This window comes from Ammospiza caudacuta, chromosome 2 (genome assembly GCF_027887145.1).
Source record: "Ammospiza caudacuta isolate bAmmCau1 chromosome 2, bAmmCau1.pri, whole genome shotgun sequence".
Lineage (NCBI taxonomy): Eukaryota > Metazoa > Chordata > Aves > Passeriformes > Passerellidae > Ammospiza > Ammospiza caudacuta.
The window spans coordinates 68,717,350-68,789,438 of NC_080594.1; the positions used below are offsets into that span (position 1 = coordinate 68,717,350).

The window sequence follows — 72,089 nt, forward strand, 5'->3', positions numbered from 1 at the left end:
CCACAGTTGCGTGACAATGTCTATCCCTTCATTGAACTGCCAGTCTTAGGGTCAAAAAAAGAAGGAAGACAATAATTTTTTTCTGATTCCATATGCTAAGCCAATGAAGTGTTCAAACCGCTGGAGTCCTCAAGAGGCTAAACTGTTACCTGCCTTGGGAAAAGGGGAAACCAAACGGCCACAAGCACTTGCAGAATCTGAATGGTAAGGAGTTACTTTAGACAAGACATGGCCAGACAATCTTCACAGTTCCCACAGGCCCAAGTGAAGAAGTTATTGAACTATTGAAATATTGAACACAACACTGACTACTTGAAAATACCAGGGGTTTGCTTTTATTCTTTTTATGACTACTTTCTTTTTTTTGTATGTGTGCAAACATTTGTGGGGCACTTTTATTGAACCAAAATCAAAAGGGTTTTTTTAACTGAACCTTCCTGGAAAATGTTGGAAGACCTTTTACTCTTCTGTCTGTATAATTAGTGTTCAAACCAATTTATAAAGTTCCAGTACGTGGGCAGAAATGCTATTGACTAATATTTTAACTTCATCCTGGAGAAGATTCCCTTGTTTCTTGGTCTAACTACTCAGAGAATTCAGAGTTATTGAATACACTGACTTTGGACTGAATAAAAGATTTTAGGCAAGAAAACTTTTAAATAAATAACTATAACCTCAAAAAAAGACACTGTAAGTTTACTTATACAATGTATTGCTTTGAAAAAAAATCAAACCAAATTTTAATTGTGAATGTGTTGAATGAAAGATTTCTTGCTTAATATAAATATACATTTACATTTATAAATTAAATAGAATGAAGAACAAAAAAAGCCAAACCAAAACCAACAACACGAAACCTAAATCATTTCCCTTCATTAGCAGCTGTGAACCCTTCTAATAATCAATTAGCAGAATGGTTTGATAAGAGGAACAAAAGATTATTTTGAAATAGCATCATTGTCATGTTAAAGTAAATAGCAGTTTAAGTGTATGGCACTTGGCAGAATTCCTTACTTTTCCAGCAGTTGTTTGAAAAGAGCATGGCCTGTATTCATATTCCTATTCCATTTGAGGGAAGCTGTGCTGTTATGCAAAGTAGCTCATTTAATGAGGGTGAAGGCATCCAAGAGTGAAATACTGACACTATCATTGCTACTTCTTTTCTCATTTCTCAGTCTTCTCATTTTATTGACTCCCACTTTCTAGCATGCATAGAACTAATATTTCTTGCCATTAGATTTGGACACATGTTTTTCCCTTTTTTTTTTTAATTTTTTAATTTTAAATCAAGATTGTAAATCTTCCCTTTTTTTTTTCTGTGTTTTTCAGAATTATTTTGTCTATTTTCTCTTTATCTAACCCAAGCTTACCTAAAGCTTACTTAAGTCACCTAAAGACATTCATTTGTCTGGTCTCTTGTTCCAGGCAGTGAAGGGAAAGAAGTCTTTCCAAGGGGCTGCTCTTTCCCTAATACATTTCTGTAAAGAGCCTCTGCAAGTACTAATTTCTTTGTATTAAAAGGGACGTAACCAACGGGTTCAAACTTTAACCGTGTGATAAAACTGGGTGAGACAAACCCAAATTCAAGAAGTATTTGTGATGTTATTTCAGACTGGAACAAAACTGGTTGATCTCCTTTGCCTCTAGTTCAAATCTGTCCTTTTTTCATCTTTTCCTTTGAGCAGATACCATTTTTTTCACTATAATGTTTACCACATCGCCAGGACAAAATCAAGCAGGCTACCCAAAAGGAAATACCTCAGTCTGTATTCTTGGTTAATTTGGGATAAATTTCAGTGTATAAGGGACATTCTCAAACATGAAAAATGACATAGAAATTTATACCTCAATTTTAAATTATTTCAAATATTTCTCTTATGTGATTAAATAAATTTAATAATGAACACTATCATCAGTTGTACGATGGTAGCATACTTGAATTCTAATTTGAATGATATTCAAGCTATGTATGAATTCAAAATAAGTTGAGCTAGTACATTCTGTAACATAGGTTAAGAAAGAAAGAAGGGAAAGTTCTTCACAAAATTCAATGATTGACTTATTTTTACAGACAAAAGGAGAGGAGGGGTTTTTGTAATGCAAAAAAATAACAAAGAATGATTATCAATCATCTAAATTATCTGTGACACAGATAATCTGTACACAAAGTGAGATATAGAATAATTCAAGGAGACATAGAAGTCATTAGATGTCAGATAGTTCTATCTCATTAGCACAATAAAAACTTAGTTTGATGTTCCACATCACTTGATCATCAGAGAGCAAGATCCATACATAATTGATAAAAACAGAGAAAAGCTAGCCTTTGGGGCAAGCACTTATGTCCAAAGCTTTAACATGCCAATGGAATTAGAATTTGATAAAACAGAGAACTTACCTTGTTTATATGATAAAGCTTAAAAAAATAAAGAATGAATGGATGCTAAAGTTGTTCAAAGTGTTTGCACCCTAAGATGTGCTTTTAATATTCAGACATATGTTCCTATGCATTTCTGAAAAATCCTTAGGGCACTTTTTGCAATTTTAGTTGTGTGTATGCTCTTAATTCTGACCTACTCAGTAATAAATGCACTCTTTATGAAAGAGAGTGTTATTAGATATGATGAAGAACTTGGCCAGAGGAAAAGGCACACTCAATCTTCTTGCTATCAAAGTTTTTACTGAGAGCAGGAGAATGAAAGAATCTTGGTGCTGGTGATCAAAATTGGTTGAATATAATGTAGATGGCTAGTGTATACCTGAAGTGTCCAGAAAATTCAAAGCTATGGTTGTAATAAAGGAAATATTAAAAACAAAGTATTGAAACAAGGCTGTTTTCCCAACAGTCTATCTGGCAGAATACAATAGATTATGTCATCAAAACAAGGAAAGTGACCTTGTACAGTTTTATGAGAGACATATTTCAAAATATTTGAGTTGGGTTTTTTTTTGGTTTTTTTGGTCAAAAACCTAATGCATAAGTTTTATGTTTTAGTGTAACTTTTGTACATAAAGAATGCTTCACATTATCAGTTCCTAGCTTTGAAGATATGACTTTGTATTCCAAAGTCATGAAATCACTGATAGGGAGAATATTTTTCTCTGACCCTTGTATTTGTCATGAGGCCTCAGTCATATGAACATAGCAAAATTTAAGCATATTTTTTAAAAAAATATTATTTATTTATTTAAAATATTCAAAACATTTTCCTACTGTACTTCTCTGTATTTTGAAAAATGCTTGGAAAAAGTTTTGGAGAAAGCATGACCCAAGTTAGACCATCATATTTTTCAGGTACTCGAATGAATGCATGCACTATGTGGTTGGCTATTTTAAAAGCAGTTACACTTTTAGGGGGAGTCCATATCCAGCGCAAATAGAATTTTTTGAAATAATTTTCATCATGTATCAGATTAAGGGAAGAATAAAGAAAAGTTTGCAAAACTCAAACACAAACAAGAAAAAGATAGATGGATTTTTATAGGAGATACAATTAAATCAAAAATTTGGCAAAACAAAAAATATTTTTGTATCACACACAAGCTTTTAATGAGACTCTCATTCTATAAATCTTACAAGCCTATCATCCTCTGGGTTTTTTTAATGGTGGCCAGTTTTATGCCTCATCCTCTATGTTCGTATTGCTTATCTTGTTTTGAAGTATTAAAAGGCATAAAATCACAGCTGACTCTAAACAAGAAGCAGCTGGAATAGATTGGCATTTGTGATACCAACAATTTGAATCATAAGAAAACAACTTAATAAGGGAGGATTTTAGTAGCTTTTGGCATTCCACGTGTCTCATATGATACTTCTGCATCACTCATTACCAACTGACCATCCAGTTGGAAATAAATGAAGTTTTTCAAATACAAAACTGAATATATTGAAAAACTATCCCTCTCAAGGAATCATCTTGCTCTGTCATGCTTTTACCTGTTCTGTATGTGTATATATATGTATATATATGAATGCAAATGTATATTTTCTCTTTGCTGTTTTCCCTTCACTTTTTGAATGAATGAATGAATGAATGAATGAATGAATGAATGAATGAATGAATGAATGAAATGCTGCAGTATTACTCTGGGTCACATATGTTGTTTTTTAAAAAGGTGAGGTGGGATTCTGCTACTAATTAGTACTGCATCCAAATACTTCTAACAGCACCATAGTGCTAGATCCGGCTGCTCTCCAATATTCTATGTCTTTTAGGTGCCTACTTTGCCACAACCATTTTTCCAGTTTGAAAAATAATGATACCAATTGTCAGTGTTTGACAAATATAGACAAAAAGGAATCTTTAGTGACAATTTCATGCATCCATTCACTTTCAGGTGGCTTAAGTTTTCAGAAATACTTAGCCCTGGGTCCAGTTTTACAGCATGAATAGTTGAGAGTAGATAAAAATCCAGCTAAATGTGTCTTGTGTTTGAATACTTTGCAGTCAGCTGGAAATATTGTCAATATGTATTTTCCAGATCTTTTTTACCTGATTTCCCTAAGCTATTTTCAATTGAAGTGATCACTGTAATACAAGGGCATGTCATGTATAGACTAAACATGAATGAGAAGACAGCTTTTTGTCACAGAAGCAGGTAAAATGTTAATAAACTTTGCCTGCTGTGAACAGTAAAATGTATCCTTGGGAAATTATCAGACTAACTTAAGGAACAAAGTACTCACATTTTGTCTGAAATTATGGCCTTATGTACAGAATAGCAAAAACTGCAATTTAGAGAAAAGGAGAGTTTCATTCCATATTTACTATTTATTTTGAATGCCAATCAAACACTTCCTTGAGCACAATGGATACTCACCATGCAATAAGGTAGATTTGGAGAGGAACAAACCTAAGCAATTAGGTGCATATATTTTAAGAATACAGACTTTAAAAAAAATAAAAAATCCCCTATTCAGTAATTTTAAAACATAATTTACAGTGATGTAATCTGGGACACGTTTTGACTGAAATATACAGATCTGACATGTATGTATCTGTCCATCTACCTATCTTCAAAAAAAAACACAGTTATGAAGGAATCTGAACATGACATGCTACATTGTTTACTGTAAGTTAATGTATATTTCATTCTGATAGCAAAACCTAAAAAATTTAGCTATTAGCCAGAACAAAAATAAAACATATCTTCAGTGTAAGTCCAAGGTCTTTTCGAACACAACTTATATTGTTTTGTGATTTTCTGTTTATTATTATGATATCAAAAATATTTAGATGCGACAATAATGATATCTGTAAGTGAATGTGCATATTAATGATTGATTTTGAAGACAGATGCCCAAACAACACAGCTGTCAGGCTTAGAACTTCTCTCTGTTAAAAACAGTGACTTGAAAGCAAATTTAACTTTGCAGATCTGGTAAAAGCCTGACTTTGAAAGTAGAAAGCATGATCCAAATAGTCTTTATGGAATTATTCGGTTATCACAACCCATTGTTTTCATGAAAAACATCCTGGAACTAAGTACATCAAGGGACATACTGTACTTATTTAAATTTTTTCTTAAAATGAAGTATTTGCCTTTTTAGTTCTCTGATAAGACTACCTCACATTTCATTATCTGATTGTAGAGAAACTAAGAAAAGAGGAAATAAAATTCTCTCTTTTCATGTAATGAAAAAAACTGTATAAAAACATTCAAAGACACCAGAATAATTCCTAGAGGAAACTACTGTACTAAACTATTAGACACATGTATGTAAAAAAACGGTATTTGAACATGCTGCATCTTTAAAGAGTGATAGGATAACAACAGCAGATTTTATAGTAACATATTTAACCAAAGAAAGAAAGTGAAATTGATCAGTTCTAATTAGAGAAGAGAAAAAATAGCCATAATAAATAGGCTTAACGAAGGAATAAATCACTGACACATGACCACAAAGGTAGAGGCGTACGTGAGTTTCAAAGGGTAAACTATCAATTTTTTTACGATTCAATTTCCTCTAATTTTTCCTAAATGCCTCTGAAGAAAACATCTGTACCACAGGAGGTGAATATGTAGGTTTTCTGGCTTTGCTCTGACCAGGACTAAGCAATAAGAAATAAGTAACTCTATGTGTTTTGTGAAATGTCTGGCAAAAATAAAATAATAATACAAAAACTCTCTCTTTTTACTGAGTCACTCTTTGAGAAATTAATTATCATTATGAAGGCAGAAAAAAAGTTAATCTTTTCAACCTGAGTTGATTTTTGCCAAATTATCTCAGTTTGATATAGGGACCATAGTCCAACAGGAAAAAAAGATGATGCATGTATATATAATTTTTTTAATATTTTTTCCTGAACCACTTGATCTTATACAGTAATCAAATTATCCTCTAACAGACACAAAGGAACAGATTTATCTGTTTAAAACAAATGTGACCAGAGACACCTGAGGCTATTCCAGACATTTCCCTGCTGTTGGTAGATATGACATGTGGGCTAAAAAAGATTCACTCTGTTTCTCTAGAAGCAGTTAGAGAGAAAACTGGATACCTGAGAGTGCCTAAGATATCACTGTGATCACTTTTAAAAATTGTAAATTAGGGTGTCTTTCTGATGAGTTAACAACTTTCATTACCAAGTGTAGATAGTGAGTTTCTGAATGAGGAACAGCTGACTTCATGCAAAATGATTTCTGATAGAAAGAAGAAATAAAAAAATAAAAACCTCATAGGGTACTGAGTCAGTACTTTCTATTTACAGCATATGATTTATATTTTATAGATTTAGATTTATATTTTATAATGTGACAAGATTGTAGCAAAGAATCATCCTGTATTATAGAAAGGCTAAATCTTGACCTTGAGATAAGGCATCTGTAACCTTTAGAGTAAGATTAATGTGGTTATCTGTCTGGAAACCAAATGTTTTTATTTATTTTCAAAGCAAAATTGGTTCAATGGACCCTTTCATCTATTCTTCTTTATGACAATACAAACTACAGAAAGATCAGCTGAGGCTTTGAGATAAAAAAAATAATCTTGGTCTGTAGGGAGGGGGATACCAACAGAACCTTCCTGAAACAGTTTTTAGTTACATTCTATTTGTATGGCTTGCATATTCTGATCTCTTTAGCAAATGTTAGGAATATGATTGCTTTGCAAATTTCTGGGAAATTAATTTTAGTGAGTAGGATTGTAAATATCTGACATGCACAGATCCCATGAGGAAAAGTAACCACTAAAGAGAGAGAATGATGTTGTAGGACAGGTAGTTAGGTGAGCCAAGCAGGGGTAAGAGAGGTTGTAGTTTGTTTAATGGTGTTTCTTCACAAAATCTGTTTTATTTCTAGCATGACAAACACTAGGACACAAACATTTTCCCCATAATAGTGAGAAATCCCTTTGGCAAGTAAAAAACTTTACCATGCATTAAAAATGTATGTGTGTTTATCTACAGGATATCACTTTATTTTCAAATGTAGAGGGCCAGAGACTCTGTTATATGCACAAGAGATTCTCATTCACTAGTCATTTATTAGTACTCATTATGTTCAATTATGGTCACAGGGAGTAAAGAAAACTCGACAGTTGAAATGTTACTCTATAGCCTGGATATAACCCCTTCCCTCTTTATCTTTTCAGTGGTTTCCCAGGCAAAGTGCTGGCTCTGCTCAGTGAATTTTCCTGCCAGTTTTTGAATCACACATAGCCTGCCAGGTCTCTCCTAACACACATCTGCTGCTGTACTGATTCCCCTCAGTAACCTGCTGCTCCATCAGATGCTGGCTGAAGCTCCTGCTCCTGCCAAGGCAGGATATGCTGAGACCGTGCCCGGCGGCTGGGCTGGCCCCAGCTGTGGCACTTTGCCATTCCATTCTGTGGCCTGAATTTCCTGCAGCAATATATTCTTCTTTTGTCTCAAAAAGATCCAAACCCAATTCTGAACGCAACCGTGCAAGAAGTCTAAAGAGTGAGGTACTTTTGTTAATCATGCTGGATTAATTCTTATCTACCTTATCCTACATGACTCCCCTGTCTTTGGTTCTTGTTTTGGCACTATCTCCTGATCTGAATATAAATAAAACAATGCTTGGATTTTTATTCTCATTAGAGTTTAGCACTGCTAGGCCAATGTAGATGAAAAATAATTGATTGAGCGCTGCTCTGGCATGTGCATTAACACAAAAACTTATACTTGCAATGAGTTCCTTGTTACAATTTTGTATTGAAAAATCACAAAACTGCTGTTTGGTTTTCCAGTTATTAAGATTGGAGAAGTTTCCAGAAGTTGAGAGATCAAGAAGCTATCTATCTTCAGAGAAACTCCACTGTGTGCCAACAGCCACGTCACTGATGAAGAGCTGAAACCTTGAGCTGACAAAGCTACAACTTAGCACACATTGCAGCAATGTTATTTCCCACCAAATTCTCTAGTAGTAGGAAAAATGATGTTTCCCTGGACATTTTGCAACACCAAATCCTCTTTTTTTCCTTTGAACAAGTAAGTGGTTGCTCAGTTAGTGGTTGTTCAAGTTATATTTGATAGCATGAGAGAGGGGAAGAAACAATTTTCTGAAAAAATAATCTGTGGAGAAAGCATTTTTGGAACAGTATTTGAGCAAACAAATCTCTTATGGAAATCAGTGTTAAACAAAAATAAAATTCAATTACATACACACACACGTACACACACACACACAGTGTGTCAGATATACGTTTACTTATGTTTTTATTTATTTACATAAAGGGGTAATTTCCTTCAGAAACATGTTTCTGTACTGTAGAGGTTCATAAAGTGTGCACTTTAAATAGCATATAACCCTGTGACAGATCACAGCATATATTACCATAATTGTTGTTGCTCAAGAAGCTAAAAAATTTAACTTTTCATTATAAAAATCTGCATAGCCACACTTTTCAGGATAAATTCAATTCAGTCCAAATAACACGTCTGTTGCTCTTACTGTCTGGTTTGGGTAGGTTTATTACTTCTGGAGTGCTAGCAATATATTTTATAAGGAGAGATAGAAGAAGAATATGCCCTAAGATTCTATTGCAAATTAGAGTTACTGCTGTCCTAAGGCCTTAGATGTTCTTTTTGTTCCCAAGAGGGGAATCTTTTTAATGGGATTCTGTGAAAAATCCCTGCTGGACATGTGGGTCATATGACTACAGGAATTGGAATTGTCAACAGCATGCATTTTAAAAATACATTTTCAATTCTCTCTGTTTGTGTAATGGTTTTGAGCCTTCAGGGTTTCCATTTTCAAATGTTTACTTCTTCTAGCCTAAGTACTAGAAACTATACTCTTTTATTCATGTCAGCACAAATGCTTCTATCTCTAAATCATTCTAGAATCTAGGAATCAAGGAAAACATGCCTGAGTTTATGTACATGCATTTTATAAGTATTTATATAAATAATATACATATCCACATATCTATATATCTATTCTAAGTACAAATATCTACCTACAGGCAATATCTATTAATACTACTCCCTCTGTTCCTCAGTGATAAGCATCACCACTATCACTATCACCTTGGAAACACCTTTGGTTCATAATAAAAATCTGTTTTATGAAGTAAATCAATATCAATATTTTGCAATGACAAACAAGAGAAGAATATTGATTTGGGTTTGAAGTTTTCCTTTTGTTTTCAGACAGTTTTTGTCATTTTCTAGGTTCATATTATTCCCAAATCATAAAATATCCATGAAAGGAAAAATCTACAAGGAAAAGATTATCGTTGCCAACGAATTATCACGATCATAATACTGATTATGATCATTATTTGATTGTGCCCCCTGTATGCTCTCTGAGCTCAGCCAGAACACTCCTGTTCTCAGAGTGTACCTATCAGCTTGTTCTCTGTTATGGCAGAAAATAAACTGTTTTCCAAGAAGCATCCATTACTATTTAGCAAAGAAAACCAAAGACTGGAGTTTCATTACTTCCTGAACACCCAACAAGTCACAATTTTTTTTCTTTTTTAATTTCTCTTCTGAGAAATCAATATTTCAGTACTGTCCTTAACATTTTGGAAGAGTAGACAAGATTCCAGGAGCGCAATTTTTTTGCTCTATCAATAGTATATGAAAAATTCTAGCTATTTTTAATGAATTTTTTTCCCTATATCTACTGGTCACAACAAATTCATCCTGACATTGTTAGATCATGAAGACAACAATAGTGCAAACTTCCCGTATCTAAATTTCTCCCTTTTTTACATTTGATTTTTACATTATATAGTTCATAGTTTACATTATATAGTTCCTAATATGTAAATAAAAGGGGGGGTATTTTTTCTGTGACATATATCCACACACATTTTGGCATATTGGAAATTCCTACAGAGATTTGAAAACTTTGGATCGAAACTTTTTGCTTCTGAAAAAAGAATTGACTTCATGTCCTGAAATTAAAATATTTTGACTAATGTTGTATATAGTATTCAGACTGTCAGATGGTGTCTTCCATAATTGATTGCCCTTCCAAAATTTCTTCCAAAGCAGGTTATAGTATCTGATAGGCAATAAATTATAATGAAGTGAGTTTTGTCACTGAATTCATAATGCGTCTGGTCTTTTGGTGTGTAATTTTACAGCAAGATGCCAAAGATTCATTTACTTGAGACTGAACATGTTTGATAAAAAGCTCCTTATGAAAATGTATTGTTTTGACTGCTGGTTTAAAATTGCACATTATGTAGGCATTAAATTAAACTAAACAGGGTAATTGTTGATTTTTAATTTATTTTAATGTAATTTTAATTTATTTCCATGGATTGACTTAATTAATTTGTGATGAAAATGTTAGATTCATTTTGATGGAGAAAAAGGCATTCCAAAATGAAGCTCTGACAAGATGATTATTCAGTAATATTTAGTTAGGATGGACTTATAAAATACTTTGTAGGGAGTAGTTACATGCAGAGCATAAAAATCATATGCCAGTTATTATTCTGTCAGAATATAGTGTATTCTGAAGATATTGTATATCTACATAGAGCCTCCTATTTTGCCTGAAACATCCTTTAATTCATGAACCCCACATAAATGCATGAAAAATTTCAGATTTGGTATTACTTCTGTTAGACCACCTCTGCAATTAGTCCTTTAGAGACAAAAACTCTCATTGGCTTCAACTTGCATTTTTTCTTATTATTCTGCATTATAAAAAGAAAAAAATCCATGGAAGCTGAGATGCAAAATTTTCATCAACAAAGATCATTCTTCAATGATTTTTATAGTTCTGAGGTCTAATTTTTCTCTAAATTCTTGATATCTAACTCTTTTTCAGCTGAAACTGCAGCATCACTGTTATGGTATTAAGTCTCAAGTGTCACCATCACCTTTTGTGGCCTTATGGGCTTAATCTGATGTGCTGTCCATTCTTTCTGAGACAAGATCTATAAACAGAAAGATATTGCAATGCTGAAAACCAAGGTGATGAGAGGGAAAGAACCAATGCTCACCCTTTTAAGTAAATTATAGGGCGCTCTACTGCATGAAACTGTGAATACCTGAGAAGCCACACGCTCACACAGCTACCACGGCGCAGCGATTGAAGACTGCCAGAATTCTGCAGTCTCTTTCCTCAGCAGGGCCAGAGGTCCTCAAGGGTTTCCCAGGAGCGTACAACTCTAGGTGATGGCAGTGCCCATAACACAGGCAGAGGAGCACTCACAGAAGAAAACATTTAATGAGGTCGAACCTGTGCTAACGACAATAAAGGTTGGGACTTTTTCTGTGGCATCTTTTGCTAGTTATAAAATAGAACATGTGTTTTGTTATCCAAGAGCACTTCAAACAACACACATTTTAGTCTGAGCTAGTTGAAGCTCCCCCATTTATGGTACTTATCAATCCCCTTTGTAAAATACTGTGAAATTTTCTACAATGACACTGCTATTTCCACAGATCCCATCACATTTTTTGAGAGATTTCCAATTAAAAGAAATGCAGCAATTCACATCAGAAAAGTTCACTTAGTTTTCTGTGAGGTGCATGCTTTTATGCATGTATACAAAACAAAGCATGTGCATGCATGTGCACACACATTTTCACATCTTTCTTTTCTGAAAGTGGAATTCCCCAGCAATGTGTTGGCAGCTTACCTGAGGAATGCCAGAGAAATTATGTGCAGCTAGGCCCAATTTGATTGTCATGGGGACAGCCCCTCAGTCAGGTCTGGCCTTAGATGCCAGAAGCATTGAGGAGGGATGACCATGGTGAGATGCTTCTGCTTCCTTACTTTGGAAGCATGAAAACCCAAGCATACAGTTCTCCCAAAGCAAATTCATGGGGGAAGAGCAATCCTGCTCTGAGAACTCACACAACCCACATGTAACAGCTTTGAATATTCAGGTTTCAATTTTGCATTTTGCAACCCACATGTAACAGCTTTGAATATTCAGGTTTCAATTCTATGGACCATACAGGCATTTTTAAAGTTATCCCTAATTTTTTTATTTCTTTATATATTTTACTATGTGCATGTATATCATACATTACATGCACTAGGTTATTAAGAAGGGAAATTGATAATATGAGATGGCGATGCAACGTTTCCTTTTATTTGTGTATTTATATTTCTTCTTTTCAAAAAGTAGTTTTACCTGACGTTGTGTACTATGAACAACAAACACTGATCTTGAATAAATTCAAATTTATAAGGAAATACTGGGGGATTTTAAAATTATTTTTGCTACTTAAACCTTGTCACCCTGACAGTGGGAATAAAATTATGGTGAGGGCAATTTAATCTTTGTGACATAAGCTGAAATGTAATATTTTGAGGGATTCCAGCCATTTAACTTGAATTTAAAATTTTGGATTCTAAAGAAAAATTTTTTCAACCAAAATGTCCTAATACCATGATTATCCTACATTTTTTTGTTTAAAATTCTAGTCTATTTCTAAGCAGGAATTACTGGGATAAAAGCAGGATGCAAATGATGCTTTGCTATTTTCAAGGCTTTAAAAAAAAAGCCTCCATCAAATCAACAAACAGTATCACAGAGGTTTAGACAGAGAACATAAAGTCCTTAATGTAGTTCAAGATAAAATCTGCCCAACAAGGGATAGATTAGGAAGACTCCTCACATAGTTGGTTTTTTCCATGACCCATGCAGGACCTTAGCTGAAGCTCAACAGACCCAACACTTAAGAAAAGGAAAACTAAATGGGTAAAACACAGTATAAAGTGGAATCCACAGCTAGCACTAGGCTTTTAATGTTCAGGATGACTGTGATATGGTGCTATATATGGGCAAAATTTAGGATCTCAAAGCTGGACTACAACACCAGAAGAAAAAATAATGGTAAACTTACTTCATACATGATTATCCCAGTAGATTGCTCAGTTTCAAAACCTCCAGAAAGTCTGAACCCCAGACATTTGTATTGGCTCAGAAATCTGCTGGCAGTGGGCAGTGTGTTCTTCTACTTGACCAAATATTAAGAAGCACTGAGCTGAAATTTTGTGAGCCACACACTCTAATCCTCCCAAATGGAAGAATACCATATTTTCCAAGTTATATTCCAAATTTTCAAAGTTAAAGCAAATTGATTAATTTTCCTGATGCCTGATGTTATTTTTGTATCATCTGTTTCAGTAGGGATTTCAAAAATGTTCCTTTTTTTCCTCATTCATTTACTCAATTTTTCTTAATATCTTCCATAATTTTCCAGAAAAAAACCTCAAAAACATCCCTATCTGTTTACACAAGCTGTTTATCTATGGACACCTGCCATTCTACTACCTTTAAATACTAAGAAAGATGTACATGTTGATTATATCCTCACCATGTGGGTGAAGTACTCATACAAGTTGAACAAAGACATTTTTATCCTAGGTTTTGAAGGCAAAGGAATAGAACACTGTCTCACCTAAAAATAATCCAGGAAGATCTAAACTTCTTCAGTATAGAAAGTCTCAAGTTGCAATATATATTACAATGCACATTAATTTGTAGTTATAAGTGGCAAAAGGACACTGACTCAGTACCAAAAATTTTGTTGACTTTGTGTTGCAGCACAATAAATGCTCAAGACAAACATGCTAATGGGCTTACATCTGGTCCTCCACAATGTGCTTAATCAATGGTTTCTTCTTCATTTAGCCAATGAACTGAAAAATCAACTGTTCTGAGAGGTATCTAATATAGATGAGATGACTGAAGTTGCCACTTCTGTATTAGTTACAGAAAGATCTAAGAACAGAGCAGACATTGAACTTCTAGATGGTTAAATAAAATCAAATAAACACAGAATTTTCTATTGAAAATAGTAATAATGCAAAAAACTTCTTGCTGATTTTCTTCACAGAGAACTCAGTATTCAGGCAATAGGTGTTTTCTCAGCAACACCCTTGGGAAAATGCATTCAAGGATTTGTGTCTTTTTTTTGTCCCCTACTTTTTATAAACCTGGACAATTTAACTGTCCCATTTTCATATAAAATACAGATACTAGATATGAACCAAGTATTCTTACAATTTTTTATGCCTGGTTTATTCATTCAGGTGCTAAATAGTGCTGGCTATTGACTATCATTGGAATTCACATGCAGTCTTACTCAAGAATAATAAAAAAACCTTTTTTTTATTCCCATCATACACAGCAGTTTTTAAAAGTTTTAAGATAAAATTATTTTCCAATTCACTAATTCAAACCCAGGCCAAATTGAATCCCCTCTCACAGCGCATATAATGGGGAAAAAATTAATATATAAGTGATAGTATTACAAATGTTCCCAGAACATTAACAGGAGGAGTTCAAATTTAAAAATAGCTCCTTCAGAGTTAATTTGAATAGGTAATAATAGGATTAGTTATAAATTTTTTAAAAGAGAAAAAAATACAGTTACATGAGTTAAGTATTTTTTCTATGTCCAACCACCACAGATTTAATTTACTGGTTTTTGCTGCCTTATTTTCCTTTTTAGATCAGTAGCATTTGTTCAGTGATTGTTGTGTTCCAATATTTATTTCCCAATTTCTTTCCTTTTTAAGGAGATAAAAATGATGTAAGTTATGGACCAAAGATTAATAGTTAAAATACCTCTGTATTTCCACCTTTGAAAAAATTAAAAAAACAAATAAAGTCCAAGAAAATGAAAAAAAAATTTGTAATCTTATGAATTGCTTTCTATTTCAAAGTGAAAATATTGAAAATATCATCATTTTTGTTTGTTTGGTTTGGGTTTTTGAAAAAATGAATTATGTATCAAGGGGAAGTGGTTTTCAAGTTCTTGAAAATGCAATCCAAATCAGTAAAAACATTTACAGTACAAACCCATGAACACTGTAAAGACTCTCTTCTGCATAATCTGGAAGTTGACGTGTTTTGAGAAAACCAAATGAACTTTAGAGCACTACAAGAAATGAGGCAGATTGCCTCCGCTGATTCACAAATTTTTAGAGTCTTTTCACATAAGGGAATAGAGTGTTTACACACCTGTGAAGGGAATAACCATAAACAAAAATTAGAATAGAATAAAATAAAATTTAAAAATACCAAAGGGTAAAAGAGTGAAATCAATTAAAAACCAAACATTGGAGTGGGACAGTTTAAGCAGCAAATCTTTCACAAACAACTAACCATCTACATAAAAAACTAACCACCAGTCCAAACAACAGCATAACAAAGCATGAAATAAGTAGAAAAGGACCCTTTTTTCAGTCACCTGGGAAATTACAAATTATAAGAATTCCTAACCTATATTTAAAGAGTACAGAATTCTTATATATTTGACAATAATAAGCTACAAAATACAGTTGGGAATGTCACCCGTAAACTGGATGAAGGGCCAAAGTTACCCTCAGCAAGTGATTAAAAACTGCTTGCCACTTTAAAACCACAGCACAAACATAAATTTCACTGGGAGAAAAGAAGCAATGTTTTTAAAATGCAAGGGGAAAGATTTAGATTCACTATAAGGAACAAATTTCATAAGGATGGAAGGCATTGGAAGAGGTTACTCAGAGAAGCTGTTTAAGCTCCATCCCTGGAAGTGTTGAAGACTGGACAGGGCCTTGGGCAATCTGTTTAACTGATAGATTTCTCTGCCCATAGCAGAATATTTGGATTAGATGATCTTTAGAAATCCTTTCAATTCCAAATCATTGTACGATTCTGTGAAATTTGTTTTCAAGGGGAGAAAATTGGTGAATATGGAAAAAACAACACCAAGGAAACAGGAGGAAAATATCTTCCACTCTGAAGGCTGGTCTTTTGAGTATCATAAAATTTATCATGATTTTCCCATGCATGGTATTCTCTGAGTCACCTCCAAGCAAAACAGTAGCTGAAGGAAATATAAGTATCAGATAGTCACTGTGAGAAAAATGACAGTATTTTAATTAAAGACAAGATTCAATATTCTATTTTATCCCACCATCTCCCAAATTTACCTATATTTCTTTCCCAACCTTCCCCTAGATCTAAGCAGTTATGTGGAGATTATGTGCTATAACTCACTTTAGTACTTACAGTATTATGTGCTAATACTGTAAGTATTAGACTGAGGTTTTGGACTCAGTTCTTAACACAAGGAAATAATTGTTAAATAGATAAATCTAAACTTTATTCACATTCAGAAGTCATATTCTGTTTGCAATTCCTAAGTGTTATGAGTTGCATGATATATAAATATTTAAAAGAAAAAGCATAGGTATTAATAATAAAGATAGCAAAGACATGGTAATATTTGAGAGTTTGCTTCTCAGATTCCAAATTTTACAAAGCACTCACAACAGGTTTATTGAGCTTTAGGTCCATGATTTCATATGCTTACTACTCATAAAGTTTTTTGGTAAAACAAGGAAAAAAGTCTAAACTTGCAATCGAGCAGATGTTCAATACAGTAGTGAGCTATTTCACTTTGGATACAAGATTGTTACTATTGATACTGCAGTTCCTCTGGGATAGTTGCTTCTGGCCTTTTAAAGCAAAATCTCTGTTAGAAAACTTCTAGACTCTTTAGTGCATACCTGTGATATGCATAGAATTTCCTATGAGTCAGATAGATCAAAAAAAGTAGTAAAAATGGGAAAATGCAATTGCACAAAAATTATAGAGGACATGGTACTGAACACCTAAATAAAACACAAAAGATGCATAACATAAGATAGATTACTTTTGTGTTCAGAAAAGTGACATTTATTAAGCTTGTAATGGATAAAAATATATGTGGTCAAATTTGCAAAGATGTTACTAACAGTAACATCTGTAATATATTTTACAAATAATTGTAATATATTTTACAAATATTATGTGCAACTTAGAAAATAGGATTTCTTAATTTCTCATTATTTTTAATGAATGCAACAAAGACTTTGTAAATTTCCAATATAACTTGTTTACTGTATTCATCTAAAGAAATTAAAGAAAATGAAATACTTTAACTTCCCCAAATAAGCGATTTTCATATGTGAAGTTATTGCTGGACCAATTATTGAAATATTTAACTCTTCATGTTACGAATTCTGATTTCATATATAACTTTGTTAAGCATAAACCATTTAAAATTAAAATTTCCAATTAGCATGAAAGGCACCAGCTGAATTTATTAGGAAGAAACAAAGAAGTGGGGGAATAAATTATGAACATTTCTAAGTAGAATTTCAGTTATTTTCACTGAAGGTTTTAATACTTTATGTATTGGGAGAGGAAGGTCCACTGTATTATCACCAACATAATTTCTGTGGACTATTAATTCACATGGGTTTGGTCACATTAAAATTACTGGGATAAGATTTTGAGTTTTTAGATAGTATTTACTTCAGGATTTGGAAACACTTGGACTATGCAGAAATGGCACATTCTGAGACCTCCAATTAATAAAGAGACAACCAGTGAGGAGGCTGATCACACATTGTGACTCTGAATAGGCTTCTCAGATGGAGAAAGAAAGGCCTAGGAAAAACATAACCTGAAAATGGAAGAATATGCAAGAAGGGGAATGTCACGGAGTATTCAGGGACATCATGATGTTTGAGACTGGTAACTTCAGCAGCTGAGCAGCACACACCAGCTGATTTTCCATCTCTCTTTCCTAGACTAGCAGTGATCTCCCTTGTAGAGGTGTTGAAGCCGGTGTAAGTGTGCCTTTGAGGGAGGAAGGGATGCTCTTGGAAGCACCTCCACAGAACATATAGAAGGCTGACCTCTCATCTGTGTGCATATCTAGGAGGCTTTCTCCAGTTCAGAGAATTTCTGGTCCAGAAAAACAAATCTCAATACAACAATTCGATGACTTTCTAGTCAAGGATATCCAAGAGGACTGTGACAAATCCCATTGAGTTTTCAAATGGAATCTATATGTTATTTGAAACAGTTTGCTCATATCTTGTTCAGTAATATTAGCTGCAATCTTGTACCTGCTGATAGCACACTTGCTTGTCCCGCTTTGATAAGGCAGAGACATGCAAAGTGCATTATTTGGAATGCAGTGTTTCATTCTACAATTACAGATTTCTATTTGCCATTGTATCATTCAGGGCCAAATTAGTGCCTCTCCTGTGAAGTTTGTAATATGTCTTTTCTTCTTGTAAGAAAGTAAATCTGGAATAAAGCAATTGCCTTCATTGGAGACAACCAGTTTTAAAATACAATTTCAGTGACAACTTTGGAATATTTAGATTTTAGAGAACATTGAATGGATTACTAGCAGTTGAAAGAATATGATTTCTTTTTTCTGTCCTGTAATAGCATCTAACCAGAATTTATTACTTATGTTCCAGAACAACTTTTTCCTTAAAAATATATTAATTTATTTCCTCCTTCTCACTTATAATTTCAGAGCTTAAACAGTGAGAAAATATCCTATCCAAGCAGTAAGAAGTTGGAATGGGAATTTCTCTTTAATTTTAGAGAGGAAAAAATGTATTTGCAGTTAATATAATGCAAACCATGCTGTTTCCTGATGACTTTGCTGCTTTTCTATAAATATGTTCCCCTATAAATGTTACTGCATGTAAACAACTTGAAACAAGACTTCTCTATTAATCAAGCTGAAATTCTACTACGTAAGCAGATACCTGATTCATAATGCAGAAGATATAACTGTCCTCCCTTACTAGATATTACATTATTTCCACTTACTAATAAAATATCAGATGCAATATCTCATACTGAACAGCCAAAAACTTATTTAAATCCCAGATTTTAATTTGTCAGCAATATTCCACATTGAATTTAGACTAATTTCCAAGTGCACTATGAAACTTAAATTAGATCAAACCAACCTACACCAATTTTTACCCTTGGAAACCTGCTGGTAGGAAATTATGTTCTTTGTATCTGATCCCAAGCATGGCATGTTATATATTCTAACATACACCATGAAATTCATTAATATGTAGACTGTGTTAGGATTAGTCTTCTTATATTTTCTACCATTCCCATTGGTATAATGCTACAATTTATATATCTTTGTTCATTCAAGGGAATAAAAAATATTGTGAGCATTATGTAGTTTTTGTAACAGAAAGTTGAACATACAGACAAGTTGCACAGAAAGCTTGAAAATACTGACAGCTAGGGAATGTCTTATATTTAATTTTTCATTTATCTAATTGAAATGACATCTCAAACTTTTTACATATAGCTGATATTGCTGTAATGAAAAAAGTTTCCTTGAAAATATGATTTTGCAGTCAGGGAAGGCATTTCCTTGATTTTAGTCCTGTCACATCATTTAAAAATAAAGATAACCTATTTCTATTTTCCCCTAAGATTGCATGAGGTTTAAATGAAGCTGTCATGACAGAAATGTAAAATGTGAAGAATAGTCTAAAAGATTACACAAAACTTTCACTTATGCTGTGGCTCTGCCATCAAAAGCTATTTGTTCCAATTTTCATACTAGCAGATGATGCAGTGCATGTCACCATGAATAGAAAAAAACCAAAATAGATATGAGATTGTATGGGACAGGGAGAAGAATAATATAGTAGGACTGCTCTAAAATAAGCCCCAAAACAAGACACCAACCAATAAACCTTTTCAACACAATAACCTCCCCCAAAATTACCCCACCAGCAGTCCCCAAATTTGAACAAGTAAAATCACAATACAAGGAGTATTTCTGTCATCACTAGGTAATTGTCATCAGCACTTTAAATTTGTTTCTCTCAAAACACACGACTATCTTTCTGACCTGTCTTTGAATTTGGGGAGTTGTGATGAAGGATGAATAATACAGCTGTGCCCATCTGGGTAATTTTGTTTTCAAGATTCACTGTCTCACCAAGTAGCACCATTCCTGGTCACACCAAAATGAAACCACCTCTCTTTTGTTCCATGAACCAGATGCTGCTGCTCCATGGGTCATAGTGTTGCTCTAAATTTGTGATAGCTTCAAGCAGCCAATAACGAATATCCTTCATTGTGTGCCTGATAAAGACACGTATCAGATCATTCTCATGCCTAAGCTATCCTCATCCTTATGGATCCAGCAACAACAGGTGGAGTTTTCCAGGACAATATTCAGGATCGTGTGGTACCACAGGTTCTAAGAGAGAGCAGTTATTTCCTCCAGTCTTAAGGGACATTGCACATGGTGCCATCTAGGAGTTGCTGAAGCATTTTGGCCATTGGCATGAGAGTAGTAGACCTGGTACCTCAGCTAAAGGAGAGGTTTTTTTTACTGGAGCAGTGCCCGTCCTGTCAAATGAATCCCATCTTTGGTATCTGAAGGGTGACATGAATAATATGCACAAATCTATATAAAACCAGATTTTATTTGTTTTTCTAATATACACACATAACTAATATTAGTAGTTGATAGCATAACTGGTGCTACTATAAAAGTGAAATTATAAAGTGTTCCCTTAGGCCAGGTTTAGGAGGGACTGTGTGTTAAGGCAGTCCTTTAAATTGTGCCTATTTTATCTATGAATTGAACAGTTTTAAATTACAGGAATACTTAACCTGAAGTGTTACATTATTAATTTCAGGTACTTTATCATAACTGATGTTTCCATGGAGACAGGTTATGGATATTCATTGCAAATTATACTGCTAGTATTCTATGAACCCTGTGAAAATTATGACTATTAATTCCATGGATTTTATTTTTGCGATCCTTGATAAATGTGTAGTGATGCTGACACTACTCAATTTCCAAGTCAGTAGTAGCTACCTTCTTCCAGACTATGTTGCAATGACTCCTGCCAAGCAAGCACTTGAAATATTGTCTCTTTTCCTTGCTAAAACAGCATAAGCAAAGCCTTTGTAGGAGTAAACACTGAGCTTCAAAGATAAGAATGATCTCTCTACAGGTTGTATGTTTAAGCCTACTTCTACTGCAATGTTAAGTTGATGTTTTGTTGAGGCCATAAACTTCATAAAGTAGAAGAATGCAAAGTTCATCTCCGCTAAAATGGAATTTGGCCATCATATTTCAAGGGATGAAAGTGGAACTATGTAGCACATAAGTCAGTGACAACTACTTCTGAGATATTAAAAGAAAGGGAATACTGCACTGTTTTCTCTTCTTACATGTATTTCCATTTGTGTTGGCTATATAAAGAACATTTTTACCAAACTAGAGAGTCAAATCTACAAATCTAATTGATATATATAATACAATATCAGAGCTAAGCAGACTGTTCAGTAAAATTAGCGGTCTACATTCTTCTCTACAAAGATATCTCTTAACATTCTTACATATACTGAGTTCTCATTTTCGTGTACTTTTTAACTAACTAACCAAATAATTGAAAGTGGCCAAGAAAGAAATATTTAAAATTAAGGGCTTTTTCTAACTTGATTTGATAGACCTAACAGGTTGCAGATATTATTGTAATGGAAATACTTCTGGAACTGTAATATAATTGACACTTGAAGAAAAGGGTTCAGATGATAATAACATCAACTCTTTTCTTAAATTTATAAAAAAGAAAAATAGTAAAGTAAAACCTAAAATAACAATGCCACTGTCTCAAATATAATAATAACGTTTAATATGTCCCTTGCAAAGGGATGCCATGTCTATTTCCTGTGTTATGTGATTGTTGTCTAGCCAAAAATTTCCTGAAATGATCATGGGAATACTGAATAACACTCTTATCCATCAATACTTTCATTTTATAAGCATTAGTAACCAGTAAAATCAGTTTCGAAATATGATTTATTCATCAGGGACACTACTAAAGAGAGTAAAAACATTACTGTGAGTGAGAGGTTTTATAAAATGTTATTTCATTGAACACCAATCTCATTACGATTTTCGAAATTCAGGCAAAAATGACATATTCTCCAGCAGAATGATAAAAATTTCCTCCAGGATGCATCTCAACTGAGAAAAAAAATAATGTGTGGCTAGATTTCCCTTGTGCTATTAAAGACCCTAAAATCCAGAAATAACATTGCTGATATTTTATTTTGTTTTAAAATGGAATTAAGGGGGAAAAACCCATATTTCCCAGCACAAAGAGTGCAATGCTTTGGGTAGATTTAAGGGAAATTAACTTGCACCAAATATAAAAGCAATCATAGTGTGTTTAGTACTAAAAGTGAGGACCACATTCTTTAAAATAAGATGATATGTAGTTAAGTATATTTACACTGATATCTAAACCAGGATTTACTGTTATAACTATGTCTATCTAAGAAAAACTTCAAGGAATACTGAAAACAAAAAGCCCAAAGTAACTGCTGCTGAAATTACAGCTGAAACACATCTGTAGGAATAATAAATACTCCATCTTCACATCACACACAGTACCCAAACAACTGCACTTTTCTTATTTTCCATGGGTAGACAGGTAGATTTTTCTCTTTAGAATTCTTAAGATTTGGGGGTTTTATATCTCTGCACCAAGAAAAGCAGACATTAAGCAGAAAAGTGACTAGACATCAGAGTAGTATCCTTTAATGTAATAATCGTCTGTCTGCTTATTACATTAGCTAAAACTCCATAGTATAGTACATAGTATCTATAGTATTTCTGGTATCAGCTTCTACTGGATAGCACAGTACAAAGTGTCTCTGCTGCTTTTGTTAAACAGATGGAACAGAGGTTACTAAAAATAAAACTTTTGTGAAAGTTAATATCTATTTCAGACTTTGTACTGAATAATTACAGCCTAAATTAGTCTTGATTATCCTTCAGTGTATAAATTAAAAAATGGGCCTGTCAAGAGACTACTTGTAAAATTTAAGGTAACACTTCCAGCTCCTTTATTGAGTCCTATATCACCTAGTGGAAGTGGCTGTGTATGTATGTATAAATACTGTTTATATCACTGATAAAATGTATATGTATCGATTTAACAGATAAAATACAGTTGGATACATTTGCCTTCTACCAAAAATACTTTTATAGACACAGTCTGGGAGCCTGCGTAGAAGAATATTACTCATTCAGTACCCACCAATGCTAGATATATTTACAGTTTGAGCATGGGATTAACTACTGCAGCATTTATGCTTAATGGCAGTCATTAAATTTAAGTTTTCTAAATGCAGAAAATCACAGAACCAGTATCAGCTACAACCAAACAAATCTTTTTTCATACAGACTGTCTTCACAGATGGAGAGTTTGCTTCTACTTTAATGTTTTTAGTACTGTCAGATAAGGAGTGCATAATAATTAGAAGCCAGCTCAACTAAATTCTAAAATCTTAACACTAAGAGTTTTAAGTGCTTTTCAGCTCCAAATCATAAACACATAAATTTACTTCCCAAGTGTAGGAGTCTAAATTGGAGAAAGACATGTTTTACTGTAACCAGTTGATGTCTTGGGAAGAATTAACAAAGTCAGCCACTCTTCAGAAGACTTCCTTTCTTCTTTTTCTTACTAAGTAACTGGCATTTCCTATTCGTTAATATAGGTCAACTTTATGAATACTTAGCACCTAAGCTTCCTGTGACTTGAATAATACAGAATATACAGAAAATAAGCAGTGTAAAATGATATCTGAGTTGATCATGTGTTCACTCTTATTGATTTCTTCAGTGTCAGGAAATTGAATGGAAGTGACATTTTCAAAGTATAAAAATTATCTTCACTTAAATTTTGGATTTATTTTCCTTCAACTGGGATTCATTAGACTAAAATGATACTGCAAGTCTGCTTAAAATTCATTTGGTCTCAGTGGATGAATTTCTTAAATGTGGAAAAATAGACATATTATGTATTTTCTTTCAAATATCTTTTTTCAAAGGACACATTTCTGCTATTCAGATTTTTTTTTAAAGCTCAAAGCCTGTTGACTAAAAACCTATATTTTCCATTTCCAAATTCTTTTTTTTTCTTTTTGTGAATTGTGAAAATTATTGCAATACATATTGAATTTGTTGTCTTTCTCTACATTTTCCTTCATGTACCATATTCAGCATTCATTGTTTCTATGATTCATTATCATTACTTTTTGACATGGAAATGGTACAGAACATAGTCTAATCAGGTCTCAAAACAAGCAGAGAATGCAAACATAAAATACGTGGAGGAACAACATGTGAGGCATCTTGATTTCATTTATTCCAGATAAATATATTGACTTTTTAATCAGAACTCTGCAATAACAAAATATTTTTTTAAACTTCAAAGTTTTCCAATTGAAATAATTAAAGAAATATGTCAGTGACTGTGAGAGACATCTCCTGGATTAATCTCACACTTCCTTAACAGCAAGAGAGCTGACTATTTTGTCCTCTTGACTGAGTACTGTCTTATGGCTGTGCCCATTTAAAGCATGCGTTTTGAGCCACACTAATGTGCAATTGCATGAATGTAAATACATGGAAATAGTACCTCAGGAGCAATTTCAACTATTAGTCCAAGTGAGAGTTAAACACAGGGTATTTGGATGTGCAGTACTGCAAGCCTAATTAAACAGACAATTGCCAATGAAGCTTTAAGACTAGTCCTATTGCACATACAAAATAATTGCATACACAATTTGGTTTTGTCTTGCATTGCACTTCACAGATTTATTTTTAAATAACAGCTCAATTTTTATGGAACTGTTTTTCCCTGCAAAAATTGCTAAACATTCAGGTTTTATTTGGTTTTGTGTGTTATGGATTTATTTCTTTATTTTCAGTTCTTATATGGCAGTAATATTTTTTACAGTTAATAAAAAAAAAGTATCAGGGAAAGCTTTACTAAATATCTTTTATGCGTATATTTTCATCAGTAATATTATGAAAATCTTCCAAAATCCATATATTTAGATATACTTTAACAATTGGTCCATAGATCCAAAATAAAAAAATAAAGAAAAGAAAACAACTAATAGCCACACTAAGACAACTAAAAAATCAATCTTTTTTTATTCTGAACACATATTTTGCTTCTATCAGAACACATATGAAAAGCCATGGGAGTAAGGGAAAAAAAAACATTTCAGATCATTAGGAAAAAAAAATATAGTATCATCATTGGAGTAGTGTGAGCTTTTCTTGACAACAAAGGTTTTAGTTCAAAAGCACTGAGTGACCTGGAGAAAGCAGTTTCAAAAAATGTCTTTTTTTGTGCCAGTACTGAGGCAAACCAGCTTAGCAAGAGGAATGCACCAAACCTACTATTTTGCCATGGTCTATGCCTAATCACAACAATATTCACAGATCTGATAGATTAGACATCACCTCTCCAGAACTGATCTTCAGTCGAAATTCACCATTGCTCAAGCTTGCCTTTTATCAATACCAATAGCAATCATTGCTTCAAATGACACTATTTTAATCTTTTAATTTAATTTGAACACAGATCCTCAGATCCTGTAGGCAATGCAAGGGAAAACAGCAACTGAGAATTCTTCCCCCTCCTTCTCTCCTCCGTGGCACTTACAGCACTGATGCCGATGTCGTATTGCAGAGATGAATGTCTATTTAGCCTTTCCAGTTAGATTAGGACTGTGTCTATTCCAGGTTCTGTGTTGTGAAAAACAAAGATGTTTTTTGGTTCTGCCTCTAGAGTTCTTCTTTAAACATGAACAAATTAATCAACTACCTGTTTAGGTAGGAAATGTTCCATTCAAAATTGCCACTGACAAATGTGTTTCAAGAAAAGCATGGTTGTGGTTTGGGTTGTTTTTCATTTCTTGCTACTTGCAGAAAAGGAAGACAGGATGAATTAATTTGGAACAGAATAGATGGGAGAGATGAGATGGAGCTAATTTAGAAGCTCTGTAAAACTGTTTCTCTCTTTTCCTTATGCCACTTATGACAGGAAAGCAAATGCATACTCATAATAATTCTGCTGGTATCAATGGAGTTATTCTGTGGAATAATTAGACCTTCAAATTCTAGTTTTCCATTTCCTTAAACCCTTTTGAAGTAACAGATACATGCTCTGAATAAACACAGTAATTGTGGTATTTGATGGTTTATATCTACTTCTCCTGCAGGCTGAATTAACTTATTAAGTGGGGAAAGGTTAATGTGGGGAGACTGCACCACCTCAAATCACCACTTCCCCTGCCCCCTTCAAAGTTACATCAAAGTTAATTCTGTTTAAAATATGGTAACTCTTTCTTTGGCAAGGCCTCATTTGAGATTTAGAAAGTGCGCAGTAAAGGCTTCTGTTTTAATGTGATTGATGTAATTTTTTATTAAAAATACAGGTTTAAAATAGAGATACTGATTGTTTTTATTTATCAATGTATAAATATAACATTTTATCTGGATTTTTTTTTTAAATACAAATTAAGTGTGAAAATCTTCTGGAGGTCATGTGGGACACTTCTGTCTTTTGAAACGCTGCTAGACATCGGGTCTTTACTTGAATCCTGTGGCACCACTGCTAACACTCCAGAGGAAGCCACCTAGCCTTTCATCTGAACAGCCAGTGGCCTCCCAGTTGGACTGCCACACACTACACAGTATTCAGCAGTTGCAGCAGTGAGGCCAGGATCTCTCCAGGTCCTTTTTGCCTCCTCCACTTCCATGCCAGTGTGTCTGGTTAGCTCCAGAGCCCCCTGAATGGTCCTGGATGTTAATGTTTGGGCAATCTGAAGAGGTGGGAGTTACTAAAGAAAGGCTTGTGTACAGAAGCATGTAGCTCAGGGTGGGAAAGCCTAACAATTTTTGAGTAGGCCACACTATTTGGTGACATCTTCCTGTTTAACCCACAATTTTCCTTATTATGGAGTGAACCGCTGCTTATATTTATTTAGGCCACGTTCAAAATACTGTCTTCTAAACTTGATGGAATTGCAAATATTTGGCATTTTTCTTTTTCTGTAGCCCATCAAAATGTTTTCTCCATTTGATCTTTTGAAGGTGATTATATTAAGTATCATTAAATAACCCTTGGCATGTATTGATATGGTGAACATCATTTGTTTGCCTATTTGTAGTCTTTTAGCACTGTATAAGATATTCTGAGGTATCCTGGTATTCCATTTGGCTGTCAACTTCTCTCTGAAGTTCTAAGACTTAGGTCTTAATCTTCCATATATTTGGGACTGCATTTACCACATTTTGGTGAATTCCTTGTATATAAAAACATGCAGAAAAATGTGCATTTGAAATCTACTTGTCTTCTGGATTTTTTTTCCTATTGGCTGAAATTACATCGTTATCTCCAAACTTACAGATGTTTTGTACATAATTACAACTCTATTAGTCAAAAAACCAGCAGTGCAGATCGCTAATAAAAGCTGATAACCAGAAAAGAAATGCTATAGTACATCACATCATCATTTGATTTTTACATTTCACACACACACTTTCCTTGACTTAAGTCTCCTGTGTGGTAATGTTTACCTTACATTGTAAATTAGTGCTGCATTACTCGCTTATGTATAAACTGTTCTGATATCCAGAGACGTAAGGATCTCTATGTCATTCCCAAATGATGAAAATCCATTCAAACTCTTTAAGATATGTATGGCATGCAGATATATCAGAGATTGGATAGTTATATGAGAGTTTATCATTTTGATCCACTTAATTTTGACATTAATTTTTGGTAGAAGCAAATAAACATCTGGACTACAAGCCATGAAAACCAAACAAAACAAGAACTTAACATTTTGTTTAAGATCTTTAGATTATTGGGATTTTCCATTTATAAGTAAAGAGTTCTCAATGTAAAATACTATATAAATATCCTAACTTTCAGAAAATTTTTTTTTCATAGTTTTTCTAAGTCCTCCAAAATAGCAGGTTGAGGAATTAAAATTTGCACAGCAAAAAAATGAGTACTTGCCAAAAATCCTGAGTAAAGGTCATGTCTTATTCATTCAGAAAGAGCAAGAATAAATCCATTATGTAATCTGTAATAATAGATATTTATATTTCTTGCTTACATGAAAGTTATATTATCAAGCATTCTTACTTCTGCAAAAAGAGATTCTATGTCTGCTCTAAACATTAGAGTTGAATACTTTGAAATTCTGGATACAAATGATTTTTTGTCAGTTACTGCCTTTGCTTTTCAGTACACTGGCATTCAAAACTATTTTACAGGTGGAACATAAAGATTTTCTAAACCTATAAATGTATGCTATGTATGTAATTTGAAATTCCTGTTCTTAAAATGAAGAAAAATGCAGCTGAATAAATATCTATACTTGAACAGAGGAATTTTGTTGTGGAGGTCTATTTATAAGCAATGAATTCACTGCACTCACAGAGCTACACAATAATATATCTTTGTCCTACCATACAGCAGTTAGGAGCAGGAAGAAATGATTTTTGCAAAATATTATTTTTTATCAGAAACTGTCAGAAATTGCATCATTTACACCTTGAAATTTTATTCATAACCAGGCATTCTTCTAGATTTAATTCCTTCTTTGTTCAATATCAAAATACAAAAAAAAAAAAAAAAGTCAATTATTCTGTTTAACTTCTGTAATAATTGGATTTTGCAATTTATGTAGCCCACCCATGATTTTTATGAAAAACTAATCCGAAACTCTTCAGAAAAATTATTATTAAACATTTAGGCTTGCATCAAGTGTGTTGAGATATTCAGAAGTTATCAAGATGTCTGTTTGTATTTCAGTCATAATTGCAGCCACATCATCTGTGCTTGGGTGTGTGGCACCAGCAGACCAGGATCCGTGTCCAGTGCAGGCAGCAAAAGAAGACAAGCCAGATCCTGATGGCCTAGCAGATTTTATTGATTTGTATTACTATTTCCTTTAATATCATTGCCCAGAGACAAATTGATCCCTATGTATTTTGTGTTATAGCAGAATATTGAAATAGCAAAAAATGCATTTCTTTTTACTGCACATGCATTGAAGTTAAATACATCTTCCTTCTTAAGAAGTTATTAAATGCTAGGTTGTTGGAGTTGAGTATAGCAACAGTTTGAAGAGGAAAGCAAATTCATATTATTCTACACTGCTTCCCTTGCAGCTGTGTAGATTCAGAGTATGAGATCCACTACTTTGTATATACATCTCTTCTATTGTAGCACCAATTTAAACAGCACTCCCTTGTGCAGTGTGATCAACAGTCAAAATCCTCTGCTTGCATCACATTTATAGGATTGAGCAGGAAACAATTGACACAATGAAGAAAGTACTAGAAAACAAATTTTAGCTGCTAAAATGAGTGATAGCTGACAAGGACTACCAGTAAAGGATCCAATAGATCAAGGAAAAAATCAGAAGCCAAAGAAGAGAACATGATGTAAACAGTTGATAAAAGACATATTCTGGCATTTTAGGGAGACTAAAGAGGAATAGAGGAAGATAAAGGAATTTGCTGTTTCTGCTTCTGATAACAGCAGAAAACAGGAAAGTGAGTCTGTCAGTACAACATTTTCAACAAATAAATAAATAAATAAATTCAACAGTGCTGGCAGAAGTCTGGCTAAGTTTGATATGTTAAGACATTTTAGAGGAGACTGCCACTGAGATTTTCAACCTGCTCTTCTTCCTTACAGGGCTGAGAAAACGTTTTTTAACATATTCAAACTTTGGCAGGCTTTTACAAACCAAAAGGAGCTTGTGGAACTTTTGAATATTACCTGTCTCTGCTTGAATGCTCTTCTTCCCATAGATTTTGAAACTTTATGTTGATTCCATGTCTGCAAATCAGGATTAACTGACATGGCAAATCAAAGGAACAATTTGGGTAGTGTCAAGTAGTCATGTAGCAGCATTTGAATTACTAAAATGCATGCAACACATGCATGGGGCTGGCATATATGACACACGACCTTAAGGAGAATTGGGAAATCTGTGGCTGGCAGATATCGGCCACAGGTTAATATGTAATATCTAAGATGCTACCATGTTCAGGCACTTGAATTACACATCTTCCTTCACTTTTAATAAGAATCATGTAGGTAACAGATGTAAGCCTCAGTTGCTCCCTAAAATCTCCATCAAGATTAGATTTTCAATCCATACCAATAGTGACGCTGCTAGGATAGCTCGCTGTGTATTACGTGCAGAAGCAGAACAAGAAGATAAGCATGCTGCAGTATAGTACTAAGACCAGGAGTTATCTGTGAGCAGAGTGTTTGTTTTTCATTTTCAAGGACCTCATAGGAAAAAAAAAAATCTTTCTTTAAAAAGCTGTTTGGATTTCAGCTCTAAAGCCTCCAAGGCAACCTTCCAGACAGGCACAATGGCATGACTTATCTCATTGTGCTGTAATTTAGAGGTGATATCACTGAAGTTATTAAGGTCACACACTTCCAAGCCACAGGGAGAAGGAAAAATAAAGAGGTCTAATGAATTATGTAAAAACAGTATTTCTCCTGGAATTACTGTTCCTGTTTTCCAACTTCCATATCTCTCAACAAATTGCACATGCTTCAAGATTTCACCAAGACTCTGCATGCATTATCACGTACTCCCTTTGTTAGAGGAGGCAAAGAATTTATTACTAAAATACTATTTTCTGTGTTCAGAACTATAGTGAGCAGGTTATATGGTTTTTTGATCCAAGCATTTTGTGTCATCTAGATAATGTTGTCACTCAATCTTGATAATCAGATGAAGTCTATTCTTCCCCAGTTACTAATGCTGTCAATTTGATATCTCCTTTTTAAAACACTAGTTTTCCCAAGAGAGTCAGAGTAATGCCTTTGAAGACTGAATTTGGACTAAAAAATTTAGAGTAACAAACAGAACACAAATAAAAGAATAGCAGCTTGCCAAGGGGTTTTCTACCTATCCTAGATGGGTTAAGGATATTAATAGCCTTCTGAAGGTGCAATATTTGCTCTAACTGAAACCAGGAAAAGGATAAAAATTAACACCTGGTCCTCATTTAGTAAATCATGACAAAAAACCTCTTTAACAGCAGAATTTATATCTGAAAGAGTAAAGAAAATAATTCTTCACTAGACTACCATACCATTGTTTGTCATAAGCTTTTGCTTGGCTACAACTGCTATTCACAAAGAAGCTTGGGCACAGAAGGGAATTTAAAAACCTGGATCATTCACTTTGAATTCCTGTAAAATACAAGGAAATATTTTGATGATATTATTCGGATACCAAAAGTCTATCTTAATGAATTTGAAAGTAAAATAAAACACAAAGAATATGTTGAAAACCTATCCCCAAATTAACATCAGGGAAACTGGGTTGCATGTGTGCTAGCAAACTAAGCTAGCACCAAGACAAACTGGAATAGAGCAGTTTATGTTGATGGTCCTAAACTCTGAATTTACAACACCAAAACAACCAATGATGAAGTTACTCCATGGCCCATGCCTAGTTCTGAGATTTGCCCATGATCAAAACCCATGCTAAAGGCCCTTTTAAGAGCACACCTGGATAGATGGTCAAATTTCAGCCTGAGAAGATTCCTTGCCACTGTTAAATTCACGAGTAGAGAAATATCTTAGTTATTAAAATACTAAATTTCAGTAATTTTCATTTCAATACTGGGTATTTGTGAGCACACTCTCAATTCCTGTAACAGTGATCCCATTCTGAAATTAGATCCTCACCCCATCATTCCAGTTTGTCAAGATTCCTTAGAGCCTCCCCCCACTCCAGCAGATCAACACTCCCACCTAAACTTGGCGTCATCTTTGAACATACTGAGGATGCATTTAAATCCCCTTGCCTCAGTCATCGATAAAGATGTAACCACTGTCCCTGATAGGCCTGGGGAACTCCACTAGTGACTGTCACAGACATCTTTTCATTAAAATCCTTTCATTAGGATTTTTCCTGCTGAAGCTGAGAAGTTTCAGCAACAAAATGTAAACAATGGTTATCTGCTGTTGTGGAATGCAGCAGGTGGATCCGTGATTGGTTTTCTGCGGATGTTTGGATTTACTGACCACTCACAGCAGAGCTGCTCTCGCCCTCTGCCAGGACACAGAACTTTGTTATTAATTCCTTTTCTATTCTTAGCTTAGCTAAGTTCTGAGAACTTTCTCTTCTATTCTTTTAGCATAGTTATAATGTAGTATATATATCATAAAATAATAAATCAAGCCTTCTGAAAATGAGGTCAACATTCTCGTCTCTCTCTTCATCCTGCAACCCTTGCAAGCCCTGTAACAAGTGACCAGCCACCAACCACTCTCTGGGTCCAGCCAGTGTTGTGCCAAGCAAAGAGTGCACCCATCCAAGCCAAGTGCAGCTAGCCTCTCCAGGAGAATGCTGGGAGAGACAATGTCACATGCATTACGTTAGATAGATATAAAAATGCTTTACATTAGATACATACATCTACAGCCTTTCCCTTAACTACTGAGCATGTCATTTTGTCATAGAAGCAGAATTTAATACTACTTTTCCCCATAATTTAACTGAAATCTGTATGAATTGGAAGGACCAGTTTAAGGCCTGAATGTTCCTTACTTTAAGCAGTTTGATAAGAGAAAAATATATGCATTAATTAAGGCAGAATTTGAAGACAAATTATTTATATGTAGAAAGGTATGCATATTTCATAGATTTTTCCGAAGTTAAATCATGCCCCTTTGTGTTTTCTCTTAGATGTGAGAAATAAAAAACCCTGGCATAATGGAGTATGGGCATAAAAGCAATGCAGTAAGTAGTACAGATTGATTTGAATGTCATTACCCTGGGTTTCGATACATGAGTTTGTTTTTCTATTATCAATCCAGTATGAAACAGAAAAGATCAAAGCATGGAATCACCTTTGCAAATCCAGCAAAAAAAAGACCTTGAATTGCCTGACAGAAGTTTCTCTTATATTTCATTAAATTCGAAACTTCCTTCAAATACTTTTTAGTAAAAAGCCCACCTGTATACAACATCTAAATTTGGTCTTCTGTAGGTAATCAAGCCTATATTTTCTTGGTCCCACAACTGAGTGTCGTCTGAAGAAATATTTTGTGAAATACTGATTTCAGCAAAAAGAAAGAGTTATAATGATCTTTGTACCAAGTAGAGTGTTAATGACTTTTTATACCAAGTGGAGGAGAATATTCAGAACAACTGGGAAAAGATTCTGAGCACATACCTGCAAGTGAGAAAGTCACTTTAGTTTTCTGCATTCAAAGATGTACAATAAAAAAGTCTCATGCCACAGTCCACTCACGGGGTTTAGGGGAACATACTTGGATTTACTCTGGGTGGTGCTTGAGAAAAACAAAAAATTCTCAAGAAGTTCAATTTTTCTTGCAACATTTAGAACATTCCAACTGAATATGTCATGTGGCAGATTTTCAATTAGTAGTCTCTAACTTATCCAGACACAACAAGGCACTTAACAAGATATTGAGTGAAAATTTTTGGCCTGGCTTACAATATCTTTCAAGGAGAAGATAGGAGAAGAAAGAACGAGAAAGAGAAAGAGAAAGAGAAAGAGAAAGAGAAAGAGAAAGAGAAAGAGAAAGAGAAAGAGAAAGAGAAAGAGAAAGAGAAAGAGAAAGAGAAAGAGAAAGAGAAAGAGAAAGAGAAAGAGAAAGAGAAAGAGAAAGAAAGTCACCACTCCAGAATTCAGCATTATTTCAGATGCTTTCAAACCCAGAGGTGGTCAAGTGCACCTCACAGCACACGTCACTGTACTTTTATCTGTTCTGGTCTGCTGGGTCCCTCCTCCAGCTGAGCTTATGCTGATTTCAGCACCAAAATCTTGTGCCTGCATTTCACACAGAGTCACAATGTTCCCAGCTGGCACTTGCAGCCGACCACCCCCATTACAGTCGTGGTCACAGCACAGCACAAGAAGGCTCAGGGGTGCTGGGGGGAGCAGAGCATTGTCCCACCTATAGCTGAGCTTGCCCTGTTCCCCACCACTTCCAAACTGATTGTTTTGGGCCAGTCAGCCTCTCCTCCAGTCTCCCACAATGAGGAACAATTGATATAGTCTATTTTAGATGCCAAATTTTGGACAAGATGGATTACATCTTTTAAGTATCCATTTTATTGTGAAGGGATTCTATGCAACTAATGCAAATATAGGGTATTAATCTAACTTCAAGTTCTGTCATGGTGTTTATTCAGAGGGGCAGATGCAGATGAAGAGGTCTGAGTATAGCAAACTGTTAATGATTCTTAGAAAGGTTATGGGTTTTTTTAAGCAAGTATAATTAAATGAGGATTTTGATTTCAGGTGCATCTTTGAGCAGAGGATCTTTTGCTGTTATTAAGAATGATGAGGAGAGCCACAGCTTCAGCGTGTCTCTGATTGAATAGGTAGGAGTGGAGGCATGACATGCTTTGGGATGTTAATTCTTCCTTCATATTTATGTCAAATCAAGTTAGGAAGATACTGTAAAAATGTCTTTTCTCTGTCAGATACTGATTTGGTATGTTCCAGGAAATTAGGTCTTATTCTTTTAAATTACCTGTGTGCCCATGACTATGAATTTCACAAAGTCATTTTCAAAGGAAATAGAAAATGCTATCAACATTTAATTTCTGGATCATTTATTGCATTTTGCCTTATGGAAAAGATGTAATAAAAGAAAATTTCACATTTGAGATGAATGTGGAGAAATTCTCTGACAGCTGCTTTGTACCTTTGTTATGTGATGCTGGATTCTAACTACTTTATTTACCTAAAATACAGATATCTAAGCTTCACTAGTCAGCTTGAAAATTAATGAACAAAAGTAAACCCATCTAGATGATAGTGATGATTCATTTTACTCCTCTTAGATGACTGTGTTAATAGATATATCTCACCCTGGAGGTATGTATTTCTCTGGCATGACTATGAAGAAAGTCTGTCATGACTTACTTGGATTTAAATGCTTAGCAGTTAGACATCAGAATTAAGTTGAGATAAATTTCACATTGTGTGAGATGAAAATAAACAAAAAAACAAGACATGAAACCATGTAATTTGTCATTTTAATAATACATATATAATATTGCATGTATCTATCATAATATGTATATATCATGGTATATATAAATTTATAAATAAGTTTCTATTATATATATATAGTTTGCCCTTAACAACTAAAAGATTCATTTACTAGTTGTTATTATTCAGGAAGATAAATAGATTTCTTTTTGCGTAGTTATTCACATTAAAGTGTAACTAAATCTTGCAATACTCCTTGTTCTAAAACAATTGTATGGGTGATGATACAGCAGTTGGCACAGCAGTTCCATCCGCATCACATCTGTCCAATAGAAGCAGTGACTTTAAAATACCTATTTTTTTGCAGCTGTGATTAGTGACAGTCACTCTTAGTCAGTTCACATTTTTCATCGGAGAAAGCTGGTTCTAGAAACAGACTACTTGCACAGACTGTCTGTGTGCTAGCAGATATATGTAATAATTAATGTGGTAAGAGGTTACCTCCACAATCACAACAGAGCACAGAAAGACAAGAGCGGGAAAGGGAGCTCAAATGATACTCTGCCCTCATTACTGATAACCAGGACACAACAACCTTTTTTAGCAATAAACTGGTTTTGAGCCAAGAGTCTGATAAAAAGCAGACCCTCCAAAGTGGGATAGTTTCTACCATGCCAGTGTCCTCTCCTACACAGCTGTCCCAGATCACAAAACTTCCCCCTGGGAAGGTATAGGGACATTCATACATAGGATTGAGGGATTTCACCCCTTCTGATGGAACATAACTGTTTACCTGTGCTGGGTGAGAGGCAGCTGTCATGTCTTAGAAGGGATCATAAACCTTCAAAAATCCCTGAAGTGCCTCCTGACTAATTTCTAGGGCCTTCCAACTAGAGGACTGCACATGATCCAGTGTTGCAATAGACAGTGGGAAACTTCCTCCCCAGGGGAGGTACCTGGGCATTCCCACTTGAACCTGTTGAACTTTGTGGTTTGGGAGCTTCCTCCATGCCTGATGGATCAAGAGTGTGACCAATGGATATAGAAATTGCGACAAACCAGCCTTGTTGCTGGATTCACAGGTGATATCTTTGCTACCTGCCCTTATCCTGTCTCTCTCTTTCTTTCTTTTCCTTATATAGTGTTTTAAGTGATGTCTTTATACTTTTATATAGATAATAATCAAAACAGTTACTTATCTCCTTTCCAATGCAACCAAATTCTTCTAAAACAAACCTGCTGTACATATACATATAGAAACAACAGTAATTCAGTGTCATTTCACCTTGATCCACCCCAAGGGATCTATTATTGACAAGAACCTCAGATGCCCCACCTTCAGCAACAGGTCCACAGGGCCACATAGTGGCTGAGTGGTGATTGCTTCAGCAGGGCACATGACTTAATATGGGATGTTTTGAGGAGAAATGAAAGGAAGGAAAAATGTATTCACGTGATTTGGGGAGGAGCAAGGATGGAAAAACAAATGAGTAAGGGGGTAAAAAAGCCCAGTAATGTGTCAATAGTTTGCTGTTCAGTTCATTTGTATATTTTCACTCTGGAAAAAGCATGTGGGTGTGACCTAATACCTGCCTTCCAGTACCTGAAGGAAGCCTACAACAAAGACAGAGATGGACTATTTGCAGGAGCCAAGAGAGAATAGATTCAAACTAGAGTAGATTTAGACTAGATATTAGATGGAAATTCTTTACTGTGAGAGTGGTAAGGGACTGCAATATGTTGTCCAGAGAAGTTGTGGATGCTCCATCCCTGGAAGTGTTCAAGGCCAGGTTAGATGGGGCTTTGAACTTACTCTGGCCTAGTGAAAGGTGTCCCTGACCATGGCAGAGGGTTTGGGACTAGATGATCTTTAAGCTCCCTTCCAACCCAAACCATTCTATGATATCATGATATATGTGGTGAACATGTCTGATCAAATGCATGTGCCTACTGGTTATATCTGCTCAGCTGTGCTACAGGCTGCACCTGGGAGCACAGAGCTGCAACAGCCTCACCTCTGTCAGGTGGTTGGATCTGGCCCAGTGTTTTTCTGTTATGATGCCCACTTTCTTACATACGTGGCTTTGAAGGTGAGCTCTGCTCCACATCTGACTGCTCAGATACGACCAGGTGAATGCACAGATATACTTTCATAAAAAATATCCAGGTAAGCACCCACAGCTCTAGCCCTTCGCCAGTGCATCCACTGTTCTTTCTTCGAACTTAGGGTATGCAGTATTCCATCTGTTTTCTACATGAATAAAGTGAGGATGAGGCATAATGGGGCATCACTCAGCCTTTCTGAAATGTTACCAGCATTGCCCTATGTTGTATTTCCATTTGTTTTACAAAAATAACATCTTAGCTTTCCTACCACTTTTTACAACTAAGAGCAAATACTGCATTTTCTGTCCTTGGGATAATCCTTTCCTCATGCCACTTCCATGGTCTTTTCACATTTTAAAATTCAAATATTGGTTCTGTAAAGAGAGTGTTCCAAAAATACAGTAAAATATTTATTATTCACTTTTTAAAGCATAATGTGAATCAATTAATTTAGATTTATTTCAAGTAGCATATGTCTCTTGAGCCATTGAAAATGCAGAAATCCTTCCATATATATTAAAGTTTCTCAAAAGTCTAAGGAAAATAATGCATCAAAAAAAATTCCATAATTATTGCTGGTAGCTCTTAGCTACTGTAATTTATGATTAAAAGTACTGGATGTCTCCTTCATATTTATAGTAGCCAATATTATTTCAGCACTTATGAATAATATAAATAGGCATGTTTCCCATATGACTGATACAAATTCATTACTACTCTCCGTAAAATTTGAGTTAGGAACTCAGAAAGCTAATTGTGATTTCTTTTTCTGTGCTAAGTGAACATGCAAGGATATGGCAGTTACTGCTTTAAGCTTTTAAGTTTATAGACATGAAGTAGAATAACAAATATTTGATACATATTAAATAATTTGTGGGCAGAAAATTTGCTTTATGCAATTTTTCCTTCTACTGAAATAGCTTCCTCTCTCCCCTCCTCAGTTCACTCTTTCTCTTTCTTTCTTTCTTTTACTTCTCTTACACTGAATCGGATATAGGGGAGGGAGGAGGGGAGGAAGGGAGGAAAGGAGGAAGGGAGGAAGGGAGGGAGGGAGGGAGGAAGGAAGTGGCGGAAGGAAGGAAGTGGCGGAAGGAAGTGGCGGAAGGAAGGAAGTGGCGGAAGGAAGGAAGTGGCGGAAGGAAGTGGCGGAAGGAAGGAAGGAAGTGTCGGAAGGAAGTGTCGGAAGGAAGTGTCGGAAGGAAGTGTCGGAAGGAAGTGTCGGAAGGAAGGAAGTGTCGGAAGGAAGGAAGTGTCGGAAGGAAGGAAGTGTCAGAAGGAAGGAAGGAAGGAAGGAAGGAAGGAAGGAAGGAAGGAAGGAAGGAAGGAAGGAAGGAAGGAAGGAAGGAAGGAAGGAAGGAAGGAAGGAAGTGTCGAAGGAAGTGTCGGAAGGAAGTGTCGGAAGGAAGTGTCGGAAGGAAGGAAGTGTCGGAAGGAAGGAAGTGGCGGAAGGAAGGAAGTGGCGGAAGGAAGGAAGGAAGGAAGGAAGGAAGGAAGGAAGGAAGGAAGGAAGGAAGGAAGGAAGTGTCGGAAGGAAGTGTCGGAAGGAAGTGTCGGAAGGAAGGAAGTGGCGGAAGGAAGGAAGTGGCGGAAGGAAGGAAGTGGCGGAAGGAAGGAAGGAAGGAAGGAAGGAAGGAAGGAAGGAAGGAAGGAAGGAAGGAAGGAAGGAAGGAAGGAAGGAAGGAAGGAAGGAAGGAAGGAAGTGTCGGAAGGAAGTGTCGGAAGGAAGTGTTGGAAGGAAGGAAGGAAGTGTCGGAAGGAAGGAAGTGTCGGAAGGAAGGAAGGAAGTGTCGGAAGGAAGGAAGGAAGGAAGGAAGGAAGGAAGGAAGGAAGGAAGGAAGGAAGGAAGGAAGGAAGGATGAGAACCTTAGCATAAATCCAAAACCCACTCCATTTTTAAATCTTAATAACCCAGTCAAGCTCGTTGTTATCATGTTCTGGGCAGGCAAAAGGGATTAGCCTGTGATTACAATGCAGTCTTCAATATAATTAGATAGATTTATTTAAACACAGCTGCAAACCATAAAGATGTGAAATATTTAGTGACTCTGAATCCCACAGTTTGTAAACTCAGACTTAAATTACTTATCATCTATTTGCTTTGGTTTTGCTTAGAAACACTAGAAAATACTGTCCTTCTGTCACTCTCACCCTCTCTTTTTTTTTAAGAATATCAGTTATTTGTGTTTATAACAGTGGGGATTGTTCCTGAATGTTAATTCATTTTCTAACAGTGCACTGCTTCATTCAGTAGTGTCTTTTCTCCATTGGCAATAACCATGGAATTCGCATTCCATGCCTTCTGAGCTGCATGAGATGGAGAAAGAAATACAGAATTTTATGTCAGATCCCAAAAAGCAGTTGGGATATCTCAATAAATAAGAGTCAATAAATAAGAGAATGATGGCAGTCATGGCTTCCTAATAAGATAATTTTAACAGAACAAAAAATGGACAATATTAACAATAGTAGAAGTAATAACCAACTGGTTTATGCATTGCTTTAAGATCTTATTTTCCTATTTTATGTCTCCTTCCTTCCTTCCTTCCTTCCTTCCTTCCTTCCTTCCGACACTTCCGACACTTCCGACACTTCCGACACTTCCGACACTTCCTTCTGAGACTTCCTTCCGCCACTTCCTTCCTTCTGCCACTTCCTTCCTTCCTTCCGACACTTCCTTCCTTCTGACACTTCCTTCCTTCCTTCCTTCCGACACTTCCTTCTTTCCTTCGTTCTGACACTTCCTTCCTTCCAACACTTCCTTCATTCCTTCCGACACTTCCTTCCTTCCCTCTGTTTTCTTTGTTTGTTTTGTTGGGTTTTTTTCCCCTAAATATGATTGGCTTTCTGTTTCAAAAGAATCATGTTTATGACCTTAAATTCAAAGTAAGAAAGACAGATAAGTCAATTCTTGACACTTTCCCACAAAGACCAGACCATCTGGACATTCTGTGTTTGTAACAGGTGCTTCTGGGACTTAGAGCCTAATTCTGGCCCAGATTCTGTTCTGTATGGGTGACTCCATTACTGTGTGCAACTGCACATTGTATTAATTGAAGGGATTCGGAAAGGCCAAGTAAAGTAATTAGTCAGTTGGTCATGCAGAAAAGAGACTAGTGGCTTAGTGCCACCGAATGCTGAATGCACAGATGTACAGCGCCATCAGCTTTTGCTCTCTGTGGTACTCTGCTGATCTCCGACAGGTAGAGCAAATATCTGTTTTAGCCCAGGTTTTCAGCCTCCTGGAAGCAACAACATAAATTTCATATCCACTTGGGAGATAAATCATAAGTTTGAATGACCTAAAAAAGAAGCTACATCAGCATAAAATTGTCAGAATGGTAAAAGTGCCAGATGGGCAAAATATGGCAGTTAGGTTTTTAGGTTCCAGTCTGAGTTTTTAGCTTTTTCCAGCAGCAACTGGCATATGCAATACAAGCTGTAAAATGGGTGTGATTTTGATTTTATAAGCCTCTTTTCTGAACTGTGCTGTTTTCCTGTACTTTGCATTTTTTGCAAGCCTAGCTATTTTGGGGTCAGAGTTTGATCAGAATTGTTAGCTAGTGTCACCTGGAAAGTTAAGAAAATATCTGCTCTGCAACTCGTTTCCACTGAGCAGTGAAACTAAATGTGGGCAATGGGGGCATTCAAAAAAGTTGTGAGAGTAGTTTACAGTTCAGTTTTTGTGTAGATTGAGGCAGGAACTCAAATCCTTTTTCTGTTTCTTTCACAGATGCTGTGTGTGTTCTGTTTTGCAGTACATCCCCTCAGAGTGGGTGCCATTAAAAGGCTTGGATTGTTTTATTTCACTGCATTGTAAAATTTGTAGATGAAACCTTTATTTTTAAAAGAGTATTTTTTACTTTCTGATCAGAGCAACCAGAATTAAGAACTGGTAAACTGAAATCAGTTTGCCTAGGCCACTATTTTCACTATCATGTTAGGTTTTACACACATTGTCATGTTGAAATAATCCTCAGCAACATGCATTGCAATGATATAATCTCACAACCTTCAATCATAGACCTCACTGCAAAAATTGCTTACAATACTAAGATAAATATTATATTTGAAATATTTGAAATATTATAAAAACAGCCTTTAATCTTTACTTTAGTCATCTTAGAACCCTCTATTCACATTCTCTACATTTCCCATGTACTTTGATAACTAAACAGCAGTGTGATCCACTCCCTCAAGGGCAGAAAGGCTCTGCAGAGAAACTCAACAAATTAGAGAAATGGGCAAATACAAACAATACAATGTCCCACAAGGGCAAGTGCTAGATTCCTCACATTTGTTGGGGCAACACAGTTTGTGTCAGACTGTGGATGAGAGGCTGGCTGGAAGGCAGCACTGCACAAAGAGACTGGGGTGTCCTGGTCAGTGGCAAGTTGAGCACGAGTCAGCAGTGCCCTGGCAGCCAGGAGGGCCAACCCTGTCCTGGGGGCATCAGACACAGCATCACCAGCCAGGCAAGGAAGGGGAATGTCCTGTTCTGCTCTGAGCTGGGGCAGCCTCACCTTGTGTATTGTGGGCAGCTTTTGGTGCCACAATATAAGAAAGATATTGTGCTGCTAGAAAGCATCGAGAGGAGGGCCATGAGGATAGTGAAGAGGCTAGAGAGGAAGCCTTATAAGAAGTGGTGGAGGTCACTTGGTTTGTTCATCCTGGAGGAGTCTGCGGGGACACATCATCAGAGTCTTCAACAACATCATGATGGGAAGTGCAGGGGCAGCTACCAATGTCTTCACTGTTGTGACTAGTGACAGGACTCAAGAAAACATCATGAAGCTGAGTTAGGATAAGTTTACCTTCATTTCTAGTGGAGTAAATAATTATTGGTATAATTTCAGCTGCATTTTTTTGTTTTAGTCCAGTTCTGGAGTGCATTCGTAAAATTCCCTCCTTTTCAAACCTCAGATTATTCTCTCTTTTACTATGTAGATTGAGGAGGAAATATGGCCTTAATCTTTAATCTTAGTCTTAGTCACTTGTTGAAACTGACAGCTTTTTCCTACTACTTATATTTCTAAATTATAAAATAAGGGGACCTACATGTCAAAATAACCAGTGTTACTTTAAACTTTATATTTTAATATGGAAACAACTAGAAGAGCTACCGATTTACATGAACTACCTCTTTTTAATCACTAAGACATTCTTAAAGAAGCTGAAAAAAAATTAACTGAACTATAATATTCAGATATATCTTGCTGATAAGCATGGAAGAAATAAGATTTAAATAGTTCTTGGGGACTTAAAGTGAGGTAAAAAGCCTGGGAAAGATATATGAACCCAAGATACTGATCTTGTTTGATATTATAGGTTTCAGTATTACTCATCTGCATTGCCTATTTAATTTGAGTGAGCAGGCAGGGGAATCAAATATCCTGGAAAAAAGGATTCGGAGGGCTGATCATCTTGTAAAGTTTTCAGCGGGAATTGTATATATTCATCTCCTGAGATTACTGAACATTTTACATGCCATATTTCAGTCCCCTACCTAATTAACATAAAGAACAGAGCTGAGGGACAGTACAAAGAAATGATGTGATGTGTGTAGTGATTTAAACAGAATTGCCAAATTTAATTGTAAGCTCACTGGACTTTTTTTAATATCCTGAGCACATAGTGCATGATTAAAAAAGCCCCACATATCAGTCGTTTTGATCAGATAACAAATATTGGAAACAGGTTTATACTTTAGTTGGAATATAATATTCCTCTGTCCTTCAAAATTCATAAGGAGTAGACAAGTTACCAGTGTAATCTAAGATGTTCATGGGTCTGAAGTAATTCATCCTCTTTTCAAACAAAGCAAAGCGATTGTCATAAATTACATGGATCTTGTTTGAGCTGGAAAAAAGAATGTAAACTGGGAGGCAATAAAGATTGCAAACACCTACCATCATGCTCTTTTATTATTTCATTCTCTTTTTTCATGTGCATTTTTTAAATATACTCAAATATTTGGAATTATGAATACTAATGCTAGTCTATTTTGAATAATATAGAGACTATATATTGTTTCATCAATGGAATTTCTTATAATTTAGAAATAACTACAGTTACCCCAAATTTGCACCACGGTAGCTAGAAGCAAAAGCACACTTTTAGAGTCTATGTATGAAAATATTTCATGGCAGCCATCAATACCATTGGCAAAAAAAACATTAGCCAGACAGAAAATAATGTTTTGAATTAACATAATGGATGAAGAAATATTAAAAAATACCCATGAAAATAAAGAGTGACTTGCTAGAGAACCCTAGACATACAAACCCTAATGCTTTAGTTCATATGAACACAACTTATTTGATTACCACTGCCTCTTAATGCTGTGTCACTGCTGCTATGCCTTTTGAAATTACATCATTGAGGATAGCCTCACTGACAGGTCTGTCATGAGCTGCCAGACAGCAAATTGATTCAAGGATTAAACAATGGTAGCTATTGCATTATTTCCTTAATTTATCATAATTTTTCTGCTGGATACTCCACAGATATAATACAGTTTCTCTGAACAGCTAGAATATGTGTTTGCATTTAGCTGTATGTATAAATTATATGATTGAGCAGCATGTTAACTAATTGTTTAGTGTTTCCAAGTAAACACCAGGCATATATCCAAAACATCCTTGATTTTAAAATATTGTCCTTTATATTGAAATTAAATTTATAAAAATCCTACTTAGTCTGTACATTTGTTCCAATCCAAACAATCTAATATTGTTGCAGCAGGGTGGAATGAGGAATAAACAACAATTAAAAGTGTTTATTGCTACCTTACCTCGGTTATAAACAAGTTAATGAGAACAATGGACAAAGCTTTTGGACTATGAAAGGACTCTAAGAGGAAGTAGTAAGTAGTATAGTCAAGTTAGCCTTGCGAAATTTATCTGCTGAACATACTTCAGCACATACAAAAATATACAGTATTTGTCAAATGTCAGTATTGATTTACTGTTCTTTTTATTTTAGATTTAATACTATATTTATTTATTTACTTACTTACTTGGACACTTAACCTCTATTCTCTATTCCATGACTACTGCTTATGGAAGGTGAAATCACCTTCCCTGAATGGTGCAGCTAAGTGGGAAAGTATCTGACTCAAAGGATAAATATTCTTTGAGGAACATCAGGAATTTATCACTGCTGCTCCCACTCCTATTTGCCATCTCCTGTCCTGTGGCATGATTTAACCAAACTGGAAGGAGAATCTGGTCTTTCAAGAAGACAGTCAAAATTTTCGGCAAAAAGAACAAAGTTTTCATATTGAGAACAATGCCTACTATTAGGAGAATCTAAGTGTCCACAGACAGAACAAAGTCCTTTGGGAGAAGAATAAAACCCTTCAAAGGAAGCATAGGGACTCTTCAGAGGAAACAAAGAACCTTGAGAAACAGCAAAAGGCTTGCCAACAAAATAAAGCCCTCAGAGAAGAGATTAAGTCTCTCAGAGGATATGAATGAGCATTTGCATTGAAGGAAAAAGCTCTTCACAATGAGATTTTAGCTTTCTGAGAAAAACACAAAGCCTTCAAGGACCAGCTTAGAGCTCTTCAAGAGGACAACAAAGCCATTCAGGTGGAGGAAAAAGCTGTTTGTGAAGAAAAATTCTCCTCTCTCAGTGAGCAGAAATTTGCTCTGCAAGAAGGGAATATGCCCCTTCAAATAAGAAAAAGGCCCTAGGAGGTTAGGAGAAAGCTCTCCAAGAACAGCACAGAGACCTCTATGAATGGAATAAGATACTTCAAGAGAGGGAACAATGTAATATAAGTGAAGAACCAGGTGCTTTGGGAGATTTTGCAGCAGGACTGAAGAGTTTAGAAAAAACAGTATTTTTTGTTGTCGCCCAAACATCAGCAAGTAATGGACGAAAAGAGGCATCAAGCAGCCTGTTAGGCTTAGTGCAGAGGTCTTGCGGAAGTGCTGAAGCATGGATGTTGGTATTTCAGACCCCTGAAGCCTAGAAAATTAATGTTGCAATACATAATGAATATCTGTAGATGTCTGCTATACTGAGGTATTGAATATCAAAGAGAACAACTTATTTTAGTATTTAGAAGGTTAGATTAACACTTTTTACCATAGAATACTAGGAGATATTATTAGAAAATGGATTCTGATATAATTTATATTAAAGTCATATACAAGTGATCTTGTGACAGGCTTATTTTTTGCATCTACATTAACCAGTCATATAACATTTCTGAAAATAATTGATATGAAATACTTTCAGAATATGCTAATAAATTCTTTCTCTTGGAGGTTTTCCTTCAAAGATCCAATTTTAACTTGAATTGTGGGACAAATAATGCAGTATATCTGTGCTACTAAAAAAAGAAATATTATGAAACAAGCTTGAAGACTCTTTTCCTGGACAGTCCACCATGCTACTTTTTTCTGCTTTGTGCAATTTCAAAGCCAGTATGCACAACTACTGCCAAAAACAATACTTAGATGAGCCAGTGTTTGTCTTTAATGGTATAGGTTCCTCAAATGTCAGCCTTGTAAGCTTTGTACCCTTTGACACCTGTACATGTATTTATATCACATTTCAGTGCCCATAAAAAATGTTGTGCTATCGTATGATAAAAATACTGCCCTTGTGGTGTGAAAAAAAAAATATTATTTCACAATCTTGAAACCAAAAAGATCAGACTAGAATAAAACCAACACATTGAGACTACCTGGTGTGCATTCAGGAAATCAGGGACAAGAACTCATTGTGTGGATGTGACCAGTCTGCTTTTATTAAGTCTAACCATAACCAGACTGACACACAAGTGGAGTACTCGACACATGACCTTGAGTCCAGGTCTTTGGAAAATATTTCTTGTTCACCCAGAAACTCAGTTAGCAAAAAAAAGTGTTAAAATACAGAATACTTGTTAGTGTAGAAACAGTAGGGATGGCAAAGAAAGTTTTCTAGTCATGGTTCCAAAATATCAAGGAGGAGGAGTATTTCAGGCAGTAGAGCAATGACATGTGTAGTAGCTAGCACCTGAGAGACAAATTTACATTTTATTTCTTTGGCCAAATGTTAAACTCTTCATAATTACATCTCTGGCCTAAAGACCAGATAGGCTTTGTAAAGTTGAGCACAGTGTTGTACTAGTGGGCATCACACCTGAGAAAACTGTTGCAATTTGGAAATATTGCACTGGAGAATAATCAGGAGGTTTTTTTGCTTGTACAGATGATTTCCCAGTGAGAACACTGACAAGACTAATTTATCCTCAGATAAGAGATTTTTTTATTCAGCCCCTTCCTTTGGATACAGACACTTTATGTTAAAGGCATTGTCAGTAGATGTCTATCTTGCTTGTGATCGTTTTTTGTGATCTTCTTTTGTGATTGGAGTGATCACAGAAGAGAGAGCTAAGGATAGATGAACTGTGGACTACAGATCAGTATATAAAAGTTTTTTATGAATGTAGGCTAAATTACATGACTGCTTATGTAAATACTGTATAGTAATTTTTGAATATCATATGAACTAAAAAAAAAGCAACAATCCTCTATAACCATAGAAATATTTAGGTTGCCTATGACCTTTAGAGGTCACTCATTGAAAGCAACGACTGATTTCAGGTTACTTTACATAAGAGGAACATTAAACAATGCTACCTTAGAATGGGGGAAGGAAAATGCATCTGTCTCCAGTATTTGCCTGGTTCCTCTGCTTGGTTCATTGGTCCAGTACTGGACATGTCTGATGGGTCCTAGGTGCAGAGAGAGGTGGCAGAGCCACAGCGTCTCTGGGAGATGTGGTTTCAGGGGAAAAAATGGTGAATGTACTCTGCAAGTGTCCTGTAATTTCTCTGGAGGTGTTTTTTCCATTTTTTTCATGCCTCCAGTAACAGGTTCTCTTTCCTGAGCAGGTATAAATCAGGGTGCTGGGAGCTCCCTTGCCTTGCTGCATGTTTAATTGAAGATGAGTTGCTTATGGCGGTGCCAGAGCTTGCCAAAGCCTACTGGTTCAGAGTAGTTCAGACCCTTCTCCGCAGAATGCACCTTGCAGCTAACAGAAACCCAGCCAGCCTACCAGTTATACTCCATACAGTATTCCTATGCCTTTATTACATCACCAGTATGAGAATGGTTCTGTCCCCTAGCCTGGACCTTGTGTCAGATAACTTTTTCAGCTAGGTATAAAATGGATGTGTGGGTGCATTTCAGTCATGGGTTTTTTCCATATTGGATAAGCAATTTTAGTTTCTGTGCCTTGCGACTCACAAATACCATTTTCTAGATAATTTTTTCTTCTGTTCTGCCATTCAGAGATGAATTGCATCAGGTTTCTTGGATAATGCTCCTAATCATGATTTGCAAAGTCTAATGACTCATAGTTTAGTCTGTATAGCAGCAGAAAATCCTAAGGGTTTGTTCACACAAAGATAGAGGAATTTGTGATTGCAGTGGACAGAATTTTTAAAACTTTAATGCAGAGGCAAATTGTTTTCTGGACAAGGACTCAGGGCAGTAAGCTGGGGTAGTTAAGACACATTTTGAGTCAAATGTCAGACTCATCCAAGCTAGACAGTCCTGGTACACACATAACTTAAGTGATAGCTTATGCTTTGTCTCAGATGGGATATCTATAAAAGGAGCAAACCCTTACACAGAAAAAAGACAGAATTTGCTGTTGTGCAGCAGAAAGTTTCAACCTTTATTTGTCACTGGCTGTGTGGTGACCAGCCCCATGGAAACTGGACACACATAGCTGTGTGACCTGTGAGACACTCAGACAGAGCTTGCACCTAAACTCATGGCTCCCCATACCTGTGAGGAGAAAGAAGTCTTTCCTGTTTTCTGATAGTCTCATATCCAAGTATTTTTCAAGTTCTGTTGAAGTATATGAAAGTGTTCTTCTAGAGCTGCTTTCTCTGATTTTTTTCTTCCCTTGGTCCCCTTGGAATTTTATGATGTGTTTAGTCAGAATAAGGGACTGATAATAACTTGGCAAGATTATGTGCTAGTGATGATAATATGCCTTTTGGAAAATACTGCATTAAATTCTAATTGCATTTGGGTGTATTTTAATTCTGGGATCAGATACTTATATAATGAAGAAATATTGTGCTTTAATTTGTCTTTATTGCATTAATATGATTACATTTACTTGCATACAAATAAATTAATTATTCCATAAATACATTATGTTTAAAACATCACAAAATTATTGTGTGTAATTAAAAACTTCAAGTATGATTAACAGTGTTTCAAAGTATTCTAAATTAGCTGTTTATATCCTGTGAAAAACTGAACACCACTGTGGTATAAGAAGTGATGATAAAGCTTCAGATAAATCTGTATATTGATAGATTGGCTTTTGTGTGATGATGAAGGTCTTGGCTGTAACAAACAGAATTAAGTCCTGGAGGTTTGGTGGGTTTACTGCGATTGGATGACAGGTATCCATCAAATCTGTTCCATTACTCCCCTCCACTGCAGGACAGGGGAGAGGAAATATAAAAAAAAAGGTTCATGGGTTGAGATAGGGAGAGGGAGAAATCACTCACTGATTACTGTCACAGGAAAAACAGACTCAACTTGAGAATAGTAAATTAATTTATTACTGATCATATTCAGAGAAGGATAATGAGAAGTAAAACAAATCTTAAAAACACCTTTCCACCTTCATGGGCTGTACCTCCTCCCTGACAGAAGTGCAGGGACATGGGGAGTGGGGGTTACAGTCAATTTATCACATGCTGTTTCTGTCACTGCTCTGACGCTGCAGTCCTTCCCCTGCTCCAGCATAGCATTCCTGCCAAAGGAGACAATTCTCAATTAACTTCTCCAGAGGCAGTCTTTCCCACAGGCTACAGTACTTCATTAACTGTTCCACTGTGGGTCCCTTTCCTGTAACATCCAGTCCTTCAGGATCAGCCTACTCAATATTGGGGTCCTAACAGTGTCACAAGTCCGGCTAGAAAATCTGTTTCAGCATGGTTTCCTCCCTTCATGAGTGCACAGGACCCTGCCAGAAAGCTGCTCCAGCATGGATTTCCCAAAGGTTCACAGCCCTTTTTCAGGTATACATCTGCTCTGGCTTGGGTCTCCACCATCGACCTCCACAGGTTTCATGGGGACAGCTTTACTCACCATAGTCTTCACAACAGGCTTCACGGGAATCTCAGCTCCAGCACCTGGAGCACATCCTCTGCCTCCTTTTCACTGACCTTTTTCCAGAGTTGCTTCTCTCACATATTCTCACTTCTGTCTTCTCTCAGCATGCTTAAATCTGCACAATGACTTCCTCTTCCTTCTTAAATATCTTATCACAGAGTTGCTACTACCATCTCTGGCTCAGCCTTGACTGCCTACAGATCTGTCCTGTAACTGATTGGCATTGGCTCTGTTGGACATGGGGGAAGCTTCTGGCAACTTAGAGAAGCCAGTCTGCACCCCAACCCCTCTACCAAAACCTGGCCACGCAAACCCCAATCCCAAAACCCAGGTACCAGCAGTGTGCATCAGGCATTAATACTGAAGCCCATGCTGCTTAACACTCTCATTACTGACCCAGAGAATAGGATGGCATGCACCCTCAGCAAGTTTGCAGATGACTTAAAACCAGGAGGAGTGACTGATATTCCCTATGGTTGTGCTGCCATTCAGATGAATGGACTGGAGCCTTGGACAGATAGGAACCTAATGAAGTTCAGCAAAATCAAACACATATTTCCCCAGGGAAATTCCTGTGGAGGAATAAGCTCATGTACCAGTAAATGCTTCCTGCTGACCATCTGGAAAGCAGCTTTGCAAAAAAAAAAAACTGACCTGAGGCATTGGCAGACACTGAGTTGAAAAGAAGATGTCAGTGTGACCTTGCAGTACAGAAAGTTAATGGTATCCTGGGCTGCATTAGGAAAAGTGTTGACAGCAGGGAGGTGATCCTCCCCCTCACTGTTGATGAGGCCACAATCAAATAGTGCATCCAGCTCTGGACACCTCAATACAAGAGAGGTATGGATTTATTGGAGAGAGTCAAACAAAGGGCTACTGTCTCTCAGTTTAAGTCATTGAGTACAGGCTGGCAGACCTGGAACTGTTCAGTTTGGAGAAGAGAAGATTCAGGGGAATCTTATGCATATGTATATATAACTGATTTGAGCAGGGGAGGAGAGCAGTAAAGAATTTGGAGCAAGACTCTTGTCTGTGTTATCCAGTAAAAAACCAGAGGTAATGGACAGAAATTATGATATAAGAAATCCAGGGATATATTTTATATTATTAAAATCCCCCCACTTTTAATTGCAAGAGTTATCAGCCTTTGGAATATGATGTCCAATGAGATTGCAAAGCTTCCATTTTTAGAGGTATTCAAAAATTTAATATCTTGGACTTTTGCCTGGGCAACCTCTTGTTCTTTGAGCATGGGGCTGGACAGCACAATTTGCAGTGGCCCCTTCCAACCTCAACCATTCTGTGATTGTTTGGCTTACCATTCCAGCCATCAAGACCACTGATGTTTGCTAAGCACCTTCTACTTGTAGCCTAACCTGAAGGTTTCTTTCCTGCCATAGGGTTTCTTTAAATTTTCAGTAAGGATACAAGCAGAATAACCTCAGAAACAAGCATTACACAGAAGTACAGACAATGTATTTAAAGAATGATGCTATTAGCATCAGCATCATGATCCAGTTCAGATCAAGGTTAGGAAAAAGAATATTTTGTGATAATCTTTTCCACTGGGCATTTAACGGCTATCTAATTGAATGGGATTTGAATTGCAACTTTTACTACCACAAAAAAAAAAAAAAAAAAAAAAAAAAAAAAAAAAAAAAAAAAAAAAACAAAGGTAAAAGCAGAGAAATGCTACTAGAAGTCTTTTAAATGCAATTATAATATGCAAGGTGTTCAGTTTTAAGATCTTTTGAAAATATAAGCCCTTTAACTTGATCTTTTCTTATATTATTGTTTTAAACTTTATCCCTTTTCCTTCTATCCCTCTTATCATTTTTCTACCATGGTTAAAAATATGACACAAGGGATAACTAACATAAATTAAATCTGCCTTACAATAGATGCTTTTAAAAATTGTGAAATTCCCATATCTATTGGTAAACAATATTTTTTACATGTTTCCATAGCCACAAAGAGAAAGAGGAGTTAAAGGGAAAGTAACTGCATGAAAATAGCATTGCAATTTCCCTTATTGGGGTGGTAAATTCAATGTCCTGCTCAGTTTTTTTCCCAGACATCTCTGTAGGATTTTAATGTGCATGTAGTTGACTCATGAACTTTTGGAGCTACCTGCACAGACACTTTTAACATTCAGGAAGGGATAATTTTTGGTAACACATTGCCTCAGTGTGCTGGTTTTGTCTGGGGTAATTTCCTTCACAAGGTCTGGTATGGGGCTGTGTTTTGTGTTTGTGCCAAACACAGAGTTGATAATACAGAGATGTTTCTTCGATCACTGATCAGAGCTTACACAGAGCCAAGGCCTTTGCTGCTTTTCCTGCTGCCACACTGGCAAGGATTGTAGGGGTGCATCAGAGGTTGGGAGGAGAGAGAGCTGGAACAGGTGGCCCAAACTGGTCAAAGGGATATTCCAAACCAGATGGCATCATGCTCTGTATTTAAAGCAGGGGAAATAAAAAGGGAAGTATGGGAGGATGTTCAAAGTGATGATGTTTGTCTTCCCAAGTCACTGTTACATGTGATGGGGCCCTGCTGTCCTGGAGATGGCTGAACTCCTGACTGCCATGGGAAGAAACGAATTAATTTCTTGTTTTGTTTTTCTTGCAAGTGTGGCTTTTGCTTTCCCTATTTAACTGTCTTTATTTCAACCCACTAGTTTTCTAGCTTTTACCCTTCTGATTGTCTTCCCTATCCCACAGGTGGGGGAGTGAGGAAGCAATTATGTGAGGTTTGGTTGCTGGCTGGATTAAACCACAAAGCTCATGGACATATGGAGATACCCGCACAGACACTTTTAATATACAGGAGGGACATTCTTTTGGTCGGGTGAGCTACGTAAAAGACAATACTAGCTACAGAGACTGCAGGCACATAAAACCAAGATAAATATGCTGTGAATATAAGACGCAAAAGAAATAATATCAAATGCTAACATTGGAGGGAAATTTGCAACAATCTTACTTATGATCATTCAAAAAAATATGTTTGTATTTTGGATTCATTTTCCAATGAAATATATCCTTAGAGAATGCTTCCCGATGATGGAAAATTCTGTAGTGCCAAAACCCTCAGATTTGACAGTTGTGCGGTGACCAAAATTATTATGTTATAATGGGAGAAAAAACAGTACAAATTTCTAATATCAGCAAAGTCTTACACATTCTGAAGCAGTCTTATGTTCTCAAAAATTATCTCACTATCCAGAAACCTTTGAGACATAAAAGGAAAGTTAGAGAGCTTTAAGGTCCCAGGAAGGGGTAGCACCACTAGCAGAATCACAGCAAAGACACAGAGAGATGAATGCACATCCCTGCAGCTTTACTGAAGAAGCAAACATGCCAAGGAAGATGAAAGTGCAGTGCTGTAGAGGACTTGTAAGTGTTTTGCAAGGAGTTTACAGGAAAAGTACATCATTAAACTATGTAGGGAGGAAATCTTCTGAAGGGCATTACCTAAAAGCTATATCTCTGCACATTAGTGAGTTTCAGTCTCAAGCTACTCAGCATCTTACAGTACTCTCTCAGTTCCAAAAACAGAACAAATAAAATCCTCAGCTTGGTACCCACCATGAATGACCTTGGTTCTATCAAGTGTTTGCCAGGCTGTAGTGAATCTAATAAAAGTCAAAATCTTCCAAATGCGAAAAATAATTGCTAGAAGAGTCTGAAATGTATTATCAGCTGGTAAGCAGGAACAATTTCTTCTGGATAAAAATTTTATGCCTTTCTTTGCATGGTAGAAGAGATCCTCTGTTCCTGTCAGATGTTAGGGAAAGTTGAAGTTACCACAGCAGAAATGTGTTCGGCTCTACACTTAGCTCCTACAAAGGAGTCTTTTAAGAAAGTTTGTGCCAGCTTAAGGCAAAGCAATGAAAAAATGGTTTTGTGTTAATTGTGTGGAAAAAATATTTCTACCCATTAAAAATACTACATTTTCAGTCGCCCCAGGAGATTTCTTAAACTAAGTAGATATCTCATTCAAACATCCTCATGGCATTAACTTGGAATATTAAATGTAATATAAAATAAAATATAAAATTGACAGGGGCCCCAGAAGGCAGAACTATCTGTTTGAATAAGGGTTTGAGGCTTATTAAAAGGATCAAAATATTGAAAGTCAATAAAATGAAGACAATTGATGTATAAATTCAATATACAATCTCTTTGTACTAGGGAATACACATATCTTGGTTGGCAGAGCTGCAAAGCTTCAAAAATTCTCTGAGCCAGATGCATAGTTTTCTGTTTCTTGTCTACAGTTACAGACATTGGATATGCTTCAGCTAAGTGTACCCAGGAGTTAGTAGACATACTAACTTTTTAAAGGCATGCTTTTATAACTTAGGATGAGTTTTAGGAAAATGTTAAATGGATGGGTATAGCTTCCACTGAAGTTCCACTTGCTGGTTATTTTACCTGGAGCATAATATTAACAACACCTCTGGGTAAGGAAAGCTTTTTAGAAACAAGCTAAATAAGACCAAAAATAGACAATAAAATAAAATAAAATAAAATAAAATAAAATAAAATAAAATAAAAATTTAAAAGAGTGTTCATTTCATACATATTGCTTGAAAATTAAAAACCATGGAAAAAAAGGAGGTGCTTTAGTCTAAGGCTACCTATAGGTGAAAAGTTTTTCTTAGATCTCCTGTGGAAGAGAAGAGAATTCAATAACTTCAGTTTTCTTGCACAATAAGAGTTAGATTGATGAGAAAGTTACTAGCAGTCTCAGGACATCCAGTGTCTACATTTACAATAAACTGTTTCAGGATGGCCCACTTCCCTGGTAAGCCTTTCCCCATGCCCAATCATCCTTTCAGTGAAGAAAAATTTTCCATAATATCCAATCTAAATATCCCATAGTTCAGCTTGAGGCCATTTTCTCTGATCCTGAGAGGTTTACCTTAGGAGGATCATATCAATGTATATCAATATTTGAAGGGAGGGTGTAAAGAAGACATGGTCAGGCTCTTTAAGGTGGTCTCCACTGTCAGGACTTCTGAACATGGGGAAAACCTCTTTTACTGTCAGGGTAACTGAGCACTGCTACACTGCCCAGAAAGGTTGTGAAGGCACGTCTGTGGAGATTCTCAAAAGCCACCTGCACACTGTCCTCAGCAAGTGCCCCAAGGTGTCCTTGAGCAGGGTGGTTACACCAGGTGACCTCCTAAGGTCAACTCAAACATTCTGTGATTCTGTGAGTGTATGATCAGGACTGTTGTGTCTCAGAAGTTCTAAAAGTAGTAAGAAAATAAAATGAAGGGTGAAAAAGTTCTCCCCAGATCTATATGGAAAGAGGATGAAAACATAAGTTGGACCAGAGTCTGTGGAGGGAAAGATAAAGATCAGGAATGATGTAAGTGTTGCTAACCTACTAAATACATGTTCTGTTCTTGTTTCAATTAGGATGATGATGCATGTAATACCAATGGAAATGTAATCTAAAGCCAATGAGAAAGAGGAATTAGAAAAACATATGTGAGCTGTAAATTTTTGTCTGCTTGTTATGATTTTCTTGAATATCTGAAAAATCTATGTCCCAGCTACTTAAAGAACTAACATATTAAATAATACCTTAACAGATCCGGGCAATATAGTAGGAGAAAAACACGTTATTCGGATTAAAATAAAAAAGGAAGAAGAAAGTAGAATGAGACATTATAGCCAGTTACTTTATTCTAAGGATCATCTTTTGGGTTCTTTTAACAGAATTTTATTAAAGACATCAGTATTATCAGAGACAGAAGGAAATGAACAATGATATAAAACATAAATGGACTCATTGAAGACATATCACATCTGAGTAATTAAACATGTCCCCTAATAGATTAATTTCCAAGATAAGGTTAATTGAAAAGACTTGATATCTAAACAGCATGATAGTATCATAAAAAAAGTTCAAGTTGGAAATCTTCCATCAGTTAATAAAAATTTTATTAAATGGATAAAGAGACAATTTTGGCCATTATTAAATACACGTTACTGAAGTGAAGGGAAGATTGCAGAGTTTCTAGGGCTCAGTCTTGTAATAAATATTTATTATTCTCCTAATTGGCTGTGTTTTCAAGTATAGATCCTGAAGTCCATGCAAAACACCAAGTTCAAAATTTTGACCAGCCCTCTGAGAGGAAAAAATTACATTGAATATTGATATCACAGAAATTGTGTTGTATTTGAAGTACATAATATATCTCTCAATCAGGGGTTGATTTTTTTAGGGACTATGACAGATGGAAAGAAACTGTGATGACAATAATCTGCTGATTTCTCAATGAAGTCTTAGAACCTCAAAATAAATAAATTAATTAATGTCTGAAAATCTTGGTAATATTTTTACAGGAGGTAATGTTAGTCTACCTGTAGATGTATTCATTTCTGGTCACGTGTGGTCAGGAAGCACAAATTTGAAATTGAAGAAATGAAGATGAATGGAAAATATATTTTACAATTTGAGAATTAAAACATATGGCTAGCTTAGTCTAGTAAGATAGGTACTGAAAAACACGGTTCATCTGAGTGGGAAACACAATGGGAGGAGATCTATCTAAGTACAGGATCTGTGGACATACACTGCTCATAAACAAATTATTAGCAATTATTACAAAAGTACTTTTCACTGTAAAACAACTCAGTGATCTGTCAGCCATCATAGCTGGATGCAAGGAACTCATTGCTTCATATGTCCTTAGATGCACTTCCTGTAAATGGTTTTGTTATTATTACTACTCTTAATATCCAGTATATAGGTTTTCTTCTGGTTGCTGAACAAGATTAAGAGATGCTCTACTTCTTATCTCATAACATAACTTTTCTTCTCTTTCATTGCACTTGCATCTCCAGCTTCTATATTAACAAGAGGGAATGACCAATACTTGGTTTCACATCACAGATTTTTGCCCTCGGACCATATATTCATGTGATAGTTTACAAGTAATTTGTGTCGTTGTATCGTTCCCAGGAATGACAGATACATTCTAAAGAACCAAGCCCTGGAGGACCCTTCATCTGCAGTGCTGATGGTGTGCTATAGATGTGTCCAAGAAATGACTTTGGTTATGATTCCACCAGGAAGGAAATCACTTGGGTGCGCCACTGCTGTGCTCAAACACCGACTGGAAGACTACAGATAACAGGTGCAAGGCAGATTCACACCTGAAAACAACCTGCCACAGATGCAGGTATTGAGGATGGAAATTTCAGAGCCTGGCCATAGCTAGAAATTAATGAAGACAAAATCCAGTAATGTTACTTAGAATTACTACTACACGCATGTTTGCACACATTTTGTAGGTAGGCAGGAGTTTGCTTTACTGGCACTCAGTGTTCTGAAAACAGCTTCTGCTGTAGCTGAAAAAGTACCTTGAAAGCAGGCACAAGAGAAGTGACTGGAAAAATAAACCAGGCCTTCTGTAACTGAACATCTTCATCATAAATTTTAGTAGTTACCATGGTTTGGCCTGACTAGTTTGAAAGAATTTTAAGGCTCAGTATTGGACCTATAAAAGGTTTAGGCTCATGTCAAGAGACTTTGAGTAGATGCGCATTGTATTTCTGAAAAAGAAAGGTTGTTTCCTTAATTGAAACCCAAATGAACTTTTTTTTATATTGAGTATAAGGAAATATTAAAGTATTATAAAGTTTTCTTTATAAAACTTTATAGGAAGGAAAGGAAACGTGTAATATATGTTGTATGTAATGTATGTATGTAATATATTATGCACGTTCTATAAACTTATGGAACATAGATGACATATATAACAAGGTATTTTCTATAAATACTTCTGATTAAATGTGTACTTTATTCATATCTGTAGTTACTGAGTATCATAAGACATCCAGTCTTGTCTTGTCTGATGATTCCATCTGCTACTCAGTATTAGTTATGGACTGAAGGGTTTTATTTCCAGGCTTAGAATTTAGTGATCTATACTTAGTGTGAAGTCTCTATCAGGGAAAATGAAGCCTGGTGATGTTTTATTTAAAAGAAAGAAAAATAATCTCTTTTCTTTCCATTCAAATAATAAAGCCCAGAAAGCCAATGTATTGATCACAAGTGTAACTTTAAATACAATCACAATTACTGTGAAATTACATCATTAAGGAAAAACATCTGTTTAAGTACTTGGATGAACTGTGGCCACCTTGGTCCTAAAGGGAATGTTGATAATATCTGAACTGCAGATTAAAGGTGCAAATGTCTTTTCTGTATTGCATCAAATAGCAACAATTCTCCATCATTTCCATGCAAAAGGGCAAAATTACAAATTCATTCCTGTCTAGACAGAAGAAATAATGGTTTTTTGTCTAAATTGTCTTGGGCCACTGCTGGGACGTTCATGGAAAAAGCTCTACTACTAATGAATAAAAAGACAATTTTTTTACAATTAATGAGTCATAGATATTTTAAGCGCTGCAATTTGAGGACAGAAAGCTATTAGATTTAGAGAAAGAATGGAAGAAAATAATGAGATCAGAGGGGTGAGCTATTTTGGTACATGAGAAAGGTTGTTATTCTAATTTAATATTTATCATGCAGTAACAACTTTAAAATGAAGAATCTAAAGTAAAGATGCTTGAATCTTGGATACCATCTGGAAAGTTCAGCTGAAGAGAATTAGGCATAAGGAAAGTAACAACATTAGTATGTGAAAATATGTCTGTAAAACACATTTTTTTAATTCAAAACAGGGGGAAAAAAGCAGATGGTAGAATTTGGAAGGGAAGATTAGAAATTAACATATTAATGGCCAGATCCTGCAGTGACTGGAATAAACAGAGCTTTCCCATTGATTTTAATGAGAGTAGAATAAAGTATGTCATCAGAAATGGTGAGAAAAGGTTGTAAACATAAAAGACCACATTCTCCAGTTGAGGCAGTTTGCTGCTTTGAAAACACAAACTGAACTTCAAGGGGCTAAACATAACCACAGGCCAAGCCCTCTAGTCAGGGGAACAGTGCTCTGGAAAACAGTTAACAAAAGTACCTTAATTTCTTTGGATTTAAATGATTTTTATGAGAGAAAGTTGTCACACAAGCAGATACCCATTTGTACATAAACTAGGGCAGCCCTATACTTAGATCTTCAACAAATCTAGGTAGCTCAAATCAAGAAGGAAGAGCTAACTCCCTTATAATCCTGTGTTCTCTCTACAAAGTTCAGTTTGAACAAGATAGGAAGATATAATTACTGTTATATTGCAGAACTCCACTGGTTTACGACTTTGTGTACCACGCTCTACTCTGCATTTACAAAGCACCCTCTTCTGGGACATGGAGAGATATGTCCTCCTAAAGACCCCAAAGGCATAAGCTTGTATTTAAGCACCTAAAAAAAGTTGTAATTTAACCCACAAAGGGCATGAGGAAGATTTTCTCAGATATAAACCTTATTCTGTAGAGCAATCACATTACTGAGAGCAGAGCTGCATTTTCATATTGAATTGATCTGTTTTGCCTCTAAGGGTCATTGCACTGTGCAAGCAAAGATCAAGGGATGAAATGTTAAAGAAAATATGATTGCATAACGTAGTTTGTTATTTCAAAAATAATGTAGCTATATACGTTATTTACTAGTTCTTGGCTTTAATTAAAAACAAATAAAAAGGTGAATATAAATGGAATTGGGAATACTGTGCTAATTTACATCATTGTTTAATTTCCTGAAATACAATAATTAAAGTAAACACTAATTACTAAAACTATTTTTCATTTTTAAAGTGCAAAATGTAATTATTTCTCAAGCAGCCTTATGTTTTTACAAGAGCTCTCTCTTGTGGCTATAACTGTTTCTGCATTGTAACAAGTTTGAGTATTTTGAGGACCACATTAAAAATATTTTTTTATTGCAATTTGAGGTAGTAGGAAAAACAATATCAGAACTCTGTCTGGCTGCGCAGCAGATAGGGATAATATAACTATAAATCTGGAGAAATAATTCTTATTCACCAAAACATAGGCTGTTGAAAATAAGTTATTCTATTTTATTCTAATAGGAAGGCTTAAAATAATAGCCAGCCTAGACAAGATGGCAAAAATTATTGCTGCAAAGCAAAGATAGAACAATCGAAATAGATGTAACATACAATCAGGAGTACTGGCCACACAAGACTGAAGATCTCCTTAAAAATATTGAAGAAAAATGACTAAACTGCTATTGCTTCTGCTTCTTTTGTGCAGTGGTTTACCTCTGGTTATCCTCTGTAAAACAAGGATATACTTGTAGCAAGTGAGAGGTGTTCAGAAAGGGGTTTGAGCCAAGTTGTTCTGTGATGTTGTGTTCAGAATTGGTCATCTTATAGCTGGTGCTCACTTAAATGAACTATGCTGAGCACCTCCTCCGCAGTATCTACTGACTTCATTCATGCCTGACCCCAAAACTTTTACCTGCAACTTCTTCATTCTCATAAAAGGGGACTTCTGGGAATCCCTTACTGTAGTCCTAGATGACTGAGCAATCTCCCTTTTCTGCCCAGAATGAAGGGATTTTCAGTAGTACCTCTGCTGATTAGGAGAGAACAGTGCAAAACAGCTTTGGGCAATGTTGCACTGCAGAAAAGGTACTGTGATTGCTATCAGGGATTAGGCACTTCATGCTTAATGCAGAATTTGGACATTTGAATAATGGAGGGTAAATCTCTGTTACAGAGGGAAAATAGATGTCTGGAGTTTAGTACTAATGGGAGTTACACTCACCAATGTTTGGCAAGTAGATTAATTACTCTTTACTAACCTGCTCTCATCAAATGGTGATGAAATGTCTTTAGGCAGGCTATGGGACTTTTGTTGATAAGGCTTTTCTGCTTCTCAGAGGCATATACTGATATGTAGCTGCAATAATAACAAATGATAAATTCAGCTTTCAATTTTCCCCAGCTCATTGCTATGTTACAAGGTTTTACTGACTCATTAATGTTTAGCTATACTTTGAGATCTTTAGATGGAAGATGCTGTATCAAAAAAGGTTATTGTCTCATGAAAGACATCTGAAGAAATAAAATTTAAAATATCTGTGAGCTCTTGCATGATTTTGGTATGCTTATAACTTTCCATAGAGCTAATAAAGGTTTTCCTAAAAAAGGCAAAAAAACTTACCCTTGAAATCAAAAAAGCTGTTCTTGCAAATTAGTCAAACTCTTTTTTAAGTACATCAACCTCTAGTTTGTGTATCACCAGATGAACATGATGGATGAAAATCTTCAATCTCAGGAGCTAAAGCTATGTCAATAGCTGTGTCAGATTAAACAGAAGTCAGAAAACTTTCTGGGCATGGGGTTAAATTGAATGACCCAAATCTATTATTAAATGCTTTTAACAACAAAAAGAGAGTGGCTACACATAAAATGCCAGCTGACATTAAGACACAGTAGCTGGAATATTCAACTTTCTAAATCACATCTATGAATTAGTTAAGAGTTTGCTATTTGGCTCAGGTCAAAAATATTCCTGAGAATAGTCTAAGAGCTTAAAAATACAGACAATTGCATTGCCTGCCTGGTTCTGTTTAAGTTACCAACATAAATGCAGTCTAGAAAGTGATTGTGTATGACATAGACGTAAATGCTGAGGTGACTCAAGAGTGGAAGGAATTTATGGTGAGATTTAAATATTAAAGCTTAACAAACCAACTTGAAAGAAACATGTCATTACATTCTTGGATTACAGTAATTCCTTTATCAAATTTGGAGTGAAAAGACAAATGGACTTAAATATAACTATAGTTGAGTTTCTCAATATTAAAAAATTGACATGCAAAACAAGTAAATTTAATGTCACAGTTCTCAATATACACTCTGATTCAACAATAAATAATAACAAAATGTCAGCAGTTTTATTTGAATGAGTAGTTTAACTCACTCCAGAGGCTAAATTCTTAGGGATTTAACATGTCAAAAAAGTAAGACTGACAAGCCTTAGCCCTAGGCTATGTGAACTCAGCAAAAAGCCATGGCCTGGTACTACCAATGGCATGACTGTATTTACTGCACTGCAGGACAATACTCTCAGCCTCTGCCCTCTGGCCCTGATCTATCACTCTACTGCACCTCCATGTGGCATCTCCTTGGGGTGGGGAGATCATTCACGGGATGTCCTCATCTCTAGAGGAGGACGATGAATAGATCCAAGCCCCTCTCCTGGCACACACAGCTTTTCAATGATGTTCTTTATTTCCAAAAGTGTTTCTGATTCAGTTTGGAACTGGACCGTAAATTGGCGAATAAGTACTGGGAAATAACACTTCTTGTGAAGAAATTACATAAATTTTGAAGCTTGTTTTGGTTGCTGCTAGTAGTGTTTACATTAAGTCAAGGACTTCCAGTTTCCCATACTCCATCAGTGACCAAATGCACAAGAAGCTGGGAGGGAGCACAGCCGGAAATCTGACCTGAACTGGACAACATGATAATCCATATACTAGGACATCATTCCCAGTATACAAACTGGAGAGGGTTGGTCAGAGGGGCTGTTCACTGCTGGGGAATAGCCAGGGCATCAGAGGGTCAGGGGAGTAAGAGGCTGGTAGGAAATTGTATTGTTCATCTCCAGTGTTTTCTGGGTTTTATTCTTCCCTCTTCTCTTTCTTTTTTCTTTTCCTTTTCCTTTTCCTTTTCATTTTTCTTTTTCTTTTTCTTTTTCTTTTTCTTTTTCTTTTTCTTTTTCTTTTTCTTTTTCTTTTTCTTTTTCTTTTTCTTTTTCTTTTTCTTTTTCTTTTCCTTTTCCTTTTCCTTTTTCTTTTCTTGTTATTATTATTATTTTATTAATTAATCTGTTCTTATTTCAACCCATGGGTTTTAGCTGTTTGCTAGTCTCTCCCACATGCCAGTGGGGGAGGTGACAGAAGTGAGCCAGCAGTTTTGTGGTGTTTAGTTGCTGACTGGGGTTGAACCACAAAAAGTCCTTTTTGAAACACAAGGTGGGGCATGGAGGGTTGATATAACAACAGATCTGTCAAGAGCATGTTAAAACGTCTTTTTATAAGTATTCATAAGTTGAATATTTGCTGGTTATAATATTTTATTTGCTCTCAGAATTGTGCTTGTTCTCAGAGCTGCATTTAACTTTACTTGCAGTGTGTGTTCCTTATCACACTATTGTGCTGTTATCACCTCTGGGTGCTGGACTAAGGTTATCACGTTGCTAAACTCTGTAACACTGCCTTATGATATGATGGAATTACTGGTCCTGACACTGATATGGTGCTTGCGCTCGGCATTGCCATCAGCTCTGTACTTCGGGAGCCATCTATCGGAAATGGTCAATAATTACACTTTTACCTGCTCGGAGAGTCTGTAGAGGAGACAGCCTCCCATATCATCTTCTCCTGCAGGACAATTGCAATAGTGTTTAAGAATTTTGAAAATTTTGAATTTCCATGGGATGTTAAAGCCAACATAGTCCTCTTGCTAGGAACTATGAATGTGGTTCAGCTCTTGTTCATGGTTTAGCAACTCTTTGTGACGACTCCAAGCCCTGTGACAAGCACTGCAGCTACACAAAGCCTGATGATGGCAATTGTGGTTATTCAAACCCTGCTTAGAGAGGGGCACTGCAGCTACACAAACTCTGGTGAAGAGTGGTGCAACTGAGCCAGAGAACCAATCCATGCCAGCATCAGTAACCTCTCTCTATAAGCAGAAATGGACATGAAAGTCAGCTTGCTGCTTACTAAGGAGAGCAAAACATGGTCACTACAAGAACAGGGGGAAGGAAGAAGAACAAGAGTTAAAACCAAAAATTGCTATCTCTGAGTGTGTTATAGGATAAGTGAAAAAACTTCAGCATGTTATCACCTGGTTTGTCTGATGGTGTGCTAACAAGGCTGACAGGCTGCCACCAGAGGATAGAGAGGTCAAACACATGGCATCACTTGCTAGGGAAAGAGGCTTTGATAAGGCAGTTGGAAAAGGGATACAAGTCCTGAGTCTCTGGAGGCAACTCCTGTCAAGTGTGAAGAAAAGGAAACTCTTTCAAGGAAAATATTGTGTCTCACACAGACAAATGCCACAATAGACAGAGGTATCTAGCACCTGAGGGAATTAGTTGTGATAGAGATGATCTATTATGATTTAAACAGTATGCAGTCACCTGCAGATCCAGAAGTCCAATGCAGATGAACCATGTGGTGGAAATTCAAACAGAGCACACAATTCCCACATGTCAACCCAATGGCAGTAATGACCTGGAGAGACAGAGTCACCATCAATACATGAATTGTCCCTCTAACTCTGGAAATACAAATAAAACCTCCCTTCTCCCTAAAGGCTGGCATCTTGGCAATGGAAAAATTGTCCAAAAAGTGGGGAAAACTGTCCCAGGGGTTCCATCAAATCAAAAGAGGATATGTCCCACTTCCCACCTGTATGCACTTGCATCTCAGCTGTGAACAGTAAGTATTTTTTCCTCCAGGGCGAGGATATAGAAGGTGCGCATCACACAGTCTCCTTCCTGTGGGGCCAAAGAGACAACATAAGGAGGTGGGATGGAAAAACTACCTCTGTCCTAGAAGCATAGGTGTGGGAGTCACAGGGAAAAACAATCACAAATGGGAGTCCTTCCAGGAAAGTTGCTGCTCCAGTCTCCAGTGGGCAGCAACCCAGAGAGTGTAGAACTGCTGATATTACTCCTGATTCTATGGGAAAAGATTCTAATCTGTTTTTACAAGAGGTAAGTGGAGATTCCTATGATCAGTACTAGTGAGGCCTGGCCTCTAGCCAGGTGGAAGAGAGGGACAACTAGATTTGCTGGTACACGTGATTTGATGGCCTGGCACATCAGACTCACAGAGATAAAAGGGCCCAGTCATGTACTGGTGCACAATGTACCCTTATGCCTCAAAGCTATACAGGAACAGGACCCATTTGTATTTCCAGAGTGACAGGAGGATCTCAACAGCTAAAACTATTGGAAGTTGAAATGAGCCAAACTAGGAATGAGTGGCAAAAGTATCCCATTGTGTTGGCCCAGATGTTCCATGCGTCTTTGGCGTAGACTAGTTATCTCAGCAAAGGGTATTTCAAAGGCCCAAAAGTAAACCATTGGATTTTCAGTATAGTTGCCTTGGAGATGGAAGAAAATAAGAAGCTGTTCTACCTTGTCAGATCTCTCCCTTTTGTTTTGAGGTTGCTGAAAGCCAAAGGACCACAGGTGCCTATCATTACTAGCACAGGGCACCAGCGACAGTGTTGCACCAACTGAGACTTAACTGGAGAGCCAAGGAATGGTCAGCAGGACCCACTCACCCTGTAAGTGTCCCACATGGATGGTGAAAAAGTCTTAGAGTGTATGGAGTTTGTCAGTTCAGCTTTTGAACTATTGATCACCTCCCTTCAAGCTTGGCTTGAGCTTGATAGTCCATCCAGCTTTCCATTCATATCATGGTGCATCTCTCCAGTCCTTCCTGCCAGTTTGTCCCCAAAGGCTATGTGGGATGTTGTCAACTAAGCAACTATTCGCTCAATTTTAACTTTTTAATTTTTTTATTCTGGAAGTTATTCTGTTGTTTCCTTTTTCATTCTTTATTTCAGATGGATACTTGGAGACTGAATACTTCCCCATGAGAACTGAGTCATAGAAGACACAAGATACCTCAGTTTTTTCCACATAATTTTCAACTATCATGCCAGCCGTGTTCAGCAGAGGACCTACATCTTCCAAGAACTTCCACTGAATTTCTGATCATGAAAAATAGCAAATAAAAATGCAAAAATAAATGAAATGTACATATTGCTGGCACTTCAGGTTTAAGAATTCATGTGTAGGTTTTTTCCCTCCATGTGCAAAATAAAGTTTTCTCATTGTCTCTCTTCAAAACACCAGATGTTTATAATTTTGTACTTTAAATGTTACACCTTGGTTTTATTTTCAGCTGTAATCATGTAATGTGATCAAAGAACAATAAATAAAGACATGGCAAATCACAAGGTTGTATTGTTAGACCAAAGCTTTTTTCTGCAATGTAATTATATGTATTACTTCACTGAAATCTTCTGCTTTACAAGACATGTAACTACATTGAACTCCTTTTCGTACAATGAAACATCAAACAAAACAGAATAACAACAAAAAGCAATTCAAACAATAACTCCCTATTAAATTCATCAGAATAGTTGGAACAGAATTTAAAAGTAATATGCCTGAATCAAGACAGTCAAAAGACATAACATCTTTTGTAGTCAAAGATATATTTTCCTTGTAATTCTTATGACTTCAAGCCAAGAATGTCAACTCTCTAAACTAACTTGTAATTGAATTTATGCATGAAACTGTAAAAACCAGTCTTCCCTTATTGTGGAAATCGACATCAGAGTTTACCAAAAATGAAAGGCTTGTGAGCTGAAATTCTGTGAATGGAAATTCAGGATTTTTAAAATTATAATTATATAAGCTATCTCTTCGTCTGAGCAGTATATATAGGATAAATAATTTTTTAGGTCCTAATAATTTTGCAATCTTTATGAGATAAAACTGTCTTTTAAAAGCTGATTCTTATTGCTAAAAAGTAAAAAAATCATAACAAGTTAAGCCATTAAAAGTGATGGGATATTTTTTCCTTGCTGTGTAGATGAAAACAGGCTTTTGTACGTTGTATGAATATCGTGAAAGATAAAAAGTCACCTGAAGTTTAATGAAGGGCACACAGTGCAATAAAAGTGTTAAATTAGCAACTCCTCTACTTCTTACATTTTCTTGTTTGTTTCCTATCAAATATTCAGTAGATATTTAAAAATTCTTAATCATTGTTTTCTTGATGCTACATAACTTTTTTAACACCCAGCCAGCTTATATAGCTTGTCTGTTCACAGAGCAGTTTGTGAATGACATCTCTCATCTGTCATCCTCTAATACGAAAACATTAATGGCCTTTAAAGTACATAGGCAGCAAGTAAGGTTTTTATGCTTCATCAGTGGTGGATGTTGCACTGATTTTATCAGTGTGAAGCAGAGCATAAGAGCAAAAAAGATTGAAAATTAGGTCGGAACTTTGAAGGAATGGAGGTAGAAAATGAGAAACTCAGCAGTGATAAATGGAAGACCAAAAAGAAAAATTACTTTTGAGTTAGAAACAACACAACCCCCCCTAAAAGACCAGACATTCAAGAATATGCAAAATTAAATTACAGTTGTAAAAGTTCACTTTGTGGATTATCTGTTTGATCTGTTGCAAGCTGAGTAGAAAAAGAAGAGGAAAAAGAAGAGGAAAAAAGGAGAGGAGAGGAGAGGAGAGGAGAGGAGAGGAGAGGAGAGGAGAGGAGAGGAGAGGAGAGGAGAGGAGAGGAGAGGAGAGGAGAGGAGAGGAGAGGAGAGGAGAGGAGAGGAGAGGAGAGAAGAGAAGAGAAGAGAAGAGAAGAGAAGAGAAGAGAAGAGAAGAGAAGAGAAGAGAAGAGAAGAGAAGAGAAGAGAAGAGAAGAGAAGAGAAGAGAAGAGAAGAGAAGAGAAGAGAAGAGAAGAGAAGAGAAGAGAAGAGAAGAGAAGAGAAGAGAAGAGAAGAGAAGAGAAGAGAAGAGAAGAGAAGAGAAGAGAAGAGAAGAGAAGAGAAGAGAAGAGAAGAGAAGAGAAGAGAAGAGAAGAGAAGAGAAGAGAAGAGAAGAGAAGAGAAGAGAAGAGAAGAGAAGAGAAGAGAAGAGAAGAGAAGAGAAGAGAAGAGAAGAGAGAAGAGAAGTGGAAGGGATGTACAGCAATGCTATAGTCCAGCTGCCTGACCTGTTCAGGGCTGACTAAATGTTGCAGTATGTTCTTAAGAGAATTGTCCAAATGCATTGTAAAGACTGTTGAGGCATTGACTACTTCTCTAGGAAGCCTGTTACAGGGTTTGGCCACCCTCTCAGCAAAGAAATATTTCCTGATATCCAGTCTGTTTCTCCCCTGGGGCAGCTTTGAACCATTCTCATGCATTCTAGCACTGGATACGAGTCAAAAAAAAGCACCTTCCTCTCCACTTCGCCTCCTGAGGAAGCTGTAGAGAACTGTAGGAGCTGTGAGGTCACCCCTCAGCCACCCCCTCTAGACAAACCCACAGAATATTCCTCAGCCACTCTTCACAGAGCATTCATTTCAGGTCTTTCCCCATCTTTGTTGCCCTCCCCTGGGCACAATCAAGCACCTTCACATCCATCTTAAATTGTGGGGTTCAGAACTGCACACAGCACTCCAGGTGAGGCCACACTGATGTTGAATACAGCAAGATAATAATGTCTTTGGCTCAACTGGTCATGATATTTTTGATTCCTCTTGCATTTTGATGTTTTTTGATGCAGGATGTGGACTTCCCTCCTGACTTTCAGGGCACACTGCTCGTTGCTGTTGAGCTGCTGTCGACCAGCACACTCATTTATTATCCAACAGTATCTGTTCCATGAAGAGATTGGTGCTCATTCAGCACAGCCTCGTGGACTAGCAGCTGGTAAGTGCTATAATGTGGGGGTTTCTGAAGTAGAGATGGGCTAAACTCTGTCACATACTGCCAGATGGACATATGTGAATATAGTCATATGTGTCTAAATGTTTTGATCGTGTTGTTGTATATATTTTAAAAGGTGCCTTTGTTTACAAATAAAACCAGAAAATAATTAGACTTTCTTTGGAAAGATTTTCTACCCAAATAGCGTGGTAGAAACAGAAATCTTGACGTTGAAATCTTTACTGGGGCTTTATTTTCGCCCATAGGTTTTGTTGGAAAGATGACTCAGAACTAATGCAATGAAACCCACTGTAAGCACTTTCTTTGAATGAGCATTAGTAGTCGCAGTGTTTTACTGAAATGTTTGGTCAAACGTCCACCAGATGTCAGTACATACTTGCACAATCACAGGTTATGGAATGAAGATCTTTTAGACAAATCTGGTCCTGATGCATAGTTCAGAAGTGCAGTGTTGCATATTACTGATGCTGCTGCTGCAAAAAAAGTGAAAATTATTGCACTTTTAGAAATCCTTATACTTTCTAAATGACAGATAAAAAATAAAATTTTGATTCTGAATTTTTCTATATCAAGCACTATGGCTGCTAGCTAGTTACAAGTGCTCTGAGATTTAATTTGTGAAAACAGAAACTATGTGGCAGAGAACTGCCCTGTAGATACCATAGCCATTAATATTCTTAAATATGAGAGATTAGGAAAGAAAGAGCTAGATGTATTCAATCACAATAAATGAAGACTAAGGAATTATTTTATGGTTGCCTTCAAATATCTATACTGTCTTATAGTGTGGAAGAAGCCAGATTGTTCTTGGACAAGTACAGCTATAAGGTGTAGGACAAGAGATACCAGTTGCAATAAGGAAAATCATTATTTGTCAGGAAAAACCCACAACTGGGTCACACAATGCTTGTTGAATCTGTCTTTAAATATGAAAAAAATCAATCAAAGAAGATAATGAGCAACTTCATCAATCTTTGAAGTTAGATCCAGCTTCAAATTTGATGTGACAGGGTTTGGAACAGGTGAGCTCAAGAGGTCCTCTCCAGTAAAAATTATTTTCTGGTTTTATTTCAGTGGTATTTCAGAAGCAGGAAACTTAAAGGTACATGAAATCTCATTAGGCTCCAGTCTGTTGTCAGATGTTTCCTTTTTTTAAGATATTTTGTGGAAATCAGCCTCCTGACTACAACAGTTAGCTATATCTTTAGTATCATGTGGTTGGCAGCTGCACTGAGATGCCTCAGTGATTTTCTGTATTTTTTTGTATGACGCGTCTCCACGTACAAAATTCATTATCATGAAAACTCTCCTCAATGATAGTTTAGTTTTTGAATGTCATCATTTGGTTTCATATCATTATAAATCTGACAAGTTTGTTTCATTTCCTGACATAGTATTAAATACTCCACATAAGTCCAGTGATTTTTGATGACAGCTTCAGTTAGGAAGATTTTCATGACATAGCTTGCATTGTTGGAAGAGTTTATTAGAATGCATTGCAACATCACCAAAATAAAAAAAAAGGGGGCCTAAAAATTTAAAGAAACAGGTACTTTCTGAGTTCAATAAGAACAATTAAAAAAAATTAATGATAATTACTCTTAATAATCAAATATAATCTCAGTAATTAAATATTTTGTCTGAAAATCTATAAAAGTACTACTGAATAATTGCATTCCCTTTCACTTTTTCTGCAAAGCTTCTCCTAAAAATTCTTCAGATAAAACTTTAAATTTTCAATACACAATTACTTTCTCATAATTTTCTAAATTCTTTGAATGATAGATGACTGTCATCCTCAACAATCTTATAATACCTAACATACACACTAAGACAATTTACTTATTATGGCTTTAAAAACATAAAGCACGTGTCCCAAGAAGTTTGACAACAACATTTACCTTGGTTACAGCATGATACTACAAGTGCCTGTGTTGGGTGCTTGATCCCTTTATGGGCCATTCGCTTAAGAGCTGGGCGTGATGATACTTGTGGGTCCTTTCCACTTGGAATATTCTCTGATTGTAACATTCCTATTCCTTTCAGTTTGCCTTTTGTTTATTTTTGTGTATGAATATTTCATGCTATACTTATAATAAAGCTGCTATTTTGCTCACAAGATTAATCAAAACCTTACACGACCTAAGACGTGATACACAACCCCTAACTGAAATGTAGAAGAAACCTAAAGTATTTTCTTCTAGAAAGAAATGGAAACTGTGTTTCATATATTATTTCTGAAATAATAATATCATTTTTTTGATTCCCAGTTTTCTGCTAATGATCCCTAGAGGCACAAAGTGATGTCCAGAGGCCTAAGGCTGTTCAGCACAGCAGTTAAAATGTTGAATACTGGCTGACAACAGAGTGTGTAGTACTCCAGGGATGTATTGATATAGCATCTAAAGGCTTTTGTTGGCAGGCCTCAGGCAAAAATTAGAGGTGTGAGGATAGTGTCCTGACAAAACAAGAATCTACTTCCCCACAGGGATGGGTCCCCCCTGGTGCTGTACAAGATGAGACCCATTTTATCTCATTTATCATATTATTCTGTTTCTCAGGATTACAGCTAGTGCCTATCTGCTGAATAGTCAGTAGCCAAAAGAAGCATGCTTGGGTATTCATATTTTATGATTTGGAGATAGAAAGTGTTTGGGAGTATTTTTGTTTAATTTTCTGCAGGTTTTTGGGGGGTTGCTTCAATTTCTTGGTTGATTTTATTTTTTCATTGTTTTCAGCACCAGGATAGTTGAAATCCCACATGATTACAGTTCAGGGCACTTCACCATCTTGCTTATCTGTATAAACAATCAGAGCCTACTTCCTTATTTCACCCTGCAGATACAGCAATTAATGTTTGAAATGCTTTCATATATTTTACTTCACCATTTATGTCAGACCAGTTTGCTTTTACTGTTTCCAAGAATATTCTGCCACATAATAGTACTCTTATTTTATTATTTTATAAATTCCATCACATCTACAATATATTTATTTTCTACCAAAAGGAAGTTTCTCTTAAAAATTTTACAGCAATTACAAATATAAAAGTCTAAAGAGTGAAGTAGAGTTTAGGACACAGGAATGTTAGTTGTTTTTCAGTGATATCTTGTACCGCACAGGTACATTTTATGTGTCTTTACAAGTAATTAAAAATGTGTACAAATAGTGCTCAAGTGAGATGAATTAGACTTAATAAAATAGAAAATCTAGTCAAAATATTAAAATTTGATAACTTAATTTTGAGAGGTAGCATAAATAAGTCAAAGGTAAATGAGCCAGTTATTATAGTAGATTGTAATATGAAGACTTCCAGAGCCACATTATGTTAAATCCCAGTTTTATTTCCTATATTGTAAGAATGGGAAAATGGGTCTGCATGCTGAAGTAAGAAAGAGGTATTTTTTATTGTCATGAAATTTAATGTCATTTGGTGTAAAAATAAAACACATCACTGTTTTCTGACTGCTGAAACTGGTGACTGTAATGGGAGGGATTGACAGCTCAAGTGAGAAAATATGCATATGCTTTGGACAGTATGGGGAAAAAAATATATTGTTTCATAAACATTCTGTGCTCATTAGGATTCCAGCTGTATAACTGCCAATTAACAGGAGTATTTGCTTGCAAACCAAAATATCATATTTCAGGTCCTCCAGGCAGAGAGACTGTAACAGCAACCGAGGTAAAGGCCTTCCCAAACACCAGTGTGTCCTCCAAAACATCCTTGTGTGGTTTAAATTGTTTGTCCTGGTTTCCTTCAGACTCCATAATGTCAAGAATTAATCAAAACTTGGTAATCATTAAGGATAATGAGAGATCACTTACTGATGCTAGTAACAACCTGTAAAAAGGACATTTTAACATTGACAGGTTTCATTTCCATTTCTAAATCTATGGGAGCAGCTACAAGACAGTGCTTGTTAACTGTTTCTCATTGAAGTGATTTTATAGCCATTGTTGTATTCCACTTTTTGTGTTAAAATAATTGCAGAGTGGAGAGGATTAAGTAATAGAATTGAATAATAATCATTTTGTATGAAAAAAGGAGAAAGGAAATCATGCACAATTACTGGAAATAAAAATAAGATTTAATAATGCCAGATTGGATATAAGCATAAATGTTTTAAAAAATTAAGCAAAGAATAGGAAAAATAGCTAAAATAAAATATATATGATAAAACAATATCTTTCATTACAGATAAAATGCAACACAAACTCTAGTTTCACAAGGATTTATGTAAACAGAGACATCTGAGTTCTCACAACTCTTAA

General features: G+C 35.9%; 1 protein-coding gene across 1 annotated transcript; it reads left to right on the plus strand.

Moving 5' to 3' along the window:
• Nucleotides 1–44,435: 44,435 nt before the first annotated feature.
• On the plus strand, nucleotides 44,436–45,210 carry CCDC70 (coiled-coil domain containing 70; the record flags this gene model as incomplete). Its single annotated transcript, XM_058825590.1, is given in 3 exon segments — nucleotides 44,436–44,442; nucleotides 44,445–44,909; nucleotides 44,912–45,210. Coding segments are annotated over 3 exon segments (771 nt in total), but the record flags the coding sequence as incomplete, so codon positions are not given.
• Nucleotides 45,211–72,089: the final 26,879 nt, after the last annotated feature.